This window comes from Cryptomeria japonica, chromosome 5 (genome assembly GCF_030272615.1).
Source record: "Cryptomeria japonica chromosome 5, Sugi_1.0, whole genome shotgun sequence".
In the NCBI taxonomy this organism is placed as follows: Eukaryota; Viridiplantae; Streptophyta; class Pinopsida; order Cupressales; family Cupressaceae; genus Cryptomeria; species Cryptomeria japonica.
In genome coordinates this window covers 163463285-163535373 of record NC_081409.1, presented here as the reverse complement: position 1 = coordinate 163535373, position 72089 = coordinate 163463285, and the positions used below count along the sequence as shown (strand labels likewise).

At 36.7% G+C, this 72089-nt stretch overlaps 1 protein-coding gene, 1 long non-coding RNA gene and 1 pseudogene across 2 annotated transcripts; 2 read left to right on the top strand and 1 right to left on the bottom strand.

Moving 5' to 3' along the window:
- Positions 1 to 38636: 38636 nt before the first annotated feature.
- Positions 38637 to 39953, top strand: LOC131875776 (uncharacterized). The gene is made up of 2 exons (XM_059220447.1): positions 38637 to 38861; positions 39447 to 39953. Exons 1-2 carry the CDS (start codon positions 38637 to 38639, stop codon positions 39951 to 39953), a joined length of 732 nt encoding a protein of 243 aa, XP_059076430.1.
- A 7353-nt stretch (positions 39954 to 47306) lies between these two features.
- LOC131072685 (uncharacterized) lies at positions 47307 to 48217 on the top strand (annotated as a pseudogene).
- Positions 48218 to 52465: 4248 nt separating this feature from the next.
- Positions 52466 to 53212, bottom strand: LOC131052737 (uncharacterized). The gene is made up of 2 exons (XR_009107500.2): positions 53007 to 53212; positions 52466 to 52877 (listed from the first exon to the last, which is right to left on the bottom strand). It is a non-coding gene; the product is annotated as an uncharacterized LOC131052737 (long non-coding RNA).
- Positions 53213 to 72089: the final 18877 nt, after the last annotated feature.

Below are 72089 nucleotides of genomic sequence, written 5' to 3'. Positions count from 1 at the left end.
ATTGCCATAAACCTCCTAAAAGAGCCCTAAAACCCTAAACCCTAAGGTTTTATACCTTTTTATCCTATTCAGGCTCTAAAATTCTAATTTTATTTTGACCAACCCAGGCGGTCAAATCACTTAACATCCACTAGGCAAAGAGGCCTAGTTTATAGCGAGACTAGTTTCCTCTTTCCTCATTTACCAATAAGAATGGCTTCATGGCTTTTTCCATTTTGTGGAGCGGGGGACTTATTATTTTGTTCCCCCCATGAAATGGCAAAAAAGGGTAAGCGTTTTAGTGTTTCACAAGAGAATCAAGGAATATTCCATCCCTCCTCGCGAAATTGCAAAAAGAAGGCCGACTTGAGACCTACATTCCATGTCATCGTGGGGCCCAACTACATAAGGATTTCACTATTTCGCAGTGATTCGATATAAAGGAGATTTCAAAGCCGTGAAATGGTGATTACCTTCACCATTTTGCATAAACATAAAGTGCTAAAGTTTCATGCACTGCAAAGAAACACTACACAAATTGGACCCTTCCCGAACGTGGCTCGATCACAAGCGCCAGATTTTCATAAGGCTTAATCAGACGATAGTGTTTAAAATTTTCATTGAGCCCTATGGAGGGATATGTGGTGTCATCATGCATTCCCATCTTTGTGCTTCCTCCATGATCGAAGGGACGAGATTCAAATTTTGTAGGGTAGGAGAGAATCTAAACTGTTTGTGCAGGATAGTTGTCGACCAGGTGATTGGATCTAGGTTTTGCCTCGATTGGTTCCCTAAATCCAATTGGATTTCATCCCAATTGCTAGAAATTTCTTCCTTTACTCCAGAATTGACCTTGAGGATGATTTTGGATGCCACCCTATGACTTTTCAATACGGATTGAGGACTTTTGTTCCCTACAAGTTGGTATCAAACATATCATATGCAAAGATCCACCCCTTTTGTAGGGATTTTGCTTCTCCCAAGTAGGGGAATATATTTTCAGAGATTTGCATGCACCCAACAATCAAATCAGTCGATTTGATCTTCCTCCTTCTGATATTTTGTAACCTACCCTAGGTAGGGTTAGGATTTCTAAAATGTAATTCATCTCAGTTATGCTTGAAATATACAGGCAATTTGGTAACCTTGTTAGAGGGATCTTCTTCTCTTTTCTCGTGCAAAAATTCATGTTTTTTTCTTTTGCATTCGTAAAAATTGCTTTGCCTTGCATTAATAGAATTTACTTGGATTTCCTTGTTTTAGTTCAAATAAATTGTGTAATGTATTTACCTTCTTGTCTGAATACATCTTCATTTATTTTCGTAGTCTAAGTGATTGTGTTGAACCATCTTTGGATATCATCTACAAATTATTTTTCAATTCCTCTTGCTATCTTATAAGAATTCCAACCTTTACTCATACAATAGGGAGTTGATTTAGGTAGAAAATTGTGCATCATTTGGGTAGTTCTTATTGACTTGTTTTGTGAAGTTATAGGCAGGGAAGATCAAATTTCAATGTAAGTGCAAACCTTTTCCCCTTTCATGCATTCCTTCTTCCCCTTTTCCCCCTCAAATCAATATATTAGAATTTATATGTGTTGGGTTAGTCCAACACCTGCATCAAATTGATAAGGAAGCCAACCTTCTTAGGAGACTCAGCCTCAACTACGCAAGGTCCCACACTTGGAGGTTGTTTCAATGTGTCACAAGGTTGATGATCAAGGTTGTTCATCAAGTGGACAAACTTTTGTGACAATAGTTTTTGGCACACCCGGTGGGACTAGTTTGTAAAGAATTCCAAGAAATTTTCATTCACTAGAGAATTCCACTTTAATCCATCGGTTTTACCACAATTTTTGGCATGCCCAGTGGGACACACATTTCAACACTTATTCTAAGAATTCGGTGCTACTCTTAGAAATCCAATCTTTGGAGGCAATACATTTAGCACTTGGCGACTCTAAGGAACAAAATTCAGACTCTTGGTGGTGACCGGTTGCTGCTTTCATGCTAAGAAAACACACTAGATCATCATCTACAGGTAACTTTCATTTCATTCAACTTCCTTATTCAAATTATAATAAAATAGAGTGTAGAAATTCCTTATGACCTGTTAGGGGAACCCAAAAAGAAGCATCCACACCCCTAAGATCCCATTATACCCCTCCTATTACAAGATTAACATAGCCTAAAGGCCCTACAATCCATATCAATAAAATCCTATTTTCTATGGAAGTCCCTAGAGCACATACATTTGTTAGCTTTAACTGTGGCAGCCCTTTGGTATTATCCCAAAAGAATGATATCCTAGTTGCAGCCCTAAAAGCCATACCATTATTTACTGGGGAAACCTTTGGCACCCTAGATAAACATATTCAAGATGTGGCAAGACTATGCACGATGTTTGATCTCACAGAGAATAATGTTGCAATTAGGATTCTTTCTTCTTCATTCAAGGGAAGGGGCCCTATAATAGTACATGGGCTTGCCCTCTGGCTCCATTCATAAATAGAATGAATTAGGAGAAAAGTTGTGCAAACACTTTGAGGATAAAATTGACCATCTGTCACTTGTGGAGTAGCTAACTACCATCAAGAGAGCACACCATGAGTTTATGGGTGATTTGAATTATAGATTCCAAAAAACATGGGATAGAATCCCATCACTGGTGAAGCCTTCATCAAATCATGCCTTCTTGTATTTTCTTTGGGCTTTAAATAATAATATTGTCGCAATGATTTAGTCAATAGGAGGAGATAATATTCCAAGAGCTTATGACATTGCCACAAGGGAAGAAAATTTCTTAATTTAGGTAGGAAGTTGTCTTCTAGACCTCCAATTCCTTTGTTCCTGAAGACTCCTACACAACAACCTACTTTGGCACCAATACCAATGACATCAACAAGTCAAGTGCTCACACTTGCACCAATTCCCCAATCTTTAGAGATTCAAGAGCTTAGATCAGAAATTAAAATGATGATGTAGGGATTTGGAAATGAGTTAGTTTCAATCAAGAGACAAATGGCACAGTATAATAAGCCCTACCAAACATCAAATCAAAACTATTAGAATACATCTAACTTTCAAGGGCAAAACCAGCGGATTAACATTAGACCCCTTGAATAGTTTAAATTCTATGGTTACAAGTACCTCAAGAGCATTAGTGCTAACACAAAAATATCTTGCTCAAGAACATGATTGTTGTAAGCAATGCAATCGGCCTCATAATTAGGTTTCTTGTCAGAACAATGATTTTTCTTAGGCTTCAGTGACACAAAACAAACCAACAACTTCAGGGGAACAACAATTTTGTGATTGTCCAAACCATGCACATGGAGATTCTTCTTTCATGAATTGGTAAGAAGCCAACTTCTGTGGGATTAATCAGATAAACAATGACTCTGTGGCCAACAATACTAGATTTAAGAAAAGGGCCATGGGTAATGATGCGTCTATCACCACATTAACCCAAGCTTCATAGGTTTCGATACAACTTCAATGCCAAATATATTTGTGGTTGCTCCAAATAAAGAGAAAGATTTGACACAAACTGTCAAGAAAGGGGAACCTTGGGGAACCACCGAAGGTTCCTACAATACCAAAAATAGACCTTGTTGCTATGAAGGTCCCTGCTAAGGTTGGCATTCCTTTTAATATTATGGAACAAATGAAGAGGGCCAACCTTAATGTCTCTATGTGGGATGATCTTAATATCCCATCTCAAAGAGACATTCTTCAAGAAGCCTTGAAGGACATAAGTATAACTAAGGTGACACCAAAGGGTTGCAACTCTTCAACTCGTACAAGTTTGGTACAACCTATGGAGGTAGAGAATTCAAAGAAAATCAGTAAACCCCCTCCCTTCTATCTTTCCTTAATCACAGGAAATAATCTTGTTCATAATTGTATGATAGATAGTGGGGATAGTAGTTTAGTTATGCCTAAGGGAATAGCTGACCGCCTAGGTATCAAATATGAGCATATATCAAGAGGAGTTTTGCAAATCGATGGCACATCAATTCAGACTATGAGGATCATTAAGGACCTAAATTTGACCTTGCATGCCTACCCGACTTGTAGTGTTTTGCAAGATATCTCAATAGTTGATCTCCTGACCTACTTCACCATTTGTCTATCTAGGGATTTCACTACTAAGATAGGTGGCTACATATCCTTGGATTGGTCGCACATGTTGGTTAGGATAGGATATGGTCCAAAATTAACCATTAAGGAATAACCTATTTCTTTAGACCATGTTGAACTCTATACCCCAAGCCCTATCAATATGAACTGCTCTCTACATGAGGAGAAAGAGGAGTTTTTAGTCAGAGAGTCTACAACTCAATTGGAGGAAGTTCCCGATTGTCTACTTGATGAGTGGGTAAATGCATTTTCATTTTGACCTAATTGATGAGTTCAATGGAATGAGCCTTGGCACATATTGTATTCATGAGGAAAATTCCCCTATTCCCAATATCTCCAAAGAAACGAATGATATGCAGGAATTATGGGATATGTTCTTTGATGGATCAAAGAATAAAAATGGTGCAGGAGCTGGAGTATTACTTATTTCTCCGAAAGGAGAGAAATACTACTCTTTTTTAGACTTCATTTTAGATGCACTAACAATGTGGCTGAGTATGAATCCTTGATTTTGGGTCTCCAAATGACACAAAGAAGAGGAATCAGATCCTTAAGTGTGTATGGAGACAATGAGCTGGTTGTGAGTCCAATTAGGGCTTAGAGTATCAAAAGGAGTAACCTTCTCAAGTCCTACAAACATAGAGCATGAGACAAATATAAAAGTGCATTCACTGCTAAATGGGGCACTTACGCCTATTGTAAGATGCCTTTTGGACTAACAAATGCATGTGAAAATTTTCAAAGAGCAATGGATATGGCCTTTAAGGGAATATTAGAAGATTTTGTGCTTGTGTATCTTAATGATATAACTATATACTCTAAGCATGTGGAAAACCATTTTGCTCACCTTGAGCAGGTATTCAAGAAGTGCAGGGAATATGGTGTGACCTTGAACCCCAACAAACGTGTTTTTGCTACTGATCAGGGTAAGATTATAGGACATATTGTATCTAAATATGGTTTGGCCATCGATCTAGAGATAGTGGAGGCTATTATGTCCCTTCCACTCCCAAGTCACAAGAAAGGCTTAGAACGTTTCCTTGGGAGGATTAACTATTTAAGAAGGTTTTTTCCAAACTTGGTTGCTATGGTGAAACCTCCCACAACCATGTTAAAGAAATATATTATATTTAAATGGACTAAGGAAGGGAAGGATTTGATCAAATAAATCAAGCCATTACTCAAATTACTACCTTTTTTAATCCAAACTATGAGAAAGAGTTCATCCTATACACTTTGGGAGGGGAATCAATTATATCTATTGTCCTATTGTAGGTAAATCAGGATGGGTTGGAACAACCCATTGCTTTTTTTAGTAAGGGTCTTAAAGATTATGAACTCAAGTACAATTGTGTTGAGAAATATGTCATCATAGTTGTTAGAGCATTGAAATTTTTTATACATATGCTCTCTAACAACCAGATTCAACTTCTAGTTCCTCATTCCAACATTAAATATTTCCTCCTCAATAGGGACATTGGTGAGAAGAGAGCTGGATAGATTACAAAGGTCATGGCTTAAGATCAAGATAACCAAGCTAGTAAGAGGTAGGGCACCATGTAAGAAATTTATTTCAACATTTGGAAAAGACCCAAAGGTCTCCCTCTTGCTCCAGGAAGAAGTTCATCTTGATAGTCAAGGAGATGCACAAACCAATTGGTTTGAGAATATGTTTGCCTTCTTAAGGGATGGTAGCTATCCTCCCCACTTTGATAGAGCCAGGAGAAGGAACCTCAGGATACAAACTATCCCTTATGATTTGGTGGATGGAATTTTACTTAAAAGAGACCTAAATGATGTCTTGCTGAGGTGCATAAAAACTGATTAGAAAAGTAGGCTTTTAGAGGAGTTTCATAATGGCCCCTCAGGTGGTCATTTCTCAGCTAGAAATACAACCATGAAGATAATCAGGGTAAGCTATTATTGGCCATCTCTATTTAATAACTCCCATAGGTGTGTTAGACAATACAAAGAGTGTGCACTTTTTCAAGCAAACAAGGATTAGCTACCCTCCCTCTTTATCTCATTCAAACTAATCAACCCTTTGCATAATGGGGCTTTGATTTTATTGGTCCTATTAATTATCTATCAAGTTTATGTCACAAGTGGATTTTGGTTGCCACAAATTATTTTACTAGGTGGATAAAGGAAATTACTTTGAAGGATGCGATTCGGAACACAGTGATGCAAATTATAAACACTTACAAATGTAGTCTATCATAAAATAGACTGCAACCTAGGGACACTCCTCTAATACTTCCACATGGTCAATAATAGTGTTGACTAAATTCATGTCAACATTAGCCCTGAAAAATGATCGATCTGAGATCAATCTTCATTGGCTAAAAAATTGCCATAAACCTCCTAAAAGAGCCCTCAAACCCTAAACCCTAAGGTTTAATACCTTTTTATCCTATTCAGGCTCTAAAATTCTAATTTTATTTTGACCAGCCTAGGCGGTCAAATCACTTAACATCCACTAGGCAAAGAGGCCTAGTTCATAGCGAGACTAGTTTCCTCTATCCTCCTTTACCAATAAGAATGGCTTCATGGCTTTTTCCATTTTGTGGAGCGGGGGACTTATTATTTTATTCCCCCCATGAAATGGTGAACAAGGGTAAGCGTTTTAGTGTTTCACAAGAGAATCAAGGAATATTCCATCCCTCCTCGCGAAATTGCAAAAAGAAGGCCGAGTTGAGACCTACATTCCATGTCATCGTGGGGCCCAACTACATAAGGATTTCACTATTTCGCAGCGATCCGATATAAAGGAGATTTCAAAGCCGTGAAATGGTGATTACCTTCACCATTTCGCATAAACATAAAGTGCTAAAGTTTCATGCACTGCAAAGAAACACTACACAAATTGGACCCTTCCCGAACGTGGCTCGATCACAAGCGCCAGATTTTCATAAGGCTTAATCAGACGATAGTGTTTAAAATTTTCATTGAGCCGTATGGAGGGATATGTGGTGTCATCATCCATGCCCATCTTTGTGCTTCCTCCATGATCGAAGGGACGAGATTAGAATTTTGTAGGGTAGGAGAGAATCTAAACTGTTTGTGTAGGATAGTTGTCGACCAAGCGATTGGATCTAGGTTTTGCCTCGATTGGTTCCCTAAATCCAATTGGATTTCATCCCAACTGCTAGAATTTTCTTCCTTTACTCCAGAATTGACCTTGAGGATGATTTTGGATGCCACCCTACGACTTTTCAATACGGATTGAGGACTTTTGTTCCCTACAAGTTGGTATCAAACATATCATATGCAAAGATCCTCCCCTTTTGTAGGGATTTTGCTTCTCCCAAGTAGGGGAATATATTTTCAGAGATTTGCATGCACCCAACAATCAGATCAGTCGATCTGATCTTCCTCCTTCTGATATTTTGTAACCTACCCTAGGTAGGGTTAGGATTTCTAAAATGTAATTCATCTCAGTTATGCTTAAAATATAAAGGCAATTTGGTAACCTTGTTAGAGGGATCTTCTTCTCTTTTCTCGTGCAAAAATTCATGTTTTTTTCTTTTGCATTCGTAAAAATTGCTTTGCCTTGCATTAATAGAATTTACTTGGATTTCCTTGTTTTAGTTCAAATAAATTGTGTAATGTATTTACCTTCTTGTCTGAATACATCTTCATTTATTTTCATAGTCTAAGTGATTGTGTTGAACCATCTTTGGATATCATCTACAAATTATTTTTCAATTCCTCTTGCTATCTTATAAGAATTCCAACCTTTACTCATACAATAGGGAGTTGATTTAGGTAGAAAATTGTGCATCATTTGGGTAGTTCTTATTGACTTGTTTTGTGAAGTTATAGGCAGGGAAGATCAAATTTCAATGTAAGTGCAAACCTTTTTCCCTTTCATGCATTCCTTCTTCCCCTTTTCCCCCTCAAATCAATATATTAGAATTTATATGTGTTGGGTTAGTCCAACACCTGCATCAAATTGATAAGGAAGCCAACCTTCTTAGGAGACTCAGCCTCAACTACGCAAGGTCCCACACTTGGAGGTTGTTTCAATGTGTCACAAGGTTGATGATCAAGGTTGTTCATCAAGTGGACAAACTTTTGTGACAATAGTTTTTGGCACACCCGGTGGGACTAGTTTGTAAAGAATTACAAGAAATTTTCATTCACCAGACAATTCCACTTTAATCCATCCGTTTTACCATAATTTTTGGCATGCCCAATGGGACACACATTTCAACACTTATTCTAAGAATTCGGTGCTACTCTTAGAAATCCAATCTTTGGAGGCAATACATTTAGCAGTTGGCGACTCTGAGGAACAAAATTTAGACTCTTGGTGGTGACCGATTGCTGCTTTCATGCTAAGAAAACACACTAGATCATCATCTAGAGGTAACTTTCATTTCATTCAACTTCCTTAATCAAATTATAATAAAATAGAGTGTAGACATTCCTTATGACCTGTTAGGGGAACCCAAAAAGAAGCATCCACACCCCTAAGATCCCATTATACCCCTCCTATTACAAGATTAACATAGCCTAAAGGCCCTGCAATCCATATCAATAAAATCCTATTTTCTATGGAAGTCCCTAGAGCACATACATTTGTTAGCTTTAACTGTGGCAGCCCTTTGGTATTATCCCAAAAGAATGATATCCCAATTGCAGCTCTAAAAGCCATACCATTCTTTATTGGGGAAACCTCTGGCACCTTGGATAAACATATTCAAGATGTGCCAAGACTACGCACGATGTTTGATGTCACAAAGAATAATGTTGTAGTTAGGATTCTTGCTTCTTCATTCAAGGGAAAGGGCCCTACAATAGTACACGGGTTTGCCCTCTGGCTCCATTCATAACTAGGATGAATTAGGAGAAAAGTTGTGCAAACACCTTGAGGATAAAATTGACCATCTATCACTTGTGGAGTAGCTAACTACCATCAAGAGAGCACACCATGAGTTTATGGGTGATTTAAATTATAGATTCCAAAAGACATGGGATAGAATCCCATCACTGGTGAAGCCTTCATCAAATCATGCCTTCTTGTATTTTCTTTGGGCTTTAAATAATAATATTGCCGCAATGATTTAGTCAATAGGAGGAGATAATAGTCCAAGAGCTTATGACATTGCCACAAGGGAATAAAATTGCTTAATTTAGGCAGGAAGTTGTCTTCGAAACCTCCAATTCCTTTGTTCCCAAAGACTCCTACACAACAACCTACTTTGGCACCAATACCAATGACATCAACAAGTCAAGTGCTCACACCTGCACCAATTCCTCAATCTTTAGACATTCAAGAGCTTAGATCAGAAATCGAAATGATGATGTAGGGATTTGGGAATGAGCTAGTTTCAATCAAGAGACAAATGCCACAATATAATAAGCCCTACCAAACATCAAATCAAAACTATCAGAATACATCTAACTTTCAAGGGCAAAACCAGTGGAGTAACGTTAGACCCTTGAATAGTTTAAATCCTATGGTTACAAGTACCTCAAGAGCATTAGTGCTAACACAAAAAAATCTCACTCAAGAACATGATTGGTGTAAGCAATGCAATCGACCTCATAATTAGGTTTCTTGTCAGAACAGTGATTTTTCTTAGGCCTTAGTGACACAAAACAAACCAAAAACTTTAGGGGAACAACAATTTTGTGATTGTCCAAACCATGCACATGGAGATTCTTCTTTCACGAATTGGTAAGAAGCCAACTTCTGTGGGATGAATCAGATAAACAATGACTCTGTGGCCAATAAAACTAGATTTAAGAAAAGGGCCAAGGGTAATGATGCATCTATCACCACAGTAACCCAAGCTTCATAGGTTTCCATACAACTTCAACACCAAATATATTTGATAAGGTGGCTGCTAGAAATAAAGAGAAAGATTTGACACAAAATGTCAAGAAAGGGGAACCTTGGGGAGCCACCGAAGGTTCCTACAATACCAAAAATAGACCTTGTTTCTATGAAGGTCCCTGCTAAGGTTGCCATTCCTTTTAATATTGTGGAACAAATGAAGAGGGCCAACTTGAATGTCTCTATGTGGGATGCTCTTAATAGCCCATCTCAAAGAGACCTTCTTCAAGAAGCCTTGAAGGACATAAGTATAACTAAGGTGACACCAAAGGGTTGCAACTCTTCAACTCGTACAAGTTTGGTACAACCTATGGAGGTAGAGAATTCAAAGATAATTAGTAAACCCCCTCGCTTCTATCTTTCCTTAATCACAAAAAATAATCTTGTTCATAATTGTATGATAGATAGTGGGGATAGTAGTTTAGTTATGCGTAAGGGAATAACTGACCGCCTAGGTATCAAATATGAGCCTATATCAAGAGGAGTTTTGCAAATCGATGGCACATCAATTCAGACTATGAGGGTCATTAAGGACCTACATTTGACCTTGCATGCCAAAAAACTATTGGGTGAATATTTTGTCACCAGCGTACTAATGACAAAACATAAAATTCACACAACACTATGCTAAGAAATTAATCTCTCCTCTCATCAAGGGGAGGTTCCCTATGAACTTTCTCCTCTAATTAACAAGAAATTAAATTGGTGGGTTGGTGTTGGGCATATAACTCTCTTTTGTTAGAGTTTATGTATTCTCCCTTCACCTAGTTACAATTTCTCTACCTCTTCAGATATTCAAAGAAAATAACTATTAATCTAATAAACTACACTAAGAGTTACTTTTAACCAGCACAAAGTCTCCTAAATGGTAACATTGATTCACACTGATCGTTACAAATTAAACAAGTAGAAACTTAGCTTAAAGCTCAAAGTCTTTAAGTGTAAATTTATAATCAATTAAACTACTAATAACCGTAGAAATACAAAGCTTACTACAAGTTACTTCCTTTATCAGCAGATTTCTCAAGTATGCTAAGAGCACAAAGTCTATTGGCAAGATTTGAGAGCTCTTTAACCATGTAGCAATATCTGAAAGATCAAATACGTAAAGATAATATGTATTCAATGGACATAGGAACATTAAATAATATAAACAAATTTATTGATACAACACAAAGTTTGCGATCAACAAAACCGTTGTCTTTATTTGTTTGATTGAATTCTCATCACAAAAGCTCAAAGTCTAAATTGGGATAAAAATCCAACAGAGTTTTGCTAAGCATGAAAAAGGCTCACCCGAGAAGCATCCAATCCGGATATAGGTAAATGTGGGGAATTGAAGGAAGACACACCCAAAGTGGGACACCCTGCTGTAAGTGGCCTCTGATATTCTTCTCTTATACAAGCCTTTATAAAAAAAGCACTTCCAAACAGAAAAGAAAGCATCATTAACCCTCCTGTAATGATTACCTTGATTTTTGATAGTTAGTGGATCATAGTACTCCCAAACGGGCACCATTCTTCTGTCACCCTTGGTTGACAAGCCTGGATATTGCCTCATAGAAGCAGCTGCGTAAACTAGGTATGAGGTCATATAAAACTTCAGTGTTACCTTGACCTCTTTCAGTTGGGTGCAAAGTGCATCACTGATTTGTTCTCCCCAATCAATTCTTGCAGCTTCCTTTCTGATTATATTCATGTAGTAAATCATCCAACTTTGGAAATAATGAGAGTCTTTTAATCCTCTCTCTGGATAACATGGTGACCATGTCATTATATTCCTCATTAAAATCACTCTTGTGGAAAGACTTAGGCCATTGTGAGGTGAGGGAAGATCTAGCGGTTGAGAGATAAACAATATTGATCACCTTTTTGCATTTATCCTCGTGTTTCTCGTAGTACTCTTGAGCACTTTCTTGAGAAATATCAGCCACTTCTTCAGCTGATGAGCCTTTGAAAATACTATTGAAGAATACGCTGTCTAGAGTCATTATGACCTTCTGATCGTCATCTTTTACCTGCCTTGTGTTTGGATCAAAGTGATCAGCCACTGCTAGTAAAAATTCAGGATCGTGAGCCGCAACTGGGAAAGATGCATACTTATGCAGCTCAGATTTGATTAAACTGGTCAGGCGTGCAGGAGCCTTCTGAACCCGGTCAAGAAACTCTTGCATGTCAACATGCCCAATTTCGATTTCCCTGATCTCCTTAATGTTAGAATCCACTGAACTCTCAGGGTACATATTCAAGTACCTATCGTACTTGTAATTCATCTTTTTTGATGATGCCTTACTCGGAGAAGGTTGTCTCGAGGAAGACTTGGGCTTGTTGTGGGAGAGCTTTGACATTAGTGCATAATGACTGCATTCAACACTGATGATTAGCCATTCATCATTATCAAAAAATCAATTTTTTCTCAAACGGATCGAAAAACGGGACTCAAAACAGGCAGAGGAGTAAAAACTGCTAAAACAGTAGGTCGGAGAAAAAAGTCTGATCTGCTTTTAAAAACAAAATGCACATCGGGGTTTAAAGTCCGATATGAAATTCCAGGGAATATTAACAACACATCGGGGTTTAAAGTCCGATGTGCAAATTTGGAAAAACAATATGCACATCAGACTTTAAAGTCCGATGTGCAGGTTCGGAAAAAATCAAAGGCACATCGGACTTTAAAGTCCGATGTGCTTTTAACTGGGAAGGACAACTGGGTGACATGTCGGGTTTTAAAACTTGACATGCCACCTTATACCTCTCCGCATATTGGATTTTAAAGTCCGTTATGCGAAGGTTAATAGGCCGCATATCGGACTTTAAAATCCGGTATGCGGAGAAAACAAATCTTCAGCTGCACATCGAAATTTAAAGTTCGATATGTAGCTTAAGATAGGGGGCTTCGGAGGACAATCGGGTTTTGAAGTCTGATTGTTCTCTGAAACAAAGGAGGCAATCAAACTTCAAAATCCGATTGACCTCCGAAGGAGAAAACCGAAAACAAACAAAAAAGAAAAAGAAAGCGAAAACACACAAACAATAAAAACCCGAAACCAAAACCCTACCTCTTCCACTATGACACTTGAAAAATCCAAAAATGGAGTGATCCGATCAAGCCACAAAGAAGAGAAATCCGAGTTGCAATGGGGGAAAATGGAGGGGCGCGCAAAGGAGAAAACAAGTCACAATAAAAAAAATAAAACATGAAAAAATTAACTTAAAAAGCAATTTAAACAAACCCTAAAAAAACAATTAATGCACCATTAATTACAACCCACAGTTGCATGTCTTGTTTTAAAGTCTGACATGCAAGCCAGGGACACTTGCACGTCGGACGTTAAAGTCCGACATGCAACTAAGAACAAACTACATGCAGTTCGGACTTTAAAGTCCGAACTGCAGACGAAGACAACCTGCAGTTCGGGTTTTAAAACCCGATCCGCAGTCTAAAACAAATCGCAGTTTGGACTTTAAAGTCCAAACTGCAGATAGCAACAAAACACAAGTACACTTCAGACTTTAAAGTCCGAAGTGTGATTATTAACAAAGAACCCTGTAGTTCGGGCTTTAAAGTCCGAGCTGCAGGGTAAACTACAATCCTGGAAAAACAAGGAAAACAATAAAAATGAAAGACAAAAAGCGAAGTGAACTAACCGACCGAGTCGATTAAGCTCTCCTAGAGACCATAAGGTACGAAATGGACCAGTTTCGTAGGGTTGCCTCACGATTTTGGCCATACTGAAATCGAGGACAACAACTGGCTCTGACTGGGGAACAAGCTGCACCACTTGAAGCTTGTAGAATCCAGAACTCCAAGTGCTTGTATCCATTGGGTTATAGAGTTAGGTGACGAAAAGAAAGAGAAAAGACTATACATATTTTACAAAAGGTAAAACTTCCTTTACATCACTCTCTATTGAGTAAAGAGCTTCAAGTGTTCTCCGCTATGAGGTAACGAGAACGGGGTACCATCTGCATATGCAAGTAAGTAGCTATGCTCGCCACATACTTCATGAATAGTGAAGGGACCTCTCCAAAAGGAATCAAACTTTCCATGCAAGCCTTTTGGTTCCCTCCTCTTGTCCCATAACAAGACTTGATCACCAACTGAGAAGTCGTGGGAAGTTGTTTTCCTGTCAAATAATGCCTTCACTTGGCTTTAGTGTGCAACAATCCTATCCACCACTTCAGTCCTTGTTTCTTCCAGCTGAGAAAGAAACATAATTCACTTATCCAGTGAATCTTGATATGTGTTGTCTTCAATGGCCTTAGCGAGCTTTAGTGCTGGAAGTTCCACAATGATCGGAATCTCGACATTCAACCCATACAAAAGTTGAAAAGGTGACATGCCGATTGCTCTTTTTGGAGTTATACGATCCGCCCATAGCGCATCATAAAGAGCTTTATGCCAAAACCGTTGTTTCTCATCAAGAAGTTTCCTCATGATAGTGACCAGGTTCTTGTTGCTTGACTCAACCTGACCATTTCCTTGCGGATAATAGTCATATGAGTGTGAAAGAGTAATACTATGATCAAAGAAAAAATCAATTATCTCATAAGACAAAAAACATGAAGCATTATCAGCTACAATCTTATGAGGAACACCAAACCTTGAGACGATGTTCTCCTTTAGAAACTGACAAACCACCGCTGAGGTAGATTGCTTAGTTGGAATTGCTTCCATCCACTTGGTGAAGTAATCCATTGCTGTGAGGATGTATATGTGACCTATGCTTGATGTTGGATTGACAGGTCCAATGAAGTCCAATCCCCACTGTTTGAAAGGCTCTTCAATTATTACTGGCTTTAGTGGAAGTGCAGCTAGTTTAGGCTTGCCAACAAATTGTTGACATTGCTCACACTTGCGAACCCAACTGTATGTATCTTTAAATAATGTTGGTCAGTAATACCTAGCATGCAAGATTTTGTGTGCAGTAACAGGGGCAGAAAAATGTCCTCCACAAGCAAGATCATGAAAAGATTGAAGTAATCTTACTTGCTGTTGTTTGTGCACACAGCGCAGGAAATTGCCGTCCAGACCCTTCTTGTACAAACCATTATCCCATAGGACAAAATTCACTACTTTGAGCTTTAAGGTTAGCTTTTCTTTCCTTGACAGATGTGCGGGACAATCTCCGTATGTCAAGAGATACGCCAAGTCAGAATACCACTCGTCAGTAGTACTAACGAATAGAACATGAGGAAGATCTTGATTAATACCTTCTTTTTCAAGTACCACTTCATCTATTGATTTATTGTCAGCTATCAACTGGCATAGACCTTTCCCATGAACCAACTTAGTGGGCTTGGTTTCCATATCATATTCTTGAATCTTGGCAACCTAGTTGCCCCTTTTAGTCCCTAACTCTTGTTGTGTCAGAATAGACTTGACAATAGCATCAGGAACAAGAGCAATGACATGTGAATTCAGAATATAGAACCTGAAATGTTTAACTGCTTTCACCACGGCAAAATCATGCTTCTCCATTTCTGAGTATTTCAACTCATGAGCTTTCAACAGATAACTCATGAACGCGATAGGTGATTCCACACCTTCACTATTGTTGGGTTCCCACAGATACTGAGAGGGGGGGTGAATCAGTATCTGACCGGTAATGAGATTTTCTTAAAATAGAACATGTAGAACATAAAGTAACAATGTACCGGTATGCAAGAATTAATGTAATTAACAGAATCAAAAACATCCACATGAAAAGAACACCATAACACAAGATGTTTAACAAGGAAACCTGGTGTGGGAAAAACCTCGGTGGGATTTGTGACCCACAATATTCACTTACTGGCCAATAAGAGAATATTACTTACAATAGGGGCCTGCACATGCAAGAAGGCCAACTGCCTAGAGCACACTGCTCAATAAGAAGTCACACTGACTTACAATGAGGATTATGCAAATCCAATGATCTGTACTGTTTTACAATAGCATCTTCAATGCCAAATTCAGTACCGGTTCTTGCTCTGTTCTTTACATATACCCTTGACCTACAATTTGCACATTAGGTCTGCCTTATAATTTTCTTTATGCTTCCTCTTCATATCCTACAAATGACTACAATGATCTCTTTTATATACAAGAGTCATTTTACAATTTGCCAAGTCGGCTTACAATAATAAACAAAATATTACATATCAAAAATCCTGTCGGCCTTTGTGCCGGTATACATCTTTTTTTCTGTGCCGATGCCGGTGCCGGTGTAGAGTGATCTTGCTGATGCCGATATAATGTCTTGTTTGAATAATGCTTTACCGGTAGAATGTCTTGTCGGTGCCATAGGATTGCAAGGTTGCCTGTGTAATGCTTTGCCGGTATAGTGACTTGCCGGTGCCATAGGATTGCAAGGTTGCCATCAATGACAAAACCTTCAATCACACACAATGTCTCATTGGAGTGTCCATATGCCAACAACTATTTCTTTGCATTAGTATAGCTGAACAAGTATGATCTGACGCATAGCTATACATAATGAACTCCTTAGTATAATCTGGGCATACTAAGACTGGAGCATTTGCCATGGCTTCTTTGATTTGATGGAAAGCTTGCTTTACTTCTGGAGTCCATTTGAAGAGAGAATTACCCTTCATCATATTGACTATATGACGAGTTTGTTCGGCAAAATCGAGAATGAATCTTCACAGGAAATTAACTTTTCTGAAGAAAGAATGAATGATAGTCTTACTGGTCGGCAATGAAAGGTCACAGATTGCTTTTACCCTTTCCGCATCAATTTTAATACCTTCCTTTGAAACAATATGCCCAAGCAATTTACCTTCAGTGACCCCAAAAACAAACTTCTCGGGATTGAGAGAGATTCCATGCTGGCGGCATTTTTCTAAGACTTGTTGTAGATGGGAAAAGTGATCTTGACGTTCCTTAGAATAAACTGTCAAATCATCTAAATAGACAACAATGGACTTACCAAGAAAACTTCGGAAGGCCAAATCCATTGCACGTTGGAAAGTTGCTCCCACATTTATTAACCCAAAAGGCATCCTGCGATATGCAAAGGTACTCGAAGGCATGGTAAATGCAGTCTTGTGCTGATCTTGTTCCAACACTTCTACCTGATTATAACCTGAAAATCCATCCAACATGGACATCATCTCTGCTCCAGTAACAACTTGTAGGACATGGTCCATGACAGGCAGAGGATAATTATCTTTCAAGGACGCCTGATTCAAGTTTCGAAAATCTACACATATCTGAATCTCACCATTCTTCTTACGTACAGGTACAATGTTAGCGATCCAAGAAGAATGGTGGATGGGGAAGATTATCTTTGCTTTCAACATCTTTTGTACTTCAGCAAAGATGGTGTCGGAGATTTTTGGATTGTATTGCCTTTTCTTCTAACAAAAAGGCGAAATACCTAGTTTCAAAGGAATGTCATGGCAGAGCTCTTCAGGACAAAAAGACTTCAGATCTTCATAGGAATATGCCAAGACGTCAAAATACTGCTGCAATAATGCAACAAATTTCTGTCTTTCTTCTTGTGAGCAACATTTTCCAATGTTGATCATTTTTGGATTGTCCTCTGTCCCAATGTTTATTTGTTCATATTCCATTGACCCTGTAGTTGATCTTTTCCGTTTCTTAACATAGCGATCATGCTTGTCAAAAAGCTTTTCTAGCGAAACTAGACCCCTGGGGATCTTGTTTCCTTTTAGTTGCAGAAATTTCTCTCCTGTTTCTGCGTCAACACTTTCAATTGCATCCTTTGAAGGGCAATGACTACCTTCAAAGTACAGATCATCAAAATTGTCAGAAGTCTGCAAAAAATTTATCACATGATGATCATCATTAAATACCTGCCAATGATCAGAGTTGTTAGGGATGCTCGGCCGGAAAACTAACTCAACAACATAAGTTGATCCAGGGAAATCTTTGTGAGGAACCAAAGATGTTGCTGACACTGCTAATGAATCAACCTTGTTATTGAATTCATTAGAAACCACAGATATATCAAAAGCATCAAAAGTTTCTATTAAATCCTAGACAAGATTGCGGTAATGCCGCAGTCTTTTGCTCCTTGTTTGATATATATTCCTGACCTGGCAGACTATTAACTCAACATCTCCCTGAGCAAGGAAGTTCTTAATTTCGTTCTGCTGAGAAACATTCATTCCTAGAAGGAGTGACTCGTACTCAGCAGTGTTATTTGTATTATTGAACTGCAATTTGAAGGAGAAAGGGAAAAAATTACCCTCAGGAGAAACCAAAACAATACCGGCTCCTGATTCAGTGGAAGAACAACTACCGTCAAACTCCAACATCCAAACATCATCTGGACTACCAATGCTGACGGTATCAAAATCGAGAATTTCTTGTTGTGAAGTTGAAGCTCCTTCTGATTCAATAACACTACTTTCACAACTACTTTCACAACTACTACTTCACTCTCAGGAGTCATCTTTAGACCATCATCAGCATGCATGAAATAATTACCCATGCTTGATGATTTGAAAAGAATCTGGGCCCACTGATCGTCAGACTCAACAACGGTATATTTTGATTCTTTTTCTGGAAGTAACCTTTGGACAACTCCTTTAATTGGGTTACGAGCCTCAGTCATATCCATGTTTAACTCACCCCCAACATCTCTACAAAAATTCCTTCCCAACAATAGCCCATAGGAAGCTGGTACATCAGCTACCAGTACTGTCATCTTGATTTTCTTCTCTAGGAGTGAAGCAAAGGCAAACTGTGCATCTTTGATTTGACCAATCAAAGGAACTTGTTTATTATCCATAGAGAAACACCTTCCAAATGTTTTGGTCAAAGTTAAACCAAGGGAATTGGCAACTTTTGATGGCATAACATTATCAGATGCCCCAGAATCAATTATGCAGTTGCTAAGCTTGTAACCATTTATTAAAAAAGAGATGTAAAATGGTTCTATCTTCTCAACAGGAGAAGGGGAAGATACTAGATTGTTTTGAAGCAAGTTTGATTTTGGAAGATTGCTAGGGGTGATATCTTTTTCTTTAACAAATTTGACCAAATGGTCAAATTGATCGGGGTTAGATCTCAAAAATTCTACCTCAGACATTTGTATCTTGGTTTTTCTAGCATGATCTAGAATATCAAATGACTGAAAAGAATTAATTAAAGATGAACTTGCATTCTCATTTTGAGAACTTACAACATGAGGAACACTAGTCTTCGGTGCAAGTGCAGAAGAACTGACAGGTGCAGAAAAATTAACAGCAGTTGAAGGAGTACTTACACCTTTATCTTTCGTGACGTCCTTCGAGATAGAAGTGTCCTTTGGGGGGTTTGGTATAGGAGTCTCGCGCTTAGCAATAGAAATGGACAAATGTTGAGAATCCTGGATCTAAGCAGAATCATCATTTTTCACATTGGCAGGTGGCGGAGCCGCTTGTGTTTGTGAACGCGTGAACACTGCAAAGACATCTCCTTCGCATGCATTTGACGCATCATCTTCTTGGTACTGCAAAAACCTGATGTTAGAGTCGCCAGCTAAATCCGCATCACCTTCTTGATGCAAATTAGCATCTTCTTCACCAAAAGGAGGAAGATCATTTTGTTCAGCTTCATAGTATCCAGTAGCTGAACTTTGGGGTGGTGCTTCCAATGCAAGCCTCTCTGGAGCAGGAGGTAATTTATTCTGATTACACATAGCGTAATTAGAAGCATTGTTTGGATATGTTCTTCTTGGGATGTCTCGATAAGAAGTATTTCCTTGTGAGGAAATCTGCTTCTTAAGCACCAACAACTCATTTGCTAGCTTCTGTATCATAGGATCAGCGGAACTAGTTGAAGAAAGAGATGCATCGGCAGCTTGATTACTCCTAACCTTGTTAGGATCTCTCCTTATCTTGCCAGCAAGGATGAGATCATCTTCAACCGGTATGGCCATTTGTTGAGTTGCAGCCAAATCTGTAGGATTGTTCCTCCGCAAAAGGAAACTCACCTCTGGCAATTGGGAGTTGATGAAAAAACATTTCAAGTTTCCAGCAGTAGGTCTTGAAGTAACTGGAATACGATTATGTAACTTGTCGAACTTGGCTACAAACTCACGCATGGGTTCCTGAGGCTCTTTCTTCAACTGAGTTAATTGTGCTAATAAAGCATGATCATCTTCAGCAGACTTGAATCTCACCTCAAACAACGTTCTGAGAGATGTCCAAGAAGTGATACAAGCATTGGGTAGATGATAGAACCAATCGGCAGCAGCTCCATGCAACGTTTCAATGAACAATCTTATTGAAACATCTTCGTGTTCAACACCAAGAGCTCCACAAGTGATGTAGAAGGCAGCAATGTGTTCGTCTGGATGTTGAGCACCATCTCCAAAAAATTTGGGTAGATTTTTTCACGTACCTTTGGGTAATTCATGCAAAGGTGCGGTCAAGTTCAGAGGACCAAAAGAAGCACCCCAAGGACCAACAACAACCATCCTTAATGGATTATAAGGTGGTATTACAAAAATATTTGCTAATGGAACAACTGCAACTTGCAAAATTGATGCCTCGCTTGGTACGGGAGATCACCGTGCAGATGGAGGAAAACTTCGTGTCCGTTGCAAAGGAAAAAATGTTCGTGGAGGTGCCACAAAGGGAAAATTGAATTGCTGCAATACTTCAAAGGTAGGATCAACAATTCCTGCTAATCATTGCCCACGAGTGTAATGTCGATCAACTAGATTATGATTTGAGAAAAAACAACAATGTGGAAATTACAATGAAAATGCACTGCAACCCAAGAGACAAACCAGTTGCACGTTGTTCCCCAGCAGAGTCGCCAAAAAACTGTTGGGTGAATATTTTGTCACCAGCGTACTAATGACAAAACATAAAATTCACACAATGCTATGCTAAGAAATTAATCTCTCCTCTCATCAAGGGGAGGTTCCCTATGAAATTTCTCCTCTAATTAACAAGAAATTAAATTGGTGGGTTGGCGTTGGGCATATAACTCTCTTTTTTCAGAGTTTATGTATTCTCCCTTCACCTAGTTACAATTTCTCTACCTCTTCAGATATTCAAAGAAAAGAACTATTACTCTAATAAACTACACTAAGAGTTACTTTTAAGCAACACAAAGTCTCCTATATGGTAACACTGATTCACACTGATCGTTGCAAATTAAACAAGTAGAAACTTAGCTTAAAGCTCAAAGTCTTTAAGTGTAAATTTCTAATCAATTAAACTACTAATAACCACAACAATACAAAGCTTACTACAAGTTACTTCCTTTATCAACATATTTCTCAAGTATGCTAAGAGCACAAAGTCTATTGGCAAGATTTGGGAGCTCTTTAACCATGTAGCAATATCTTAAAGATCAAATACGTAAAGATAATATGTATTCAATGGACATAGGAACATTAAATAATATAAACAAATTTATTGATACAACACAAAGTTTGCAATCAACAAAACCATTTTCTTTATTTTTTTGATTGAATTCTCATCACAAAAGCTCAAAGTCTAAATTGGGATAAAAATCCAACAGAGTTTTGCTAAGCATGAAAAAAATAAAAATATTTACAAAAAGGTCCTCCTTGTATAGGAAAAGAAGTTGAGAAAAGGTGGGCACAGTTGACTTATTCAAACGCACAGTCCCATTTTACTACAACTATTACATAAAGAAAACATGCAACTGCATAAAAATTTATAACATCTATTAGTGCAGCTGCATGAAGAAAGAGTACCAAAAGGGGGAACTTCATTCTTGATTCTCTTCTTCGTTGGATTTCTGAAAACCTTCAAACTTGGCGAGGATAGCTTTGACCTCTGATTCGTTTGGCATTAAGGTAGAACTTGTGATGATTTGAACTCGGGACATTACATCTTGGATCTTCATGTGCTTCTTCTTAACATCCTTTAGCATGGATGCAAGTACTTCAAAGCTGACTTGAATTTCTAACAATTTATCAAATGTATCAAGCGAGAAGTCTTGTCCTGTGCACTGGTCCATCAAGGAAAGAAATTCTTGGGTGACGACCTCAACAGTGACAAGATTTTGATCACCATCATACAAATAGCAAGGGAGATCACCCACTTTAGCAAAAATAAGGTCAACCTCCTCATCACCTTCTTTCTTTTTGCGATCCAACTCTACAATCATTAATTTCATTCTCTCTTGTTTATGACACAATAATGACAAGATCTGAATATACTTCTCCCTTGTGGGAATTACCTTGTTCTCAACCAGGACATCTATCCTTAAATCCTCCATTTTGCTCCAAAGGGTAGTGCTTTTCAAAACTTCCTCAATTTCCTGGGATAAAGAGGTTTTGATTCTTTGCATCCAACTCTGGATCACTTCATAATCAGACAATAGCTCCACCATTGAACTCAGAAGATGAGAGCCTTCTGACCTTAGCTGCGAGATCCATTCGTCCATTACTCAGCCCTTAGCTCCTACCTGCTCAATCTTCTTGATAGCTTCAATATCTATTGATGATCCTATAGGTTCAACCTCTTGAGAAGATTGTTTTACCTTTAAGAGGACGTTGGTCAGCTGCTCACACTTCTGCTTCAGGATATTTTTCTCATCCGTCTCTTGATCCAATCTTCTTAACAAAGAATTTAGGGCTGTTTGAGAATCTAATTTCACACTTTCATGTGTCTCCACTCCGAGCTCCACAACTTGCATGGTATAATCTTCTGATCTTATGCTGCCTTTGTCCTTGTCTGACGATGGCACCATAACTTCAGCGTATTTTCTTTTAGAAGCTAGGTCTACTACTACCCGAGATACTATCTTTGGCTTCTTTGTTCCCTTAGGCTTTGGAGGAACCAAAAGTTCAAAGTCAAATTCATCAGGAGATATTACCTGTTTCTTCCTCTTAGGGGCCACTACTTCCATCCAAGGGGGTAGTTCTGTATTGGATGATGGAGTAGTAGCTCCTTGCTGACTTGGGGTTGAAGATTTTGGAGTAGGTTGACTGGAACTTGGAACAGTTGCAAGTGTAACTGATGGTGCGGATATTGAAGCATCTAATGGAACATTTGTTGCTGGTACCTCTTCAATTATTGGTGGAAGAGTTGAGGGTGCTGTCAGTGTAACTTCAACACTTACCAATGAAGGGATTGTTGTGACGGTGGTAGTAATGGCTGGTAAATCTACCGAAACCTCTTCTGCAAGTGCATCTTGTAAAGTTTCATTAAAATCCATCATGGTAGACTCAAAAGTAGATGAAGGGATATCATCTAAAGTAGAGAAGTTGGTTAGTGTAAAAAATTGACCAGCGGTCTTTGATTGCGGCATGTCCATACTTAGATCTCCATCTTCATGAATATCTTCATCTTCTTGATCAGAATCAGAGTCAGAATCAATAGAGTGAATGACTACTTGTGAAGTGGTTGTCGTATCTACCTCAACTGAATGTGGTACTTCTTCTACCTGAACTTCCTCTTGTTGAGGAATTTCACCTTCTTCGACCTCCTTACCCTTTCCAGCTTCACTGATAGGTGGTTGTTCTGGCTCTTTTGCCACTGCCTCCTGTGATGCTGATTATGATTCACCTTGCTTTGACCCTTTAACTCTAACTTTGATTTTAGGCCCTTTACCTTTTGATTGTACCACAGGAGCTGAGGATAGTGCTTGTAAGTTTGCCCCGCTCTTGGTTCTTGTTTCAGTTGTCGCTGTCTTTCCCAATGGACCATCACTGTTATCATCATCTCCTGAACTAGTGGGAAACTGTTTCATCCTGAGATTCTTCTTTAGCAACCAAGCATTGGTGTTTTCTATTATGGGAGAGATCCTTTGAGTAATGGACATGCTTTCCTTCTTTGACCATCGCACAAGTGGGAGTGGGGAATCAACAATCTTCTTCTCATAGTAAACAGGATCCACTATGTCATTTGTGTCTTCCATAGTAATTGGGATCTTAGCTAGATCCAGATTTTCAATTTGTTCTAGAGTAAGGCGGCTGAAGTCCATCCTCCTAATATCCTCCTCATTCTGATAGTCCGCCCAAACATCTTCAAACCTATAGACATGAGTGTATGTCCTTTTGAGCTTGCTTTTTATACCCAGAAAATCAAAATCGGTTCGGGCCTTGAATATTCTCATGGTATTCCACTGCATCTCCTCCTCCATATTTTTGGCTTTGGGATTAGTTAGCACAGAATACCTGTCGATTGACTCTGGGAATTTCAACCCAGTCTTGTGTGCTTGTGATTGTTTCTCATGCACACTAATCAGTTGCCTGCACAGCTCCATAAGGACAATTTTATCTGAAGGAAACCTTGGAAGAATGAAGGGCTCACCTGAGAAGCATCCAATCCGGATATAGGTAAATGTGGGGAATTGAAGGAAGACACACCCAAAGTGGGACACCCTGCTGTAAGCGGCCTCTAATATTCTTCTCTTATACAGGCCTTTATAAAAAAAGCACTTCCAAACAGCAAAGAAAGCATCATTAACCCTCCTGTAATGATTACCTTGATTTTTGATAGTTAGTTGATCATAGTACTCCCAAATGGGCACCATTCTTCTGTCACCCTTGGTTGACAAGCCTAGATATTGCCTCACAGAAGCAGCTACGTAAACCAGGTATGAGGTCATATAAAACTTCAGTGTTACCTTGACCTCTTTTAGTTGGGTGCAAAGTGCGCCACTGATTTGTTCTCCCCAATCAATTCTTGCAGCTTCCTTTCTGATTATATTCATGTAGTAAATCATCCAGCTTTGGAAATAATGTGAGTCTTTCAATCCTCTCACTCTGGATAATATGGTGACCATGTCATTATATTCCTCATTAAAATCACTCCTGTGGAAAGACTTAGGCCATCGTGAGGTGAGGGAAGATCTAGCGGTTGAGAGATAAACAGTATTGATCACCTTTTTGCATTTATCCTCGTGTTTCTTGTAGTACTCTTGAGCACTTTCTTGAAAAATATTAGCCACTTCTTCAGCTGATGAGCCTTTGAAAATACTATTGAAGAATACGCTGTCTAGAGTCATTATGACCTTCTGATCATCATCTTTTACCTGTCTTGTGTTTGGATCAAAGTGATTAGCCACTGCTAGTACAAATTCAGGATCGTGAGCCGCAACTGGGAAAGATGCATACTTAGGCAGCTTAGATTTGATTAAATTGGTCAGGCGTGCAGGAGCCTTCTGAACCCGGTCAAGAAACTCTTTCATGTCAACATGCCCAATTTCAGTGTCCCTGATCTCCTTAATGTTAGAATCCATTGAACTCTCAGGGTACATATTCAAGTACCTATCGTACTTGTATTTCATCTTTTTTGATGATGCCTTTCTCAGAGAAGGTTGTCCTGAGGAAGACTTGGGCTTGTTGTGGGAGAGATTTGACATTTGTGCACAATGACTACTTTCAACACTGATGATTAGCCATTCATCATTATCAAAAAATCAATTTTTTCTCAAACGAATCGAAAAACGGGACTCAAAACAGCCCGAGGAGTAAAAACTGCTAAAACAGCAGGCCGGAGAAAAAAGTTCGATCTGCTTCTAAAAACAAAATGCACATCGGGGTTTAAAGTCCGATGTGAAATTCCAGGGAATATTAACAACACATTGGGGTTTAAAGTCCGATGTGCAAATTTGGAAAAACAACATGCACATTGGACTTTAAAGTCCGATGTGCAGGTTCGGAAAAAATCAAAGGCACATCGGACTTTAAAGTCCGATGTGCTTTTAACTGGGAAGGACAACTGGGTGACATGTCAGGTTTTAAAACCCGACATGCCACCTTATACCTCTCTGCATATCAAATTTTAAAGTTTGATATGCGAAGGTTAATAGGCCGCATATCGGACTTTAAAATCCAATATGTGGAGAAAACAAATCTTTAGCTGCACAACAGAATTTAAAGTCCAGTATGTAGCTTAAGATAGGGGGCTTCAGAGGACAATTGAGTTTTGAAGTCTGATTGTTCTCTGAAACAAAGGAGGCAATCGGACTTCAAAATCCGAATTATCTCTGAAGGAGAAAACCAAAAACAAACAAGAAAAACAAACAAAAAAGAAAGAAAAAATCGAAAACACACAAACAATAAAAACCCGAAACCAAAACCCTACCTCTTCCGCTATGATGCTCGAAAAATCCAAAAATGGAGTGATTCGATCAAGCCACGAAGAAGAGAAATCCGAGTTGCAACGGGGGAAAATGGAGGGGCGCGCAAAAGAGAAAACAAGTCACAATAAAAAAAAATAAAACAAGAAAAAATTAACTTAAAAAGCAATTTAAACAAACCCTAAAAAAACAATTAATGCGCCATTAATTACAACCCACAGTTGCATGTCAAGTTTTAAAGTCCGACATGCAAGCCAGGGACACTTGCACGTTGGACTTTAAAGTCCGACATGCAACTGAGAATAAACTACATGCAGTTCGGACTTTAAAGTCCCAACTGCAGACAAAGACAACCTGCAGTTCGGGTTTTAAAACCCGATCTGCAGTCTAAAACAAACTGCAGTTCGGACTTTAAAGTCTGAATTGTAGATAGAAACAAAAAACAAGTACACTTTGGACTTTAAAGTCCGAAGTGTGATTATTAACAAAGAACCCTGCAGTTTGGGCTTTAAAGTCCGAACTGCAGGGTAAACTGCAATCCTGGAAAAACAAGGAAAACAATAAAAATGAAAGACAAAAAGCAAAACGAACTAACCGACCGAGTCGATTAAGCTCTCCCGGAGACCATAAGGTACAAAATGGACCAGTTTCACAGGGTTGCCTCATGATTTTGGCCATGCTAAAATTGAGGACAACAGAGGCATAACCTATTTCTTTAGACCATGTTGAACTCTATACCCCAAGCCCTATCTATATGAACTGCTCTCTACATGAGGAGAAAGAGGAGTTTTTCAGTCAGAGAGTCTACAACTCAATTGGAGGAAGTTCCCGATTGTCTACTTGATGAGTGGGTAAATGCATTTTCATTTTGACCTAATTGATGAGGTCAATGACACGAGCCTTGGCACATATTGTATTCATGAGGAAAATTCCCCTATTCCCAATATCTCCAAAGAAACCAGTGATATGCAGGAATTATGGGATATGTTCTTTGATGGATCAAGGAATAAAAATGGTGCAGGAGCTGGAGTATTACTTATTTCTCCTAAAGGGGAGAAATACTACTCTTTTTTAGACTTCATTTTAGATGCACTAACAATGTGGTTGATTATGAATCCTTGATTTTGGGTCTCCAAATGACACAAAGAAGAGGAATCAGATCCTTAAGTGTACATGGAGACAATGAGCTAGTTGTGAGTCTAATTAGAGCTTACAGTATCACAAAGAATAACCTTCTCAAGTCCTACAAACATAGAGCATGAGACTAATATAAAAGTGCATTCACTACTAAATGGGGCACTTATGCCTATTGTAAGATGCCTTTTGGACTAACAAATGCATGTGAAACTTTTCAAAGAGCCATGGATATGGCCTTTAAGGGAATATTAGAAGATTTTGTGCTTGTGTATCTTAATGATATAACTATATACTCTAAGCATGTGGAAAACCATTTTGCTCACCTTGAGCAGGTATTCAGGAAGTGCAGGGAATATGGTGTGTCCTTGTACCCCAACAAACGTGTTTTTGCTACTGATCAGGGTAAGATTATAGGACACATTGTATCTAAAGATGGTTTGGCCATCGATCTAGAGATAGTGGAGGCTATTGCGTCCCTTCCACTCCCAAGTCACAAGAAAGGCTTACAAAGTTTCCTTGGGAGGATTAACTATTTAAGAAGGTTTTTTCCAAACTTGGTTGCTATGGTGAAACCTCTCACAACCATGTTAAAGAAATATATTATCTTTAAATGGACTAAGGAAGGGAAGGATTTGATCAAATAAAGCAAACCATTACTCAAATTACTACCTTTTTTAATCAAAACTATGAGAAAGAGTTCATCCTATACACTTTGGGAGGGGAATCAATTATATCTACTGTCCTATTGCAGGTAAATCAGGATGGGTTGGAACAACCCATTGCTTTTTTTAGTAAGGGTCTGAAAGATTATGAACTCAAGTACAATTGTGTTGAGAAATATGTCATCATAGTTGTTAGAGCATTGGAATTTTTTATACATATGCTCTCTAACAACCAGATTCAACTTCTAGTTCCTCATTCCAACATTAAAGATTTCCTCCTTAATAGGGACATTGGTGAGAAGAGAGCTGGATAGATTACAAAGGTCGTGGCTTAAGATCAAGATAACCAAGCTAGTAAGAGGTAGGGCACCGTGTGAGAAATTTATTTCAACATTTGGAAAAGACCCAAAGGTCTCCCTCTTGCTCCAGGAAGAAGTTCATCTTGATAGTCAAGGAGATGCACAAACCGGTTGGTTTGAGAATATGTTTGCCTTCTTAAGGGATGGTAGCTATCCTCCCCACTTTGATAGAGCCAGGAGAAGGAACCTTAGGATACAAACCATCCCTTATGATTTGGTGGATGAAATTTTACTTAAAAGAGACCTAAATGATGTCTTGCTGAGATGCATAAAAATTGATCAGAACAATAGGCTTTTAGAGGAGTTTCATAATGGTCCCTCAAGTGGTCATTTCTTAGCTAGAAATACAACCATGAAGATAATGAGGGTAAGCTATTATTGGCCATCTCTATTTAATGACTCCCATAGGTGTGTTATACAATACAAAGAGTGTGCACTTTTTCAAGCAAACAAGGTTTAGCTACCCTCCCTCTTTATCTCGTTCAAACTGATCAACCCTTTGCACAATGGGGATTTGATTTTATTGGTTCTATGAATTATCTATCAAGTTTATGCCATAAGTGGATTTTGGTTGGCACAAATTATTTTACTAGGTGGATAAATGAAATTACGTTGAAGGATGCAATTCAGAACTTAGTGATGCAATTCCTCGAGGGGATTGCAACTAGATTTGGAGCCCTTTCTACAATCACATCAGATAATTCCCAGGCATTTGTTGGATCTTAGATCATCTTGTGGGAAGTCCAAAATGATGTGTACTTGAAGACATCATCAAACTACTACCCCGAAGGTAATGACTTAGTTAAGTCTTCCAATAAGAATCTAATTAGGATCATAAAAAATACTCTTGATGACAATTAGAGGTCTTGGCACCTAAAGTTGGGAACAACCTTATGGGCTGATATAATTACTCCAAAAAGAGAATGAGGTAGCTCACCCTTCATGTTGGTATATGGAAGGGAAACAAGGCTTCCCTTATCTCTTGATTTAGCATAGTAGCTAGCGCTGCTAGAAAATGATGCCATGTCAATCAGGTATGTTGATCTCACAGAGCTGGAAGAAGTCAGAGAAAGGGCCATGTAGACCCTAAGTGTCCATCAGGGACAAGTGAAGAGATATTTTGACAGGAAGGCCACTTTTAGGACTTTCAAGGTTGGAGATCTTGTCCTAAAATGGGATGCTGATAGAGAAAAACCAGGAAGGCACTCAAAGTTTGATGCAATATGGAGTGGTCCTTATGTGATTATAAGTTACAAGAAGGTAAACTCTTTCAACTTAGCATGACTTAGTGGTGAGGCCCTCCCTATTGCAGCTAATGACATCTTCCTCAAGGCTTGTATTTGAGGCGCTTTTAGGTTTTTTATAATTTTTTTCTATTTTTCTAACAAGTGCATGTGCACAGGCTATTTATTCCATAATGATAGGAAATTTTGACATCCTACAGGTTGCAGGGGCAAGAATCTTCCTATTTTTCCCACATATTGACTCTATGCCCAATGAATATATTTAAGACCTCTGGTCTTATTTGCCAAGCAGGCTTGTCACCCCTCCGAGTCACCAAAAATATTGACTAAATTCATGTCAACCTTAGCCTTGAAAATTACTATCTGAGATCAATCTTCACTGGCTAAAACACTACCATAAATCTCATAAACCCTAAACCCTAAGGTTTTATACCTTTTTATCCTATTTGGGCTCTAAAATTCTAATTTTATGTTGACCATCCTAGGTGTTCAAATCAATTATTATTCATTGGCCAAAGGGGCCTTAGTTTATAGCGGTACCAATTTCCCCTTTCCCCCTTTACCACAAAGCAAGGCTTTATGGCTCTCACCATTTTGCGGAGCGAGGGACTTATTATTTTGTTCCCCCTGCAAAATAGCGAAAAGGTTAAAGGTTTCTCTATTTCGCAAGAGCAAAAAGGAATATTCCATCTCTTCCAGCGAAACCACGAAAAGAAGGTTGAGTTGGGACCTACGTGCCATGTCACTGTGGGGCCTAGCTACATAAGGATTTCACTGTTTCAAAATGATGCGATATAAAAGAGAATTCAAAGCTATGAAATGGTGATTACCTTCACCATTTCACAAAAAAACATAAAGTGCTACAGTTTCATGCAGTTTGAAGCAACGATATACAAAGTGGACCCTGCCCAATACGTGGCCTGATCACAACTGCCAAATTTTCATAAGGCCTAATCGGAGGGTGTCATTTTAAACTTTTATTTAGCCTTGTGGAGGGTTATGTGGAATCATCACGTGCATCCATATTCATGTGTCCTCCATGATCAAAGGGTTGACATTCAAATTTTGTAGAGAAAGAGAGAATCTAAACTGCTTGTGCAAGGTATTTGTTGACCAAGTGATCGAATCTAGGTTTTTCCTTGATCGGTACCCTAAATCCATATTGGATTCCATCCTAGCTACAAGAATTTTCTGCCATTACTTTAGAATTGACTCTGAGGATGATTTTGGATGCTACCCTATGACTTTTCAATGTGGATTGATGACTTTTGTGCCTTGCAAGTTGGTCTCAGACATATCATATGCAAAGATCCTCCCATTTTGCAGGGATTTTTCTTCTTCCTAGTAGGGGAAGATATTTTCAAATATCTGCATGCACACAACCATCATATCAGCTGATTTGATCTTCCTCCTTCTGATATTTTGTAACCTAACCCTAGGTAGGGTTACGATTTCTTAAATGCAATTCATTTTAGTTATGCTTGAACTATAAAGGCAATTTTATAACCTTGTTACAGGGATCTTCTCCTCTTTTCTCCTGCAAAACTTCATGTTTGTTTTCTTCTACATTTGTAAAAATTTCTTTGCCTTGTATTAATAGAATTTACTTGTTTTTCTTTGTTTTAGTTCAAACAAATTGTGTAATGTCTTTACCTTCTTGTCTGAATACATCTTTATTTGTTTTCTTAGTGTACGTGATTGTGTTGAACTATGTTTGGATATCATCTATGAACTTTTTTTAGTTCCTCTTGCTATCTTATTATAATTCCAACCTTCACTCATACAATGGGGATCTGATTTAGTTAGAAACTTGTGCATCATTTGGATAGTTCTTATTGGTGTTTTGTGCAGTTATAGGCAGGGAAGATCAAATTTCAATCTAGGTGCAAACCTTTTTACCTTTCAAGCATTCCTTCTTCCCCTTTTCCCCCTTATATCAATCAATTAGGATTTATATTTGTTGGGTTAGTCCAACACTTGCATCAGATTGATAAGGAAGCTGGTATTCTTCGGATACTCAACCTCAACTATGCAAGGTCCCACTCTTGGAGGCCGTTTCAATGTATCATAAGGTTGATGATCAAGGTTGTTCATCAAGCGGGCAAAATTTTGTGACAACAAATACCTCTTGTGCATAGTGATACAACTCACCATAAAGCTCCAAATTCACATATCTATCAAAGGAGGAGAACCTCCTTAAATATAGGAAGAAAGATGGCTTTACTAGTCACACCTTTTCAATAACCCCCATTCATAAATAATTAATAATCTAACATTTATTAGATTATAATTGGTTCAAATGGGATATGATTATAAAGCGTATAATATATAAGGTTTAATAACCTTATATTAGAATTTTATATATATTATAAGGATATGATCTCTAATAACATTATGTTCTAACACTCCCCTTTAATGTTAATAGGGGATCAGATGACAATTTCCATAAAGGAAAAATGAAGTACCCTAGTAACATATGTCTTCTTTAACAATGATAAACATGGAGATAAAAATATACCAACACGAAGATCACATGTTTTAGACTACATGAAAGTCATCTTGTCATTATTTATAATCTCAATGTTTTAAAAATGATTCTAAGAGGTCTAAATTTTTTTCTATTGGAGCCGCGATCTCCTCAAATTAGCCTCTCCCTTTGTTCATTACATAGTTCCCATGGGACTTAATAGAAATGTGTCTATAGGAATTGATACAATTCTTTTACAAGTGGAACATTTACAAGGAGAAGAATTTACAATATGCCCATAGACTTGAGCACAAATGCGCCTATAGGACTTACTAATGCCCCCCTGTAGTATTTAACACAAAAAGGACTTACATATGGCTATCTACAAGCTTAAAGGACTTACTGATACTTGTATAGTGTTGGCTTGATGATGATTTATGTATTTGATGACTTCATGTGTTGTCATTGATAGCACACATGTTCTAATTGTCGTAGTCATCTTAGTATACCAGTTAAGATAAACTTGTACTATTGATTCATTATATTGTTAACCGGTACTATATGTATAGTGGAAGTCTAACTGTTATGAAGATGTCTAAACTGGTATATGTAGATAAGTCAATCGGTTTTGATCAGTTCCAGAGTTACCAGTGTTGAGATGCAATAGATAAAGTCAAAAAGGAGCATGGAGACAATCACCTAGTATGAATTCAAAGTGAATCGGTCTGTGAGTTAATATTTTATTTAAAGTGGTCAACACTGACCGGTATCGGTGTTCTAACTGGTTTTCCCAATTGTGTGATGAGTTACCATTGACTGACACTATGGCAATGATTTGTGTCGTGTTGAGGAAGATTGTCTTGATTCATTGAACCTAGGAAATTGTGTCAAGGTTCAAGAGCCGACATGAAATATAATATCTATATCAAGACATTGTGATGAGTTATTTCAAATATAAGAGATACAAGTTATGATATGAGTTGAAGTAGATGCGATTTGTTGAAGGAATTACAGAGTATGTCAATGATACAGTAATGTATGCACATAAAAGGATCTAAACCAGCAAAAGGTGCTATTCTTAAATAAATCCAATTGTTGTTCTCTAACCACTACAACAGTAAAATCCCTTAACCGAGTAAGCTCTTATAGGAGTTGAGAAAATACAACACCACAGGAGCCCAAATAATCTCTGCAAGCTGAAAAACCTGTTACAAGGAGAAGTAATGAAGCAAATCACAAAAGGAAAGAATACACAGGAAAGATATGCTCCAAAAGATGAGAGCTCAATAATAATCCTTCTTCATACAATAAAAAGGAAGAACTCAACCTTTAATAGGTCAAGAAACCCTAAAAGGGAAAACCTAGGTTTGCACATAATAATTAATTATATGCACCTAAAGTTAGCTTAAGTGTAAAAGAGATAAAGGGAACTTAAATAATTAAACAAATAATGTTTAATTAATCAAGTAAATACCCGAATACTCTAACACCCCCCCTTAAGCTAGACTTAGGGAGAAGCTAAAACCTAGAACAGCTACTGAAAGCAATAAAGATGGGTCCCGACAACAAGGCCTGATCAGGTACCCAACTACAATGAAATCTCTATGAACTGGAGAAATAGAGAAAACCACGTGGGAACAAAACTCTACTCCAAAAAGAGATGGAAAAGAACACCACTGAAGCATGAAGAACCTGCAAACTCTGTCTCTGAGAAACTGCTGATCTGAAGAACCTCCACTGAAATAGAACATGACCAGGTAGAGAAGACTATAATCTGCATGAGTGCCCTCAAATAACACTACTCGAATCAGGAGACAAACAAGGCAAAAACAACTGAAATCGAAGATACAAATGGCATGAGAAACCAAAGCCTGAAGAGCTGATCAATCGAACCATGGAAGCAGTAGAACCAACAGGATAAACCTCCCCATAATGCAGAACTGGGAGAGGGATAGGAACATTAAAAAGGACAGCCAAAAAAACTGCATGACAAAGAACCAAGAACATCAAAGGTGCTGAGACACATCATCATGAGGTGAATGTCATGGAAGGAACACTCACTTGACAAAGGAAGATGACAAACAACAGGCAAACATCAACCCCCTCATGGCACTTGATCAATAGTGCATGTACAACAAGACACAAGATATGCAAGATTCCAAGTAAACAATGCATGATGGCACTTTATCTCAGTGCATTTGCATAAATACAAGCTACAATGATAAAAAGACTACAATGATAAAAAGACTGGAAAGAGAAACGAGAAGCAAAACAGAGACATCCGACTTAGAGAAGAGATCCCAGGACTTGAAACAACCACGATATCCACCAGAGTGCTGAAAAGCAAAAAATTGAATAAAATATGCATGGAGAAGAATCTGGAAAGAAAACTCATATTTCTGGAAAGTACACAACACAAGCTTTCCGAAAATATAAAGTTTTGAAAAATAGAGTTCGGATACTCATTCTACATCTCCCGGAGTGCAAAAACTAGACCTCACTTTGAATGTAAAAAAAAAATAGTCAAACAGCAAAATTGGAAAAAATTACCAACACCATGAGGTCAGCCTCGGAACCAGCTTTCCAAAGCCTATTCGTTTTCAAAAAAATGACTCTGTATGCCCAAGATAGGGCCAAAAAACCAAACCCCCCTCTGAAAAAGCCAGAAAAGGGGGTCTAGTGGCCAGTGGGTGGTTCGGTGGCCAGGGAGCAGCGCTCCGGTGGAGGCCGAGTGGTGGCCTGGTGGCTGGGCGGTGGCCCGATGGCAGGGCAGAGCCTCCCCGGGGGCCAGGCGGAGTGGCGGCCGGGGAGCGGAGCGGCGGCCGGGCGTGGGCGGCGAGCCGAGGAGCTGGGTGGTGGGGCCAGGCTGGGTGGCGAGTCGAGCGGAGGAGGCTGCACAGGCAGAGGACCGGGTGGTGGGGGCCGTAGGTGATGACCATGGGGCCGACGGAGGCCGGGAGGTTGTAGCCGGGGAGTGGGGGGGCCGCAGGCGGCGGCGAGTGTCGCTGGAAGGGGGCCGGTGCTAGAAAGTGCAGGGAGGTCGGTAGCCGGGGAGCGGGGGGCCGCAGGTGGCGACGAGTGTCACCGAAAGGAGGCCAGAAGGGGGCCAGTGCCGGAAAGTGTAGGGAGGGCGGCAGGGGGTGCGGGGCCCAAGGTCTTGCAGGGTCTGTGGAGCTAGGGGGCCCACGGTACCCTGCGTACCGTGGGATCCCCCCCCAAAAAACTTTTCCCAAATTTTTTTTTTTTTAAACAAAACCCTATTTTTTTACTTGCTTTTTTTTCAATAAATTTTTTTAAAAGCAAATTTCGGTCTGCATGCCATAAAAAGGCAAAATATTTTTTTTTTCAATTTTTTTCTCGATCTGCGTGCCAGGGTTGTACAACTTGGATTTGAGAAAAAAATTCACCCAAAGGCTCAAGAACCAAAATAGGTCAAATTTTATATGACCATTGGGGTTTTTGGGCCTTCTGAGCACGATGGTGAGGTCCATTTAGGCCCAAAGTACTCAGAAAAAAGCTCAAACCCTAGGTACATAAAAAAATTCCTGAAACCCCAGATCTACTTCCAAAGCAAAAATTCTTAAAACAAGAACAGGTAGCTGCAGATCTGAAGCTCTGATACCATATAGGAGTTGAGAAAATACAACACCACAGGAGCCCAAATAATCTCTGCAAGCTGAAAAACCTGTTACAAGGAGAAGCAATGAAGCAAATCACAGAAGGAAAAAATACATAGGAAAAATATGCTCCAAAAGATGAGAGCTCAATAATAATCCTTCTTCATACAATTAAAAGAAAGAACTCAACCTTTAATAGGTCAAGAAACCCTAAAAGGGAAAACCTAGGTTTGCACATAATAATTAATTAAAATAATTAATTATATGCACTTAAAGTTAGCTTAAGTGTAAAAGAGATAAAGGGAACTTAAATAATTAAACAAATAATGTTTAATTAATCAAGTAAATACCCGAATACTCTAACAGCTCTAACAAGATTCTTTGTATAAATCCTCTAACAAGGTGATTCATTAATTTGGATCTAAATCCTCCACTGAGGTTACCTTTAACTAGGTATAGCTCCTAATAGGGCTTGAGATCTCTAACATGATCTACTCCTAATAGAGAATTTGAATACCTTAACCAGTTAGTTATCTATACTGTAGATAGTTAACTTGTGAGTTCCATCTCACCGTGGTTTTTTCGAGTTGGGTTTTCCACATATAAATCTTTGTGTTATGGTGAATATTTTGCTTGTGGTGAATACTTTTATAACACTTTGGATTATATGCAAACTCATTGGTAAATTGGTTAAATGTTTTTACCAGTTTGCAATTAAAGTGTTACTATTTTTTCTTTCACTGATTCACCCCCCCTCTCAGTGCTTTATAAGTTTATCAATTGGTACCCGATCTTGACTTCCTTGAGGCTTAACCGCTTGGAAGGAAACCCTAAAGCCATCATGGGGGAAATGAGTTACAGAGAACTCTCACAATAACTTGCAGAGACTGAACAAGACTTTGATGAGATCAAGGTGAAATACAAGGCTTCACAAGAAAAGAGAAGAGAATTGGCAGAGCAACTAATAGAAATCTATGAAAATAGTTCATTGGATGAAGCTAACATGGACGCATTGGCCCATGAAGTGGAAAAACAGAATAAAGACAAGTCAAATCTGAGAAAGGAATTGGAAGATTTAACCATTATAATGAGTCAAGAGTTGGAAAATAGGAGAAGTGCTGAAGACATGATCAAAGATAAGGAACATGAAATCATCAAGATGAATCAAGAAGTTGGAACCATAATTGCATATCTCCAAGAGGAAAAGGAAGAAAAAGCTGAGATTCAGACAAATCTAGAAGCAACTATATCTCTCAATGAAACCTTTAAGAAGAAAAATGAGGTTCTTTCCAAAGAACTTAAAGATACCAAGGAACTCCTTGTCAAACTCAATAGAAGCACAACTAGACTTGATGAGCAACTGGAGTCTATGAAACAGAAAAGTGACACCACTAGATTGGGATATTCATCATTTGAGAAAGGTGAATCTTCTAAAACAAAGGATACTTAACCAAAAGACAAACCGGTATCTAAAAGCATGAAATTAGGTAAGAAGAACTTTAAACCAGTTTGTTTTAATTGTCACAAATTGGGACATACTGAAAATGTGTGTAGAAGCAGATCTGAAGAGAACATAGGTTATAGACCTAACACTAGATATGTGTCTAGAAGATTTGAAGGTTACTGTTATACATGTAATATGTATGGGCATAGATTAGTTGAATGCAAATATGGAGAAAATAACCCAGCACCTCATATGAGCTCAATACATATTGGTGATTGGAGAAGGAATTATGATAACCAGAGAAACATGAACTGGAAAAAACCTTATATCAACCGGTTTAGTTCCTATGAGATGGAGAAATGAACTAATGTGATTTGCACAATTTGCAACAACTATGGACATGTGGCTATGAACTATAGAAGAAGAATAGGAAGAGGCAATGCAAGACCTTGCAGAGCATCGATAATGGCCTTCTATCATTGTCATAAACCAGGACATATTGCTAAGCTTTGCAAAGTACAAAAGAACTAACCGGTAAGTCAATCTACAGATCGGAAAGGGAAGAAGACAATAGACTGTGAACGAATTTGAACAATAGATTGAGAAGTTGGATCGGATTTGAGCAAAGTAAAGCAAATCAAGTGTGCATGCAAGAGAGCAACCGGAAACCCTAGTAGCGCAAAGGAAACAAGGTATTTGGTCAATCTCCTCTCTCGAATCAAAGTTGTTAGGAATGACATCATCATCAACACCATCAAAGAGTCTTTTTATCATTTCTGAAGCCATTAAATCAATGGATTCAGACAAGGTAGAATCGTACAATACATTATTGCAGGTACCCCAAGGAATTTTGTTTAAAGGAGATCTGTCCAGTTATATAGATTGCAAGATCGAAGATTTAAGTTCATTGGAAATCTATTCCCAATTGAAATCTACATGGAACAAGAACGAGAAGATTAAACCCAAGTACATTAGGGTTCATGAGAAAGGTTTTCACAATACAGTTTATTTTCTTGAGGAATTTGAGGAAGAGCACATAAGAATCATCCACAACCGCATTCATGGAGGAAACATGTACTTAGACAGGTCATATACTATCACCAACGAGGCCATTCATGCTGTGACCAGATTCTTCCAAACAGACGAAGTTCCCAAGTTGAGGAAAATTCTGAAGGATACTGTTATTCAACTGGCAAATACCACTTGTGATGGTTGTGCAATGTTTATCAATAGCATTGAAGATGAAGGAGTAACATATGCTACAATGGTTATCGGTTACAGGATATTTCATTCTAGCTGAATGAATAGTGTGCCATCGATTGTCATACGTGCTGCGTACCAGATGGTAAAGGAAAATTGTGATAATGATCTGTGTGAGGCAATACATAGTCAGTTAATATTGAATTTGGAATTAATCAAGAAGGACAACAATTAGAAGTTCAAGTTTTGGCAACTTTTGATCGGTTTGTTTTTCTATTTTCAGAACTTTATTCCTAGTATTAGAGGAATCCAATGGTCAAAAGATACACCTATTTCAGCTCAGATTAAAAATAGTATAAAGGCTGTTAAGAAAATATTCCAATTGCTATGAATAACTATTTCAGTAAATTTCAGAAGAAAATGAGTATGAGAATGAGGTTATTTGATGAAGTGGTCAAACATTTTGAAAATGAACTTTGTTTCATAGTGACCACCAATTTCTGCCTAATGGAGGCTGTAGAACCTAGAGAAGAAGAGATGAAGCAAATGAATTATGAAGTCAGTTATAACTTATTGATCGATTATGCCAACAATCTCTTGGAATCACCTAATTACACCAAGAAAAAGAGACTGGGTACATATCAAGAAATAATTGCACAGGCACAACCCAATCATGAGAAGGAGAAAAAGAAGAAAGATGATCAAGCAGTTTCAGTGTTAACCGATACAAGGGTAACAAGGAGCGCTCAATCCAAGAAGGAACCAGAACCAAAAGTGTATGCAAAGAAGCCGTCTGCACTAGGAAGAGAGGAAGACAACTTATCTTACTAGAAGAACTCGAGGAAACAGAGTCCGAGGAAGATAAGAGGAAGCTGAAGGAAATTGGTATGAAATCTAAACTAGTAGGGGAAATCCCTAAACAAAATATTCCTATTGATATTGCATCTTTCAATCCTATGAGTCATTTTGAGAGGACTATGAAAAATTTAAAAAGAAAGCAATTAGATGATGTAAAGGAGTATTTTGATTCTTTTGATGAGATTCAGAAACAAGAAGTGGTACAAGAGGTAATTAATTACCCATGTCAATATAACCGATTACCACAGGAAATTCAAAAGGAAATTTCTAATTCTTTGTATTTAATTATGGAAAATAAATGGAAGCTGCTCATAGATCAAGATCAAGAGATTATAGATAGAATTTTTGTTCAATACTTTCCTGAAATGTCTCATAAAGAGATTACAAATGCTTTCTAAACACAAGGGACAATTTAATACAAGAGCAAGGAGACTTATACTGTTGGAAGGAAAAGTTTAGGTAGTAGAAGATGATACTCATCAAGCTGCCAAAGATATTTTGAGAATGAATGAACAATTGAAGAATTATCACAATAAACCTGATCAAACTGAAAGCAGAGCTGCACTAGAGCTGGAAACTGAAGAAATACTTAGACCAGATGAAATCTACACTGACAAGGATAAGGATGACACTAAGTCACCACCAGTCATACTCTTTGTTGATGATACTGAAGATACTCAGGATACTATTAATACAACTGGTACCAATAATGAAACGGATAAAGAAAAAGAACAGGAACTGGGAAAGGGAACAAAGGAAGTAAAGGAAGTGGAAAAAGAGAAAGACCAAGAAAAGGATAAGGAACCAATAAAGACATCTGAAGAACAGGTAAATCAGGAGACAAATAAAGGAGATAAATCCGGTAAGGAGCATCAAAAGCAAGCTGCAATTGAACCTAGTTTACCTACACACATTGTCATATCTGATGATGTAGATGAGATGAAGAAGTTTTCATTGGAACTTTAGGACAAAGTAGAGAAAATGAACATCAAGAAGGAGAAGGAGGTTCTCCAGACCACAATAGATGTATTGTCAAATCTCCTACCAGATGTTGACATTTCAGGTATTTCAAACCACAATGTTCGCAAATCCAAGCTAAATCAGATCTCAAGAATACACTTGAAAATTATGCAACCCACAAGTTAATTTTAGAATAATAAATTAGGGTTTCTGTGAATTTTAACCTCTAAATTTATGAAATTCAATTGAAAATAAAAACTATGAGTGAAAATTTGAATTTTAAAATGCATACAAAATCATATTTGAGACAAGAAATTATAATTAATCATGAAGGATGTTGGGTTCACCAAAATGTAATATGGTGAAAATTAGGAATTAGGATTTCACTAAGTAAATCCACTAAATAACCCCGATGAATACTAAGAGGGGGGGGGGGGGGGGTGAATTAGTATACCGAAAAACACTGTATTTAAACACTTAAACAGTCTAGTGATAAACCGGTAAAACAATTTAACAGACAAAATGGTTAACACACATGCAAACCAAATAGAAAATAAGACATTCACCCACAGGAGCAATAACACCATAACACAAGATAATTGACGTGGAAACCTGAATGGGAAAAACCACGGTGAGATGAAACTCACAAGTAACTATCTGCAGAATAGAAACTAGATCGGTTAAGGTCATACAATATTCTTTACTAGAACAGATCCTGTTAGGAATCTCAATCTCTGTTAGGAGACAAGTTTGATTAAAGACTACCTTGCTAGAGGATTTTAGATCCACAGATATGAACCACCTTGTTAGAGGATTTTATAAAGGCTTCTCTGAGCCTACCCGGTTAAGGGCTTCAAACTTGTCAAAGATGTGAGTAATCAATAAGTGAATGATCTAGCAAATGGCACAGGTTGCTTGATTAGATCCACTATGGCTCATAGCTAATGCATTTTAGCATTACTTCAATCTTCAGTAACTCTCACTCTGTTACAACTCACAAAACTTGATCTTCTCAGTTAAGATCGTACTTACAGAAACTCATCAACCACCTTAAACCCCAACAACTGTTTAAAACCCTAGACATGATGTCCTTATAAAGGAATCTGATTTCATGTCGGTCCAATAAGATTACAATACAATTTCCTAGGTTCAATGCATCTAGACATACTTGGTAACACGACACAAAAAGCACCGTTAAAGTGTCAGCACCGCCAAACAATCAGTGGATGGTAACTCATCACAAAATGTTGATTGGTAACTCATCACAGAGTATTACCGGTTTAAACAAAATACTAGTTGCCGGTTTGACAAAAATGAAGACTGGGAAATATGTGTTTTGCCGCTTTGATCCCTCGTGCTGCTTGAGATCCTTGAACCGCTTGGGGTCTTCTTACTACTTCAGAACGATGAACACATTCTGCAAAACACCAATAGTCTAAAGACTATAATGCATCATACTGGTTGGGAACAATTGCCGGTTGAGCATAACTCATGCATATAAAAGTGATCTCACAGCAAGTGTGTGTCCATCAATGACAATCACAACATAATCATTAAAAATGCCAGCAAACCCAATAATCACAACGTACATTGAAAGAGGATTGAGTCCAATAGATCTAGGCTCAATCCCAATGGGGAAAGGTTTGAAATACTGATTGGATTCAACAGTTAGAATTGGTTATCCTCTTTCTTAGTTGAATTTGAAATGTAAGTGTGAAATTAGGGCAAAACCATGAATAATTGAAGTAAATTGATAAAAACAGCAAGCTACATATGTTCTAAAGAGCCACCAACTAAGATAGGCAAAAAATAAGATGTTTAGAATATGTTCTCAAAAGTTTAACCTAATTTTTCAGGTCCAGGTAGCACAGATCCGCCCTAGTCCAAATTTTCTACTGTTAAAAGATGAACCTGTTTGTCACAATCGACTCTACTGGATTTCCTGAGTACATCTCTTACACCTATTTACTACACACAAAAAGAGGGGAAAATATATTGGGAATAGGGTTTTTCCTTAGGTCAAACCTCAATGTTGGAATTAACCGTGAAATTGAATTGATAAATGAAATGAAAGATTGCAATAAAATACATTCCTTTTGAGGGAAATGATTAAATGCTTGAAATAATAATGTATATGTTGAAGAAGTTTTGTTTGACCTTCACATAAAATTTTGAGGGTTTCATGTAGAATGTCTTCATAAAAAATTGATCATGAATGCCATCTTCAATACTTGATTCACTTGACTTCAAAACTGCTATAATTCTTGATGACTAATTGATTGCTTTCTCACTTGAATTGAACTAGGATTATAATTTTTCCTCTTGAAAAATGTTAGGTCTCAAATGAGAGGGGTAGACCTCCTTTATACTTGTCTACCTGAAAACAAATTGAATTTCTGGAATAGGCCGACACGGGATCAAATTTTGCACTCAAGTGAAATGATCGTTGTGAGGCCCCAATTCAGGAATTGATTAGGAGGACCGAGGTGTGGTATACCCTGGTCTTGATTTAGGACTAGGGCATGGGAAACTCTTGTCCTAAAAATTAGGACTCCAGAATGGGGAGGGAAATGGACAGGTGATGAAAATGTAAGATTGCAATATGATGTTAGCAGAATCAACATTGCAACCAGGCATCAAAAGCTAGATGCCAGTGTGAAGCCTAAGTGAGGACAAAATTGTAATCGAGTATAATTTATGACGCTACAATATATACTATGTAATTATATAAATTCTCAATCAGTATGTATCACTTTTATTATGCTTAATGAATCAATTTGAAAGCATACTTTTAATCATGATATATATAAGTTACCATAATAGCCACATTAATATAAGTATGAATGTCTCATGCTTAGGTGGCACCATGTTTATGTATCAAACAACCACTTAACAATATTGTGGGAGATAGATATGATAATCTATCTATTGTGGTGGATAGTAAATGATATGCATTGTTATATGAAACTTATTTAAATGAAATGGAAAATAAATTAACCCATAATGAAAACAATCCCAGCGGCCAGAAATGCATTAAACCATTTTTTGAAATTAAAAAGAGAAGAAGAGAGATTTTGAAGTTTGTACAAATATATATAGAGAAAAGAATTGTGGAAATATTATTGTTTTCACATTAACTCTTTTTTATCTTCTCACTCAAGCTTAGAATAGTTAATTTGCTATTGTAAGAGATAGGAAACTCAGTTCGAAAGTTTTGCAAGGAGTTTTCAGTCGCAAACCACATAAGTTAATGGGCCTGTAGCCAGGTTTGGTAATGAGACACAATTTATATATTTTGAAATCATGAAAGGTGCACACGTTGAATGCTTATTTTTTTTTTTAATAATATACTTTCATGAATTGAGATTAGAGGTTGATATAGTTTAATCTTGTAGCTTATTTTATCTATTAAAATAAGAAATAAATAGAGAAAAAAACGTGGCCTTGCTGTACCTTTCCAAGGTTAACGTAATATTGATTTGTTCTTGCTTGTGTCTCTATTATGGAGAAAATTAATTTAATTTCATAAAAATTGAAACATGAACCATTCTACATGGAATAGGGTCAAGGAAACCCCAATACTTCAACCTGTAGAATACAAGCGGCTAATATACACTTCAAACCGCCATAGGAAATAAATTGAAAAAAAAAATCATAAAATAATCTATTTGAGCTATAACATTTAACAATTTGAAACAAGTTGAGATTAACTAGTAGCTGAAAATGAACATTATTCTTGTAATTACCAGCACGAATAGAAAGAAGCTAAAATATTTGAACATTGTTAAATTTATTGCTCTTGGAATAAATATAGAAGAAAGAGATGGTATGTATTATCATCTCTAGTTTGCATAGAAAATTCTCATACACTAATGATATGAGGTCAAGGACCATTATTACAAGTAAGCTTTCTATATAAAAACTTAGTTAAGAAAAACGTTATCATGAATTTTTAAACTCTAAGACTGAATTAAATTGACTACATGAAGTGAAATGTAATATAGAACTATTGAGTTGTAGGCACATGCACGTGGACATAAGAGTGAAAGGATGGAAGCACATGTGCACGCGTTAGTATCTATAAGTCTCTTGCAACTAATAACTTAAACAAGAACCAAATGACCAAAGTATGAATGGAAGTAGTTTTTGTTTTTTAAGACAATAACAAATTGTATCAAGATTGATCTAGAGAGTTAATTTAAAATATAAAGACAAGTGTATCTTTATACCCTTGTTAGTATGCAATTAGAATGTAATACAACCTAGTTTGTTAGGATGACAGAACCCTGGATTGATGTTCTAGCTGAGTAGGGTGGCGAATATTGACTGCACGTTCATTCATGCTTGCAACTAGGAAAGCTTGGCCAAGGTGGTGTTGAGATACACAAATGTTTGTGAGTTCAAATGGTTCATATGCACTAACTAGTTAGAGGTCATGCTAGTTTGGAGGTACCTATAGTGTGTGACAGACTAGAGTCATGTAGGGTCAAAACATCTGGCTTAGATGGCATCAGAGCTAACATCTGTTACACGCTCGTAAAGCGTATGATCTTTTCTAGTAGGAAGATGTGTAGGGGGTTGCTAGGTTTGTGGTTGGAGGTATAGCTGCTCGATGATAATTTGCCTTTGGCTAGTTTACCATGGTTTCTAAAAATTCAAAATGGAATCTGAATATAGTAGACCCTAAACTCCTCTTGTACTTTATTTAATGTTGTACTAATATTTTAGTGATAGATCTTTGATCTTCTTATATTCATATGTATTCATTATTGGTTAGTACTTGATTCATTCTTATAGAAAACATAAGTTTCTTTAACTTATTTAAATTTTTTTTCAGTAATATGATATGCCATTTGTAAAAGATTTAAATCTTAGTTTACCTTCTTTTCTTGCTATAGATTAAGCATGTTACAACAATAATTTTTGAGGCATATGAAAATAGGATATATTGGGCACTGCTATACCATATAATCGAGTTCCATTTGTATATGATAGTGAATCTTTATATTAGTAATTGTAATTATTTGTAAGTTAAACAAAGGAGTGTTAATGATAGGGTATGCACACTTTCAATTAGTTGAATTTATTGAATGGACACAATTATAAGAGAGGAAAAATAGTACATGGAAGGTTAATGTAGACTAAAAACTAAACATATAAATCATGTAAGATGTCATGAATATCTCTTGTAATAAACAAGTATGACAAATGTGATGACAAGTGTAAGAGAATATAGATTGGAGATAAACATCGACTTGTAGTACTTTTCTATTAGCATGAGTGAAAGGTAAGGTGAAAATGGCACCAGGGGTATAATATAAATTGTATGGGGATGTATGGTTTTCACAATGTAGCTCTTAGTAAATAATAATGCATGAACACACACATAATAGGATAGTGGAAGACATTATGCCCTTAATATGATAAAGGAAGCTCTAGGAATATAATTAGGCATGTAAGCAGGAGATGATATGGGGAAGGTACAATGCCATCCAATGTAATATGACAACTCATGATAAGGTAATAGAAGCACAATGGTGAAAATGAAAAGATAGATGCCTCCAATATAATAGGTAGCTCTAGAAGAATGATAAGGCAATGTAGGTGTGTATGCAGAAAAATGTGAATGTATGCTATTGAAAGGATAAACTAAACAATTAATAGACACATATTTCAACCACACTCAAGAATAGGACGCTGAAGAAGAAAGAAAATTAAATAAATAAGATAAAAAGTAATTAAAAATTAAACTCCATATTTCTCCTTCGATTTGATTGTCCCTTGATTTGATGCGTGCTTGCTATATGGTAGATACTCGCTTGTGCTCCATGAAAGTGAATGCAAAGATGAAAAATAAGTAAGATGTGATACAAAATGCTAAGCTAAATGGATGTGATTATGCAAAAAAGATGAGTGAGCATTTCTACATTATGGGATTATGAAAATGAAAGTGGATAGCTAAAATTGCATTATAACGGTATGAGAATGAAAAAGTGGATAGCTAAAATGACATTATAACAGTATAAGAATGTGAAAGTGGATAACTAAAATGGCATTATAAGGATATGAGAATGTGAAAGTGGATAGCTAAAATGAAATTATAAGGGTATGAGAATGTGAAATTGGATGAAATGTGAAGCAAAATGGGGGGTTTAAATAGGTTTGAATGAGAGATGGAGAGGCATGAGAATAACACAAGTCAAAGGAATGACATATGTCCTTGAGGACACATGTCCATTTGGGAATGGGACACCCAAATTGTAAGGTTCTATTCAAAAAGAGATTAAAAAACCCATGATATTCCCATGTTTGAAGAAATTTGGGATATTTTTCCAAATTTTAGGAAAATTCCCAAAATTTAACAACATTTTCCCCAAATTTTAGGAAATTTGAGATATTTTGGGAATGTGCATACATATGAAGTGGGAAAGAAGTTGGAAGAAATAATAAAAGGATGACTAAAACTCTAGGTTAATTAATGAGTTAAGTTAGAGGAATAATTAGATGAGGGTTAAAGTTAGGAGACATGTGAGGAAATATAATTAATTGCATGATATTTCCATGACTGACTAAAACCCAATGCTAGTTAATTAATGAGTTAAGTTAGAGGAAGAATTAGACGAGGGTTAAAGTTAGGAGACATGTGAGGAAATAGAATTAATTTAATTAATTAATTCCATGACATTTCCATGAAATTTAGGAATACACACATATGGGGTGGAAAGGAGGTTGGAAAGAATAAAAGGACTTATTTCCAAATATTAGGATATTTAGGAATACACATATGGAATGGAAAGGAGGTTGGAAAGAATAAAAGAATTTATTTCTAAATATTAAGATATTTCTAAATATTAGGATATTTAGAAATACACATATGAGGTGGGCAAGTAGTGGGATATTTCCAATTAATTAAAGTAATTAATTAAAATTCCACTCAATATTTTTTAATACATAGAGAATGAGGTGGAACCGCAGAATGCTTACTACCTTCCAAAAAAAAACATAATCTCATTAATAAATGAGTTAGCAACCCATTTCGGCTGATTGTACTCACTCAAAAGCGACCGAGTCAGCAGCTATTTCGAACGAAGATGAAGTTTGTAAGCACTCACACTCTTCCTTCTCTATCAATGAAATTACGCTTATTTAGTTTAATCTTAAGAAAATATAGCCAGCTCAAAGATTTTAACAGAAATAAAATAAAATGAATTCATGTGTACGAAACGCGCAATTGACTGGGCTTAATACCTGCTAAGTTGGACGGAATGCTCTGATTCAATCCTAAAACTCACGCGGCATGCACCCTCAGTATATAATACCCACCACACCATTCATTTTCCATAACAAAGTTAAGCTTAACAATTGTTTGTTTACCGTGCGAGCAATTTTTTGTTGTGTTGGAAATTCTTAGCGCAAAAATGGCTGCTGGCTCTTCTATAGTGCTGGGTTTGGTAGCCCTGACGGTATTAACGGTCCAAACAAGTGAAGCGCTGGTTTTCGTATTTTCTAATCATGCACAAGGAACCTCCGGTGGCAACAGATTCGATGAAGAGATTGGCTAGAGCGGAGCTTTTGAAATTATGGACTCGTCCACTAAATTTATTTGGAACACCTTTCACCAGCAATCGGCTGCAGATAGGAAGACTGTGGACAAGGTTACTCTCATCGTCGAAAGCATGGACGGCGTTGCATATACAAGTGCTGACGAAATTCACCTGAGTGCAGATTATGTGGGCAACTACGGAGGGGACGTGAAGGCAGAAATTAGAGGAGTTTTGTACCACGAAATGACACATGTGTGGCAATGGAACGGCCAGGGAAAAGCCCCCAGTGGGCTCATTGAAGGCATTGCAGACTATGTGCGCCTCACTGCAGGGTTGGCTCCTTCCCACTGGGTTAAGCCTGGCAGTGGAAACAAATGGGACCAGGGTTATGATGTTACTGCCCTTTTCTTACAGTATTGTGACAGTATTAGCTCTGAATTTGTTGCCAACATAAATGCAAAAAATGGCTTCCGGATGGGACTTGGGCTTCTTTAATGACCTCACTGGCAAATCCGTTGGTCAGCTTTGGAGTGACTACAAGGCTAAGTATGCTGCTTCCAGTTAAGCAATAAGTTTCTCTACTTTTATGATGTATTATACCTAGATCTATATAATAATAAACTGATCTCCAAATGGGAACTTTAACTTCGGCCCTGCAAAAAAGGCAAAGGGGTTCCGTCTAGTAATAATTAAAATTTCAAATTGGATCTACTTCTAATTTACAGACTGTTGATGTCTAGAGTGCGACCATGATTTAATTAATCTATATTCACATAGAATTATAAACATTTGATTCCAGAGTACACGACCATGAATTAATTATACTATACTCATGTAATTATAATAACAGGAAGTTTTATGAGAAATTGAGAGGACTATTGACCGCTACATTGTTAGTTATTATCACTGGGAGAGATGAAGTATATATATGTACACCCTGTTTGAGGATTGGAAAAACAAAATTTACAATGCCTCACCATTTAAGAAATCATCATACATTCAATCACATGTATTATTAGTTAAATTTTTTAATGTTTTGGATCATTTTTCTTGATGTGGAGTCATGCGTTTGACATGGTCCTTAGATTCGTGAAGTTTATATTCAAATTATGATCAATTCCTATATATTCCTTGTCAACCAAGGTCTAGGTATGATTTACACAACTTATTACTCTACCATTGTGTTTAAAGGCTTCTAATTACATTTATTTTTCATACAATCTCATGGTGTCCTCATTTTATATATATATATGTATGTATGTTGTAGAAGATTTGAACTCAACACCATCTAGATGCTTAGAACATAGACTTTGCAATTAAACCAAGTGTCCTATGACATTGATGATGTATTCATAACACATAAGACTATGTACAAAACACTTACCCATGAAAACAATTAATTAATATGAGAAAAACATTATCTCCCTTAGGTTGTAAAGGATGTCACAATTAATTTTTAGGTTGTACCTAAGAGGCATTGGTAGAAACAAAATTGGCATTGTAAGAAAACGTGCCATAGAATGAAATAAAAGTCTTTTTGAGCAGTGCCAGTCCCTCAATGTGCCATTTGGCACAATCGTACTTGTTTGGTTAAAAAAGAAAGAGGGGGCCCACTGGTGGGACTAACAAGCTAAGTTTCTACAAGGAGGAGAGAAAAGGGATGCATGTCTTTAGATACCCTAGTGAAAAAAATAGTGGTTGTGATTTTACTATGCATTGTTTCTATTACAACAACCCTCATCCAATGCATGCCATAATTAAAAATTTAATTGCGAGTCCATTAGTCTACCATCATTATGAGAATTCATGCTGAAGGTTCTATTACTTAGGGATACCTATCGGGCAATAACTAGATAGTTTATATATTTTATGTATTCAATTGCAAAGGGATTCACAAATTTATAATGGTTGTACTATATACTTGCGATTTCTAAGGGTTTATAGTTAATAGTTATAGTAGGACTACTTATATTTCCATTGAACCTTAATAGGTGCTTGTCAGAGGAAGGATTCTAAATATTTTAGATTGTTTGAGTGACCCTTCTAATGTCTTATCCCCCCCAAAATGAAGAGGATGCAGTGTTGTATTTTCACTATTGTGGAATCATTTCTTTTTATTATTTCTGATATTGCTTATGTGATCATTAGTTTCGTGGTTATGTTATTTTCGAGAGTATTGAATCTTGCATTTTCTCTTTGAAGTTTTTATGAATATTTTATGAATTTAGGTTACATTATGCAATGTTGAAATTGAACATCCTTAAGATTTTGGTGCTTCACCTAAGAATAGATTTGTATTTTACTTTTTTTTTTCTAGTATATCTCTTTCCCTTTTCATCCCCAATTTAACCTACAAACAACTAGCTTCTAAAATACCAAAATTCATTTCATTGGTCACAATACCACACCTTTGAAACTTCCAGACTACTTCTTAAGTGTAAGCTTTGGAAATTAACAATTTTTAATTCACATACTTGGATATTTAATAATATCCTAAGTGTTAACTGTAATAAGAAGCCATATCACTTTGTGGGACTCGTTAGGGAAGTCATTCTTGCAAGCATAGTGTGGAGAGCATGTGATAGTGCCACTTGTCACTTGGGTTCTCTTTTAGAGAAAGAAGTGTGTGAAAACTTCTTGGAGTTGCACGGTAATGACTTGTCAAGCCACTTGTGACATATGCAACATTTAGAAAGATAAGAAAGTAGTGGTACACAACAACAAAGGTAAAAGTGAATATAGCATCATAAGTACAGTCATTATAATCATATGACAGTGTAAAGTAAGAGTAGTAACTATGTTACAAGAAAGAGCAGGGGTATGATAGTCATTACTCTATAAGAACTCATCAACAATCATGAAAATACAATGATAAAATAACCACATGAAGTATAATAGAGTTTAAACTGTAAAGTTTGTTCATTAGAAGCAACTCAAAGTTTTATTTGAAACTGTCATACAAAGAACAATATTCTTGAATAAGGACACAATCACAGTGAACAAGTTTTCCAAGGAGACATCATCACAGAGTTGCACAAGACTATGAAAATAATAGATATTAAGGCCATTTTTTAGTAGTATGAAGCATCAAGGAAATGAGAAACTTAAAAAAAAAGACAAAGATAGATAGATGATAGTGTCTTGTTCTGAAGGAAAATGGAGAATTCAAGAAAATCAACACAAACATATTATTGTTTAAATATGATAAATTGCCCTGTATTTGCAGCCATTAAAGACAATAAGAAACTCATGAACAACCTTGGTTTGCAGTCATAATATCAATAAGACATAGAAATTTTTTAAAAAGTTGAAGCCATGAGTCCTTGAAGCACTCTCACAGGCAAAACAATACACAAAACACTAATATGCTTCAACTTATGTCAGCTCATAGTAGTGATAAATATGGGATCAAGCATGGTAATAAGTTCCATGAATCATGGTCAATAGCAGTCCAAATCAATATCCATAGAAACAACAAGCTCACGTGCTTATGGAGAAAGTTATTTTTGTTTCAATCAAGGATATGAAACATCACAGTCCTCCCTAAACCATAACTGTCACAGATGCATTTCAAGCCACATAGCATATTGAATAAGTAATGATAGTGCTATCATTAACAATGCTGAACAATAAAGTCTAAAGAGAAGTGCCACAAAATCCAAGCAAAAGAGCATTGTATACATCAAAGATAGAGCATGACCTTGAAGTGCCATAAAAGAATAGATCAATCACAACCAATACCGATGTTTAGAACAATGAATTGATATTGAGTGTAGGAATAGTACAATTACTTAATTGTCATGGAGTAAAGAACAATCTCTTAATGCTTTTGAAGGGAAGAGACAATATTCAACGACAATAATGTCACTACAAACAGTCAGAATTACGAATCAAGCATAATGAATAACCTACTCTAAGAATTTGAAGATAACGAAAGTGAAGGTCAATATCATGGAGAGAGTGTTGGATCTTAGCTTTCAAGACATAAACCAAAAATATGAAGTAGGCCTCATCACTAAAGCCTTATACTTCATAGTTTCCAAAATATGTCTGCTGCAATATAAGGATAGTCCAACATAGAGCAATATTTGTCAATTTCAAAGAATAAAGAATCGGTGATAGTCATATTAATAAACCAATAAGAATTTTAGATCAAGATCATAGCTAAGAGATAATGCTTAGAACTTTTGAATATGGTCGTATGAGAGCAACCACAAATCCATAGTTGCAATCAGAGAAATACCAATGAAGGAAAATCACAATGTCAAATAAATGCATACATAAACCAATACCCCAAAAATGAATACAATATAATATATGTCAACACACAATAATGAGCTTAGGGCATTCAAGTAACATTGAGTATACAATAAAAAATGACACACCAAGTTATGACAAAACAATTTTTTTTAATGATTCAACTCAATATGGTTATAACTTATAAAGAAATATACAAAAGTTCATACTCAAAATTTTCTATAACCTTTAAAATGTAAAGATATGAGTATTGACAGTCCCTGAGTATGTCAAGGCAACAATGAAATGAATACAAAAATAAGAGGTTATGAGTCTATGTCAAGGGAGATCAAAATACATTATCCTGGCATAGTTCAAAGCTTCCCAAACAAGGGAAAATAAAGATACCAAAGTTTTCTTTTATACATGAAAATGTGAGGGGTAAACTCAAAACCCTAAATAAAAGCAAAGATGAAAGCAAAACTTCGTTAATGAACACAGAGAAATACAAAAAAAATCAAAAAAGGGAAACTCAGTGACTTTTTAAGCACACTGTCAAATCCAAGACTCAGTTGCTAAGACCAAAGAGAATTAAAGAAGAAATATGACAGTGATGAGAAGTCAACAAAAATAGTGTGTAGTCAAGGTCATCATATCAAGTGTCTTCAAATCGGAAAAGCTACAACCGTCCTATGAATACACAGCGGTACAACCAAAGCAGGTATCTTTACAAATATATAAGGATAACCCTCATAGTTTGAAAAGAGAGGAAAGTATTTATAGACCATTACTGTCAATAAGAATACATAGCAGAGAAAATAGTGAGCAAAGATGCATTCACATTGAAATCAGTGTCACACAAGTCTAAGGTCCTTAAAGAGCCGCACCATATTTTCCTCCAAACCCTAACATTATCTTGCACAGTTCTATATTTATAAACCCACACATTATAAGTGCAAGATAATGTTAGGTTTTGGCAAAAACAAAATAATCCCAAAACAAAATAATACAGAGAAATCAAGATAATAAATCACATGAAGAATGAATGTATGAATCAATAGAAAGTAAACCCTCAAATCACCATGGAAACTGATGCTACAGTTTTATAAAGTCCTCTTCATGCATGGTTTTAAGAAATACTATGGCTACACTGCATATACAAAGGATAATCATTTTCAGAAAAAATCGTAGGTATATGCATGTTCAAAAGAAAGAATCGACACTTCTTTTTTCTTTCCAAAAGAGATATAATGACAAAGAGAAGGAATTAATCCCTCACCATTAACTTTAAGCCATGCAAAATCAGTCAACACCCTGTTCATCTTTAGCTCGAGTCAAGCACAACGTGCATGGCGGACAAGGAGGGAATACCTTCTTGATGAAACAAAAGAGATGCAAAAGAAAATGATGCATATCTTTTAGGGTTCAGATTTTTTGTTCTCTGCATACCCTAGATTTTCTCCAGTGGGCTTTTGTTTTTATTTATTTTCTTACAAAGAAAAACATGCAGTTATTGTGAAGGTCGTGGTCAAGACTTATAGTCTTTGACCTAGGCTATAAAGGCCATAAATATTTTTAAAAACCTGTTTAGTTTTCTTTTATTTTATAACATAATATCTTAATTAAATGTTTTTTTTTAATTTAAAAAGCCTTAATTAAATTATGTTATATTATAAACAGAAGGTTTTGAGATATAATACTTTATTGTATTATTTATTGAAATTAATTTAAGTACATTATTTCAATAAATATTAAAATAAAATTATCATAAAAGAAAAGAGAAGTGAATATTTTTATTTTAGCATTTAATTGAAACGAGTTGTTTTAATTAAGTGTTAGAATAAAAATATTTTAAGGATAAAAGCAAACGAAATACCTTCATGCAGACTTTCAAAGGGGGAGGTGCTTTTTCTTTTCAGAGGCTATATTGGGCAACATGCAACACATATGACATGCAAAATTCTAGTAGAAAGGGTTTTCTTTTTCTCAATGCTATATTTAGCTCAGGGTTCCATGCAAACATTTTTCAAAGGTAGTATGCTTTTTCAGAGCTATTCTTAGCAGTTGCAATAGTTCTATTTTCAGTGGAGGGAGTATTTTTCATGCACTTTAAATTGGGGACCTATTTTTGGTAGCAGAGGCTATATTTAGTAGGGTTACACATGAATTTTTTAGGCTATTTTGGGTAAATCCGCCCCAAGGCTTTTTCTCATGTAGTTTTCAATATTAGGGTTTTTGAAGGAGATGTTCTTCATGCTATGTTTATCTCACTATGTTTAGGAGCTTGAGATCTATATATTCTCTTCTTCTCTTCTTTTCCCCCTCTGGTTCTTTCTTTTTTGCTTACACATTTTAGCAAAAATGCATTGTATCTCAGCACATATCACTTTTTTCAGTTATTGTAATAAGTTATTTTATTTAGTTTGCAATACAGACTTAGTTTCCTTATCAATATTTCTTGATTTTTTCATTGTGAGGTGAGTGATTTGATAGAGTTATTGCGATTCTTGCAATCCTTTACTCTATCTTGTTTTTGTTTTGTAGAAGAAGGATAATTTCACAGTGAATTCAAGTTGTGGGTTATGTTCACTTGGTTTCCAATTCTTTGCATGTAGTGAAAAATTACTTTTCCTACATGCATAAGTTGGATAACTTCGAACCTTTTCACAAAATATTTGTGAATTTGGTGATCTAGTTGATTTTTGAAGCGTTTTCATTATTTATTGCAACTATCATATTTTTAGTGAAATAGGTTAAAAATCCATAATCTCGGTGTATCACCTCCATTAGGAAAAGTTTTATTTTCCCATGCAAGCCTTTTAACCCATTTCTCACAAAAATAAAGTTGTAGGAGATTCATCAAGACAAGAAGCCAACCTGATCTCCAGAGGTCTACTTTCAAGATAGGCAACCAACAAGCCTGAAATTATTCCCATGTTTCATAGGATTGTTGGGTTTTACACTTAGCACATCAGGCACAATCCTTCATGACAATAGTCTTAATTGTAGGAAATTTACTACGTCTCATTTTTCTTTATGGAATTTTAGCATGTGTTTGTAGTTGATATTGGACATGCATCCTAATCTAAGATGGATTTTTTAGGATACCCAATTTCCTTTCATTTGGTATTAGAGATACATTTAAATATTTGTTAGATGCTTGCATATTATTTGTGTTCAATGTACTTGCATGAACTTGTATATTTTTTTCATGTTCTTACATGTCAATGCATGTAAGGTTTACTGGTGTTTCAAGTTCTGGGTATTCCCTTTGGTAATATTTCTTAGCCTGGTAGGCTTGAGGAAATTTGAAGGAATTGGCTAAAGATTGATCCTTTAGTGAGTGAAAGTATTGCAGTTGTTTTAGGTTTCAAGAGGTAGCACACATTCTGGAGGATGGTGAAGATAGAGAAAATTGAGTTGGATACGTTGACATGATACTGATCTAGAGCTCTATTTGACAACAAAATAATTTTTGAAGTGTCAGGCTTGTTTTTCACACTTTGTGAACGCATGCAACAAAGTTTTCATATTGGTTGTCTATGAGAGTCTCCCTCGTGATATAGAGAAGCTTGGGTTATTTCAACCGTGGAATGATGTACTCATATTGGGTTCTTACTTTATTGGAAGTTGTTGTTTTTGTTACCCCAAATATATGGAGGCTATAGAGTTGATCATCTGATGATATGGAAGCTTACAAAATACCTTGTCTCCCTCAGATGCATTTATTGATGGTGGTTTTGGATTTGGCCTACAAATGGACTCAAAGTTACTAAATTGCTTTACCTTATGGATGTTTGTACTTGGATGGTTTAGATTCATGTTTCTTGGATCTAAGCTTTTAATAGATTTACTATAAAAATCTATGGCGATGCTTCATTTGTGATAATCTATTATTTTGGTTTAACCATTATGGTGCTTTTTACTTATGGTTTAGAAAAACTTGCAGTTTTATGGATGTACTAAAGCTTGGTTCCTTTGTGGTTTTACTCGATAAGATATTTTCACTTTTATATGCATGCTTTGTGCATGGTGAGAGGAGGTATGATACTTTGTTTGCATAGGCATGCTGATACATGATTAGTCATTCGACATTTCTACACCAGGGTGATCCCACAATAGTGCGTTGTACTTTTTTGGCCAACTTTATCACTTAATGAACATTTTGCAGAAAATCTTCACTTTTAGACACCTATAACTTTTAAACCATTAAGAATTTGGAGATGATGAAATCTAGTAATTTTTAAAACCTTGACTATAGATTGTAAATATATATATATATTTTTTAATTTTTTTTTTATCAATTTGTATTAATTTTTCCATCTCCTTTGAAAGGTAGTTTTTAACAAGAAACAACATAACTCTTTTTCTATAAATGATAAAAACTCAGTTCTAACTCTTTTTCTATAAATGATAAAAACTCAGTTCTTTTGAATTTAGGTTTGTAATTGCTACCAAAATTTTACTCATAGTTCATTTTGGTTGACTATTTTGTCCTAGGAGCTAACTAAAGTAAAAGAAAGATGCATTTGCAAATCATTACCATATTACATTCATATGCATGAATGAATTCATAAAATATTTCAATACTTTATTTATACACATACATGAGACATGAAATAAATTTGATAAAATCTTTTCTAAAAGAGTAATCTTTATTGAAAATATGTACATTTGTTCTCACACAAGTCATGAGACTAGCCAATACTTGTTCAATGCTAATAAAGGAAAATCTATACATGCATAAGTATATTAGAAAACAAATGTGCATAGGAAGATAGGGACCAGTCATTGTTTGAATGACTGGTAGTCTGGAAGGTTTTCCTATTCTGTGTCTTCCTTTAGCTATTGCCCTAACACCTGCATCCAAGTGATAAATGATGTTATAACTATGAAATTTATAAGCCATGAAAGGCCTCTAGCATCATATGTACACTATACCCATTCATGCATAAATTTAACTCTATAAGAATTCAAAGAGAAATGCACATCTTAGGTGTGCAATAAGCCATCAGATCATCATGTAGACCCAAGATAGGCATTTGATTTCTAACAATATGTGTGTTATATGTGCAGATATAGGTGAGTCTTTTAATTTTTAGCATGTGGGATAAAATGTGGCTCCCACAAGGGTTGAGCCCAACATGCCGACATAACAAATGTGAAAAAGTGCAATGGCAGAGTATCATGGAAATAGGGAGATAGCAAATCACTGTGACTAATTGATAAGGAAATATTGATTCAGTTGTTCAAGTTGACATTTTATTGTCATCGAGATAGTTATCCTGATAAAGTGTCATTGGGATATTTTTCTCTATCAAGTTTGGAAAATGATGTTTAGTCGATTGTTGATGGCTACGTCGATGGGTTCCAAAATGCCTTGCTTAGTATGGCCATACCGATATATTGCATGAATTAAAGTCCCAATGAGCATCTATCAAAGCATCCAAGATCATATTTGTAGTCTCACAATCATAGGGTGACCATAATCCATTGTTTAACAAGAGATGTGTCATTAATCATGGTCATATATACTGTCATTCAAATGGCAGGAAAGCATTTCCCATTCAATGGCAGTATAAACGCCAATGAGTAAAATTGCATTCATGCTAAGAAAAAGCCTGCAAAGAAGGGCTTATCCCGTGAGGTAGAACAAAGGCAAGGATGAGGCCACAGGATAAGAAACAAAGAATAATATAAAGATAACCTAGTGATATTTTGTGTAGTCTAAGAATTCTAAAAGGCTTAAGCACTAGGATAGTGAATACACCATTCCAACACATAGTAATCATGAAGATACACCATGTGTCTATAGGCCAAAATACCACAATAGTAGCATTATATCTTCACAAAGCCACTGCAACAAGGAATTATCATTATCATTCATTGTCCTGACTAAATTCTCAAAAACACAGAATCAATAGATGATAAAAAATCAAATGAATTTGGCAGTAATCAACCATGTTTCAAAGTAGCAGTTATAGAGTGAAGGAACCCCATGAGATCAACATATTCTTGGCAAATGCGACAGTCACATAAGAATTCATGAAAAATTTAACAATCCCAACACTTTGATACAGTCAAAGGGGTCTAGAAATAATAGCATCTCATTAAAAAGAAATGGAGATATACAGTCTATGACATTTGACAGTGATCTTGCACACATATTTTAGGTTAAACACAGTGATAAGTAGCTATTCAGACCTGTAGAAGCATCTAAATGATTCATCCAAGTAACACATTACAAGGGTAAATGAGAAGATCAAAACCTTCATCAATAATCAACACATTGCAAAGTCAAGAGGTTTACCAAACCTAGGCACACAGTAATCAGACTAAATCTATAGCTGCTACAGAACAAAGAGCAACCTTAAATAATCATTAAAGCAATACCTTCAACCATATAGAGTTCCTGTAGAAGCTAATCAATATAAAAATATGTAGTAAAGACAAAAATTATGATCACATAGGTGTAGAGGAAGAAATGCAGTCACAAAACCCAACCATTAGACAAGAATATAATGATATCAAACTAAAGAAGTTCGCTGCAGCTCAATGGTAATAAAAGACATAGATCTATCAAATAGAACTGTGTATTCATCCATTAGAGACTGAGTCACAGTCATGAGAAAACCCCAAAATAATAGTAATTGTGTTTTGAAGGCCATAACAGAGAACAAAAACCATAGTATGAATTCATATCAGTCAAATCTTTATTAGATGCACACATGCATTTCCAAATTCAAGCATAATAACTATGATGTTTCCAAACACTGTTACAGATTAATGACAACCTATTCAAGCATAGTCATTACAAAAAGAAGAATATGCAGTTCATGACAAGAAAGACTGTTGCATAACTATTGAATGAGAGAAAACCCAAATCAGCAAGGTGAAATGCAACCGAGGAAAGCTTACATTGCTTTTCTATGTCAGAATTTTCAATAAGCATCCAGAAATAGAAGTAGATGAAGTGCATCTTGACAGAAACCCTTACCATGGCGGCTCCCATCTACTCAAAATCATCAAAATATCTTGCATTTTTTTTTTCAGAAGACTCTTTGTAGAGAAACCCATGGCGACATCTTCCCATAAGCTTATTTTCAAAACCCTTGTCGCCCTGTAGCTTCCTTGAGAAGCTTCAAGAAGCAAATGTTTTTGCTTAGGGTTTTTGTCTAGCCCTATTTTATGCTGATAGATGAAATGTTTTTTTTGCCATTGTTTTAAAAAATATTTTTTGCAAACTAATGTGCTTGTGGCCTCATGAATGCGATATGTAAAGGCTAGACATTTTCTATGCCAGTGATTTATGATGAAAACCTTGTAGGGAATATGATATATCGGGCTTTGTAAATGTGCACATGACATATAGATACCTTTGGTCATATTTGAACATTGATTATACTTGCATAAATACTCGACTTTGGAGAGGTGGCTTTTATTTTTGCATAAGTATTCATTGCAAAACATGAGTTAATAGGCATTGTTATAAGCATTTATCTCATTTTGTTAAGATTTAATGCAAAAGGAGAGCATATAGGTCTTGTTGAGAGTCATTTTCCAACATATGGAGGGTATACATGGGTTTTTTGTTTGCTTTTTAGAGTTATTTAGGGGTTGTTTGCGTGTCATTATGTTTTATAAAGTCAAGTTTGACTTTTTGACTCATTTGGAAACATTTTGGAGGGAATATAGGTCATATATTTTTGGATTTTTGAGAGCATCCGAGTTGAGACAGTTGAGGCTCCTATCTTCTTGGGAATTTGGAGGGAGTTTGTAGTGACTCCATATAGTCATCTTCTTGACTTATTGTATTCAGTTCCTGATTATGCAGAGCAGAGACTTAGTGATTTTTTTTGGGAATCCTTTGTTCATACCAGCATATTTCTTGTAACTTAGGTTATATGATATATATACAAAGGCTACCTTGGAGGCTATTTTGACAGTGTCATCACCTTCTTATTACTTGCAGAGTTGTGTATTTTTGTGATTGGTAAAATTGTAAGTGGAGTGCTTTATTTCCTTATAATTTTGACTCATTGTTTTGATACCCTCCTTGAGATAATGTAGTGTGCATGTTGCACTTTGTGTTAAAGTGAATGTTATGAGCTCTTTACTCTTAATTTTCTTTTTCCTTTATAGAGCGAGTATAAATTTAGGCCTTTCTGTGAAATATTGATGCAAGTGCATGATAAGGATAAGTTGAGATAATTTATCAGTGTCATTTCAGTGTTCAAGTGTCATAGTTTTCCTGAATGCCATAAGTTATTAGTTGGTCTATCACCTAGTTAGTTTCAATTTTTTTAGTATACTTGTTAAGTTTACTCTTTTTAGTTACATCTCTTCCCATTTTCCTCATAAGTCAATAGTTTTAGGGTGATAACAATCTAGGAGTCGGCCTCATCCGAAGATTCACTCCAATTTTCAGGTGACCCACAACCTAGGAGTGTTTCCATGTTTCTCTGAAGTACCAAATTCAACAACTTGGTAAGGGTGCAATTTCAGGAGTTAACAATAACATTAATACCTAGGGAATGTGGTTGGTTGCACAATGATATGTTGAATATTTTTTATTTTATTAAGTATTGAAGTCAGACAAATTATAATTTAGACATAGGTGTATGATTGAATACATAAATTGTTCTATATCTATCGAAATTCAATTTTTTTTTGGTTAGAAAGGGGACATTAATTCCCAAGGCATACATGTTTTTCAGAATTTTTTGAATTAGTTTACTATTTTTCCAAATGTGTTGAATAGAGAAGTTCATGTTCAGTATAAAACCTATGTTTGGTAAAATCTGGAAAAAAAGATCATAATAAACTCAATATATAATAAAATTATAGTCATTGGAAAGCTTGCTTTGAGGACTACCATCCTACATTTTGGGTTATCAAGATTGTTCCATTTGAGCCTTCAAATGTAGGTTTGAAGGCCAAAGTTATGCAGAAAGTTGAAGAGTTTAGGGGAGAGAAGCATCGAAAGGGGGTTTGAATGAATGCCCCTTCGAATGAACCCCCCTAGGGTCATTTTGGTAAAGATTAAAAAATGGTTAAAAAGGGGTTTTCTTGAAGGGGGAGGGGGGGGGGGGGGCAGCACACATGTATGATCGAAGTACAGGGTTTTCTCAAACCCCAAAGGGTAGTTCACTCAAACACCCATAGTACGAATGAACACCCTTTGCATTTTTTCCCCCCATTCATGTTTTTCCTTCACGGGTGAAAGCGGGAACCATTATTGTGAGATGACCCTGTGGTGGTTCTTTTTAGATTCCTAGACTATGGTGATTTATGTGGATAGGAATAACAAATTGAATAGATGTGCTTGATTTGGTATTTATGTCATATTATCTAAACATTATTGTTATCTTTGAGATCTCATTTTGCATTTAATTGATGTGATAGTGGGTTTGCATATTACAATCATTGGATCTATGAATTATACAGTTGTGTAGGATAATCGCCTATTTAGTTGTAGTGGGATAATTCAGATGTGGACTATCTATATCCACAAGGTTTGATTCAATGTTGATGCAAATATCTTAGTTGGCCTTTTCTATGGTAACTTATGCATTGGTGTGGTTGATTTGGGATGACAGGATGGATGATGGGTGAGTACCTAGATAATTAGATGTGGAGTCCTTTAGCATGGATATCTTGGTTCCACTTGGTGTAATTAATAGTACACTTGTATGTGGGTAATCCCACAATAATGGGTTACAAATTTTTGTACATCCTAATTTTTCTTGAAATCACATATTTTTAATTAAATATAATGATTTAACGCTTTAGAGGGCTCATTTGAAGGAATTAATTGAAGAGGGTTATATCAAAGCCTGTTTGATCAAAGCCTATTAGATATAAACTCTCTATTCTTAAGTCATATCTACAATGGAGTCTCCTTTGCACCTCTCAAAATGTTGACAAAAAACCACTTTTACATTATATCTTGTGGGGTCAAAAAATTCATTTAGAAGTTTCATATTGTAAGTATATATTCCCTATTATAAGCTTTCCAAAAAGTATAATTTTAAATATATTTAATTTCATTAATATATTTATTTTTAATTTCTTATGAATGCAGGTTTTTTATTAAACATTAAGGTCTTTGTTTCACACATGTGAAAAAATATAAAAATAGAGAATTTTTCTTGTAAAAAATATCTTTTGCGTAAGTATTGATATGCTCATTTCAACACAACATAAATAAATTAAAATGCATAGAAAAAAGGTTACGAATGACATAATACACCTATCCAAATTAAAATTAATCAACTTAAAAATTAACTAAAACAAATATATATGCAAAAAAAGTATGAAAAATATCCATACAATATACATTGGTGTGACAAATATATATTTTAAAAATTATAATTTTATTCTTTCTATAAAAAATATTATGCATGCCATTATAAATGTCACTTCTAATTTTTTTTGATTATTGTAAAACATAAATTAATATAGTTACGTAAAACTAAACACAATTTATTTCTAATTTTTGTAAAAAAAATACGTTTATAATTTGCATGAAAAAATCTCACAAATCAATAGTTTGCTTCATATTCAAATTATTGATGGTTTAGCTGCTATAAGTGTTAGAAAGTGAATATATGGTGAAAAATACCGATTTCAATGTTAAGTTTTCCCAAAAAGTGTAACAAATTATTGTTGGATCACCCATGTATGTGGACCTAGATGATTTTAAGATTTGGGAAATGGCATGTCATGATGTTTGCGAGCTCAGTATCACAATTTTGTGGGAGCTTTAGCAATGACTGTTTATTCATCACATGGTGATAGATGATCTTATTTAGTGATACAATTATGTTTGGAGGGTCTCTTAAATTATTTTGCTGCATAAGGGTTCCTTCACCTTTCCATGTATACTATTTAAGGAAGTATAACATCTCAGGAGACGTAGAGGACTCTTAAAGTCTTTTGTTGAGGTGTTGGTGGTGCTTGACAAGTGATGTTGGTTTAGAGTATGTTTCTATTATTCCATGGCACACTCTTGATTGTGTATTAGAGGTTTGTAATGATACATTGATCTTGAGACCATGGTATGTTCACTTGGAGCATGTGACCTCCTAGGATAGGATGGTAAGATCACAATGGACCATTATAGGTTCTCGATTCAATTGAGTGGAGTTTTGATAGTGGTTCTAGTAAGTTCTCTCTATATAGTGGGTTCATTGGTCATATTCTTGAGAGATTCATGAGAGTGCATAGATGTAGTTGGAGGTTAGGATGGATTTATCATTTGTTTGTTCTCATGGATACATAGAGACATAGGTGAGGCTAGAGTTTTCCCTAGATGATAGACATGTGTTGAGATGGTTACTCTTGATGAGATTTCGCCTACAAGTCCGAGGATCCTTCACCTTGGTTGAAAATCATTTTAATAGAGACTTATGAGGAGATTTATCTTGGATGAGTAGAAATGACTTAGATATTCTATAGGAGAATATCCATTCCCCACTCTTGGTCTACTTGATAGTTTATCACTTGAGAGGTATTGCCCATTTTTCTCTCAAGTGCCTTATAATTTTCTTTCATATTCATGGATCTTGAGCTACAATTAGATGGTTTTCAAGGATTCACTATGTGATGTCAATACCATGGTTATCTCCTTAGGTATATTTTCATTTACAATGATCATAGGGGATGGTATTGAGTTGATTTCCTAAAATGAGAAATGAATTAGTTTGATCTTGTTTGAGCGGTTTACATGCATGTAGACACATGATATATATGTTATGTTTGATCTCTTGAGGCTGAACAATTTTGGATGTTGTTGTGGATTTTTTGTTGGCGTTGCGAAGGAGATCATACGTGGCATAACTGGAATTTCATGGTTTTTGTAGTAGGATATGCTAAATGTTTATAGTTTGTAGTTTCTCTCTTTAGTCTTAGTGATCTTCCTAAAGGTTTAGGTTCATATAAAATTGGATGTGAGGTTCCATGAGGAGCTACAATGATAACTTGTTTGAAATCATGTGTTGTCACTTGGGTGATAACATGGAGGCCCATGCATCTCTTTATTTTGTTGGGTGTGGAGAACCTAGGAGAGTTGTGGAGACTTGATGAGAGAGATTTTATTGCAACAATTGTTTGTAGGATGTGCATATCTTTGTGGATGGTCCTTGGTACTGTAGACACCTAAAATTGTCATGTCTAATTAAATAAATATTTTATTTATTTAATTATCTAAGCCTAATTCTTCTATTAATTAAATAAATCTTTATTTATTTAATTAATTCATTTATCCTCTTCTAGCTTTATTTCTCATTTAAATAAATACATTTATTTATTTAAATTATCATTTTCCTAAATTAAATAAATATTTTTTATTTATTTAATTATCCCACTTCTTATATTAATTAAATAAATCTTTATTTATTTAATTAATTCATTAACCTTTTCTACCCATGACACATGTCATTCATCTCTTAATTCATACACTACCTACCCCTTTCATTATTTTATTATTTCTTTTACCTACCCTCTAATCATAGTTGACCTCCTTTTACACCTCTCAATCTTATCCCTCCATTTCATATTGCGTCTTCTATATAAGGAGATGCTTCCTTCATTATCAAACCCTAATGAGCTAATGACTTGATCAATTGACTACACTACGATCTTACTTGCAACCACATTCCGTTCTTTGTTGAGCTCTTGTGCACATAAAATCTGAGAGCAAATATATCAAGCAAGATCAATGGAGATAGGAAGAATGGAGATTCAAACCCTATTGGACATGTGATGGTATAATCTTTGTGATTTCATTTGATTTGCATTGTCTTAGGTAATCTTCATATGTTATGGTGGATCTTTGTTGTTGTTAGGCTAGGGTTTTTATGGTTGAATTCATTTAGCCTTTCAATATTGTTATTATTGTTATCCATTTTCACCATATACATTTTGGCACGCCCGGTGGGACCCTTGTCCCTTTTTGCATTTAACATCTTGTTGTAGATTTTGTATTTTGAAGTTGTAGATCTGACGTTTTCGGCAACATTTTGATATTTTCGCGTTTGTGCACTTTCGGATCGCGTTTTTGATTTTCTGGCGCGTCTGCGACCTTTGGAATTGCGTCCGTGTTATTGACAATATTTTATTTTGCAGGTTCCAGGAAAGAGCATCTGTGTTGTAAAGTCGCATCTGCGTTGTTTTAACCCGCGTCTGTATCCAGGAAGCGCGTCTGTGTCACCCAGTCATGTCTATGTTGAGGGTAATCGCGTCTGTGTTTACTAGTTTTAAATTTTGGATTTTTATTGATTCAGTTTTCGGATTTTGCATGTAGGGTTTCAGATCTGGTTTATTTTGAGCTAACATTTTCAAATCTATCTAACAAAGTTGGTGCAGCCTACCTTGGAAGCTAAATCGTTTGGTTGAAGGCCCCTTTTTTTTTTCACAAAGTCTTTTGGGTTTAAAATTTACCTAACTTGTGTGCTTGCAGGAAGGGGTGATTATTTGAAACAATCCAAACTACTAACAACTCTTTGTTGCAGGTCCTTGGCAAGGGTTTTTATTTTATTTTTATTGTGTGCCTTGTTTTCATAGACTAGCAAACACTTCAATTGGTGCACTACAATTGAATCATTGTCTTTTGTGTCTTGAGCAATAGGCTCTTTTTGTTTAATCTTTAGAGGGCCTGTCTTCCCGTGTGGTCATTAGGACTACTAGTGAGAAGAGAACGACCCAAGTGGTAGCAAAAGAAAAGCCATCTTCTTCCAAACCACTATAAATAACTGTATTCATGGTGAAAACTATGAATAACATGTGCTGATTAGTTCATACCGACACTATGTCTCCCCATAAACCCGTTTGATCAAATTTATTTGATCAGTTGTAGGACGTAACCCCTTTCGACTGGGAGCCTTCTGTATTTACAGAGCTGAAAGTGCCGCATGTATGGCCACACGAGTGGATGCCCTTACTAGCACCTTTTTGTTTTAGAAGCCAAAATCCTTCTAGTTGTTGAGGCAGGAGGTCGGACCTCTGGTAGCGGCCCACACACATACGGTTCTTAGTAGAGATACAAAGTTTGCCACGGGGAGTTTTTGTGGGGACTGATGCTTGGCTAACTCGAGAAGTGAGTACCGAGGGTGGAGCCAGTGAGGTCAAGCATCTAAGTATCCGCTCTGAATAGCGTAGCCTCGGGGGTAAAACCCCATGTGGGATCAACAACTATTGTCTTGGCCAGCCATAAGAATTGTGCTTGACTTATGTTAAACATTCAAAACATTCAAGACCAAACAGCAAAACATCGTGTCTTTTGTGTCTTCAAGTGTATGCAAAACAATTTTACATCAAACAACACACTTTTCTTGGAGTCATTTTGAGTCTAGACACTTGCAAACATTGGGTCTTCATCAACACTGTGTCCTCTTGTCACGAAAAATAGTCAAACAGTCAGATTTGGTCACAACAAAACGACTTCACAGATTGGAAAAAAATTGCACAAAATTTGCAGAAACGTGTCTGTGTCGGGCATAATAGCGTCTGTGTTGTCTAGCCGCGTCTGTGAAGGGCAGAAACGCGTCTGTGTCCACAAAAATCAACATTACACTTTGTAAAAAATTCTCAGAAGCGCATCTGTGTTAAACAGAGCAGCGTCTGTGTCAGGAAACTGCGTCTGTGAAGTATACAGGCGCGTCTGTGTCCAGAATTGAAAAACTGTTACAGTCAAGCAAACAACACAGTCAGTTTCGAAATTCTTGAGCTTCCTAGGTCATCTCTCTAGGGTTTCATTTAGCAGTCAACCTGTCCTTGGGTCTCACAAAGTCCATCATTGCTTCACATCTCACTTTACAATCACAATTGTCTAAACTTGAGTCAAAAGGTCACTTGCTTGTCCTCATCATACTTTGTCAACACACTACATACAACAACACTTTGCTAAGTGGTCCCTCATCAAGGTTTCTTACCTTTGGGTCTCATTTGGTCTTACTTAGAGTCAAGGTCAACTTACCTCATCAAGAGAAACTATCCTCTCTTTGGAAGTCACACCTACTCTACTACATACATACTTGGTCTTACACTTTGGACATTGCAAGTACACTTCAGATTTATTTACATTCCATCCAACTCTTGGTCTTCCATACTCTTTCCATTTTTCATCTAGTCTCACACATCTTGGTCAATACCTAGTTCATGGTTGAAACCCGTCTTCAAAAATCTAGGAGAGAAACTAAAGAGGCTCAAGAGTCCACAAACATGAGTTCTTATGAGTATGACAATGATATCTTTTTCAAATCTGATCATACTACATTACCTAACATGGATGCCTATAGGAACATTCCAAATGTTGAGAACATGGACACTATAAACAACAATGCTACACACAATGACAATGTGGACAACTTTTCAGTACATTCAGCAGATGTGGAAGAATCCATTATGAATACCCATTTCAATCGATTGGTTGAGGAAATAATGAGGAGGGATAGACAATACTTCTTACAAATGATGGCACAAAGTGGAGCCAAGATACCTCATGATTTTGACATGTCTCAAATAATGGAAAATCGACCTTCGCAAAAAACTCACTCCAACATGGATCAAAGAAGACCTAATAGTGGAGGAAATAGAGGACCACACATGGTACCTGAATCACCATCAGCTTTGCTTCAAAAACTAGAGGTCCCACATACACATGGTCAAGCATATGATACTCACCTTCGTAGACCATTATGGAAGTCTTATGCAGACTCAATCACATACTAATGCTAAGGATCAACCACCAAAGCAATTGGATATTCAAAGGCATGCTCAAAATTTGGACACAAGGAAACCTCATGTCAAATTTGGGGGCAACACATTAGAACATGAGTTGCCCGTAGAGTATGGTATACATGCACAAAATAGATATGGTGTTCCTTAACATGAATCTATACAAAGTGGTCCACATATGCAGCATCATTACAGACCTCCTCCATATGAACATGTGTATGATCAATATCATCCATATATGCAACATGCTCCTCCTCCAATTGGTGCCTCAAGCATGGGGTATGGTCCAAGAAGTCGATCTCCACCTAAGAGCAATTTGGAACAACAAATCAGGGACTTACAAAAGAAAATGGAGGACATAAATACACCAAAGCCAACATACACAATGAGAGACATATGTCCTTATCCATTTGACAAGAGTGTCCTTATCCATTTGACAAGAGCATTCCAATGCCTCCTTTTCCTACACACTTTGTGACGCCTAAATTTGATAAGTATAGAGGCAAAGGGGATCCTAAGGCACACATAAGACAATTTTTCATAGCTTGCATTGAGGTAGCAGCAAAAGAGACATATTTGATGAGATTATTCCCACAAAGCTTAGGTGATCAAGCTATGGAATGGTTCTCCCAACTTCCACCTGGAATTAAGTCATGGGGTGACTTAGCAGAGGCATTTATTCAACATTTCTCCTACAACATAGAGACAGACATATTAGTCACTACTTTGTGCAACACCAAACAAAAAGAGGGAGAATCTTTTGCATCATTTTTACAAAGATGGAGAAATCTAGCCAGCATATGCTCTTGTGAAATTCCACAAAAACAAATGGTAGAAATGTTCACCCAAAATGTTAACAAAGACATTGGCTATGATCTAAGAAAAGCTTGTTTGTCCACCTTCAAGGACGTTATTGAAAAAGGCTTAGCAACAGAAAAGGTCCTAATTGAACAAGGAGTCATCAAGATATTCAAGGACAACAAAGATGACTTTAAAGGAAAAGACAAGCCAAGATTTTGGAATAAAAACAAGAACATAGTCAATGATGGTGTTGTTGATGCCAACACAGTACGACCCAAATTCATTTTTTCTGGATCAAGTTCTACAAACAATCAAATGAATACTCAAACAACTTCCAGATCACGAAGGATGTACACTCCATTGGGAGAACCACTTGAGTCAATTTTCAAGAAGCTAGTGGTAAACAAGGTAATCACAGTTCCAGATTTTCCTCCATATGAACCAAAGGTTAAACCAAATTGGTGGAATGATGATGAATATTGTGAATTTCATAAGAGCAAGGGTCATAAGATAGGAAATTGTCATCGACTGAAGAACATCATACAAGATCTCATTGATAGAGGTGACATTGAGATTGAGGGACATTCGTCTAATCAAGAACATGAGATGTTTAAGGAACCATTCCCAAAACATTACAAGGGAAAAGCTAAAGCCACAGAGGATCAAACCAACTATACCAGAGCATCCTACAACTATGATTCAACCATCAATCACATCTCGATGGACAATTATGTCTCTACTATTATCATCAAGGACAAAAACACTGAGAATCCTACTCAGAGACCCAAGATTGTCCTAAAAGGTGTTGGATCTTCTTCGGAACCTACCTCTGAATGTCATGTTACAACCTGTCGAAGTAAATTCACTTTGCAAGGTGCTCCAACTAAAAGCACCGCTTCTTCATCAACCAAACCTGAGTATGACCTTATAGAACAACTAGGGAAGACACCTGCGCTCATCTCCATCCTTGAGCTATTACGCATATCTCCCGCACATAAAGCCATTCTTGACAAAATCTTGAGAGATACTACCGTTCCTACTGATCTGAATGTGGACCAGTTTCAAGCCATGGTGGGATACCTTTCTGTTCCACACTCCCTTACATTCACAGAAGCCGATGACGCCTCCGTAAGTCATCCACATAATGCACCATTGCACATTGAAGCCTTCATACACAAACATCGAATAAAAAGAGTCCTAATAGATGGAGGAGCAGGTCTAAACATTTGTACATTAAGCATTATTACACAATTGGGATATTCTGATAAAGCTGTGAATTCTACAAATCAAATCACCACTAAGGCATATGATGACGAAGAGCGTTCATCCAAGGGCACAGTCACCTTACCTCTCAGAGTTGGGCCAGTTACAAAGGATGTGGTTTGTCAAGTCCTGGATTTAAATCTCACTTATAACATATTGCTAGGACGTCCTTGGATTCATGAAATGAGGGCAGTACCATCTACATATCACCAATGCATTAAGTTTCCTCATAATGGCATGGAAGTAACAGTTAACGGTGATCCTAATCCATTCATATACTGCAATAATCTAAAATCAAAGACTGAGACCATCATTCCTAGTAATCGTGAGGCTGTTCCTTCATCGACATAGATTGATCCCGAGTCATTAAAACCTTCGACATCAAAACAAGGTGAGCTTAAAGGCAAGTTTCAGGACAAAGGCATGGGGGAATATACTTTCAATCAGACCATGTACTTACGACAAGTCATGAGTTCCCCAAAAGAATATGGAAGACCACATCCTAACAAGCAAGTATCCATCATGATGCTCAAATGGGACCCTACTACCTTTCAAAGATGGGGTGAACTAGAAGAGGAAGATTTATACCAAATGCTTTTTAGGGACAATGAAGAGGAAACACAAGATCACATCAACCTACCATGTGAGAAATATGGCAAAGGCTTCAAAATTCTGCAAAAATTCGGGTATGATGGAAAAAGCCCTCTGGGGTTACGAAAGGAAGGCATCATGGAACCTTTACAACCCGAATTGACCTTCAAAAAGGAATGCTCGAAAGGACTTGGTTTCTTAACTTCCAAGGTCCACACCCAAAGGACAGAAGAAGCTTTACAAATCAAAGCTGCCAAAATTCAACAAGAGGATCACTATTCCATAGAATTATAATGAATGGGAATGGGGCTCAGACAAATCTTCTAGTGACTATGAGCTCACTGAGACATTCAAAGAGCCAGATGAACCCACAGAAGAAGAGGAATTTTATAACAAGTTCAGAGTTGGTCAAGAAACAACCCTTGAGGATTCCACACAGTCCTTGTCTCAAGGTTCCAGGTTGAAATCACATAGGATGAGAACACCTGTCCCGGAATGCGCTACTAGTGATGATAATTTGGATCCGCTCGTGATCGAGACTGATGAGGAGAGTGCCATCGATGACCTCGATAATTATCTTGACATACCCGAATATAACCACATCTTCACTCTTAGCTCCCCTAACTTTGAAGACATTAACAACCTTCCCCTTGTTCACCACCAACTCATTGACTGGGATCATGAAGGACCTGCACAGTTTGATACATTCCAAAATGATGAAGCTTTTATTGACTATCTTGGCATACGGGATGATCTTCCTCCTGGAGACCATAAAGCGGGATACACTATAGAACTCAATAGCGTGGCATATTTTGGTGAGGGTGTCAGACCTTCCAGTCGCAAAAATGTGAAAATAAGAACAAATCAAGGGTCTTATGGTGAAAACCACACTGTGGCGCTGTCTGACCCCAAAAAAGTAAAAAGAAAGGACATATCTAAGAGCGAAAACCTCTCTAAGGCACCCGAAGATGGAAGGCTCAACATTCTCCCAGCATCATATGAGGAAAAGTCATCCATGTTGGTAGAGGAGACTATCAAAACAAACATTGGTACAGAAGAGGTTCCACACAACATATTCCTAGCTCAATCATTGACGGAGTCCAAAAAGTCAAAATTCATAAGTTTCTTCAAAGAGCGACAAATCAACTTCGCTTGGTCATACGCAGATATGCCTGGATTAGATCTAGATTTGGTAATGCATCATTTGACAGTCAAACCGGGGGCAAAACTAGTGAAACAGAAATTAAGAAAAATGCATCCACAAGTGGCATTACTAGTCAAAGCAGAACTTGAGAAGTTATTGGATGTCGGATTCATACGCCCAATCGATTATCCTGAATGGATTTCCAACTTAGTGCCTGTTAGCAAAATAGATCGCATCATCAGAATTTGCACAGATTTCAGAGACATCAACAAAGCTTGTCCAAAGGATGACTTCCCATTACCAAATATTGACTTGATTGTTGATCTCACAGCAGGTCATGAAATGTTATCATTGATGGATGGATTCTCTGGTTATAATCAAATAAGGATCGCACCCGAGGATCAACACAAAACATCATTTACTTGTCCGTGGGGAACTTTCTGCTGGAATGTCATGCCCTTCAGGCTAAAGAATGCAGGTGCGACATATCAAAGAGCCATGACTACTATCTTTCATGATCTCATGCACGTAACCGTGGAAGATTATGTTGATGACCTCTTGGGAAAATCAATAGACAGAAATACACATTTGGACATACTTTCAGTCATCTTTGATCGATTGGAAAAATACAAAGTAAGATTAAACCCCAAGAAATGTGTCTTTGGAGTAACCTCCGGGAAGCTCCTAGGATTCATTGTATCCAAAAGGGGAATTGAAGCTGATCCAGCAAAAGTCAAGGCCATCTTGGAAATGCAACCACCAAGAAATATTAGTCAACTTCGATCCTTACAAGGCAGACTCCAGTCCATCCGAAGATTCATAGCA

Bases quoted from the DNA above. Each gene is read 5' to 3' on its own strand.
- LOC131875776 (XM_059220447.1), top strand. From the start codon at position 38,637: ATGGAGGCTGTAGAACCTAGAGAAGAAGAGATGAAGCAAATGAATTAT. The intron at 38,862-39,446 runs GTAACAAGGAGC...GGAAAAGTTTAG, and splicing joins CAGTGTTAACCGATACAAGG to GTAGTAGAAGATGATACTCA.